Source organism: Vicia villosa, linkage group LG7, assembly GCF_029867415.1.
Source record: "Vicia villosa cultivar HV-30 ecotype Madison, WI linkage group LG7, Vvil1.0, whole genome shotgun sequence".
Taxonomy (NCBI): Eukaryota; Viridiplantae; Streptophyta; class Magnoliopsida; order Fabales; family Fabaceae; genus Vicia; species Vicia villosa.
The window spans coordinates 99,797,477-99,868,649 of record NC_081186.1 but is presented as its reverse complement, the minus strand read 5'-3'; the positions used below and the strand labels follow the sequence as shown (position 1 = coordinate 99,868,649).

Genomic DNA, 71,173 nt, shown 5'->3' with positions numbered 1-71,173 from the left:
ATCATCCAACAAAGGAATTAAGTGATACTTATACCGAGAAAATGAATATGATTATGGATAAAGTAAAAGCAAATTTGTCAAAAATAACGCAGAGAAAGACCTGAACGCATTTACTTCAATCAAATCGTTTCCATTTCCCAACTCAATCCATTCATCACTGCCACCATTAACATTCAATTCATTCATTAACCTTGCACCAGTTTCGCTCTCACGTGCCACTCACATGTCCTCTCTATCTTCGCACCTTCTCAAAATAAAACACAACTATTTTCATATATAACGCAAAAGCTCACACACACTTGACACTCCTCCACTCTTAACGTCGTCGTTTCAAACATTATGGATACAGTTACACCACCGTCAGTTACACCACCGTCAGTTACACCTCCGTCACTTCACCGTTCTTCTCCGTTACAGAATATCAGTCCCAGCATTCTCATTATCGTTACGATTCTCGCCATCACCGTTATCGTTTCCGTTGCTATCTTTTTCCTTCTCCGCCACCTCAACTGCAACCGTCTCCACCGTGTCGCCTCCGATCGATATCCTACTACATACACTGTATCGCATCCGAGCCACTGGATCTCTCCGGAGCTACGTCCTTCAGTCATTGACGCCTTGCCGCTGTTCCCGTACTCCTCTGTATCTCGCCGATCTTCCACTGTCACCGCCGCTGACTGCGCCGTATGCTTATCGAAGTTCCGAAACAGCGACCTCCTCCGTTCTCTACCTCTCTGTTTGCACGCATTCCATGCTGAATGTATAGACACGTGGCTCAGTTCGAATCTATCCTGTCCGCTCTGTCGCTCTTCCATTTTTACTTCCGATTCCGACCTCAACAAGATTCTCCGATCAACTTCTTCCGATAGTTTTCCTATCGAAATAGGAAACATAAGCCGGCGAAGACCGGAATCCGTCTCCGTCTCCGTCATCGAAATAGAAACCAATGCGGAATCCGTCAATGACGGAAGATCGTATTCCATTGGATCATTTGAGTATTATGTAGAGGAGCCATCGGAAGTTCTATTCACTCAAGATCACCGGAGAAGTATCTCCGATCAGAAAGATATTCACATTCCAGTACTCCCTGCGAATCCTCCAATATCACATGAAACGTTAGAGACCGTCACTGGAAATACCGGAAGTGGATACTGGCTGAAGGAGTACATGGACAGGCTTTCGGCTTCTATATCATCGCGAACGGCGTCGTTTCGTAGCTCCGGTAGGTTCTTCGGTGGTGGCGGAAGTAGTCGGAGAATTGAGCCGGTGGATTATGACGTGGAAGGTAACAGAATTGGTGAAGAGATTACCGAAATGTTTAGTTGGCTTTCGTCAGGGGTATGATTGTTAATTCACATTAATATTTAGGTTTTATTTTCATTTTTATAGTTTTTACTTTATATATTTTCCATTTAGATTAATATAGTGGATGGATGATTATATATGGTTATCTCTTTTCAACGAGTAAAGGTTTTTCTGATTTTGATTGGTATTTACTGTGATTGGAAATTTATTAAAATAGACACGTGTCCAAAGCTTATTTGTCTGGATATTTTTGTTAACTTGTTAATTTTTTACACACACAAAAAAGTTGGGAGAAAAACTTGCATGGATACGAACATAAATCATTAGTGTTAGGAACAACCAATAAGAAAAGAGAAATTTTTAAATTTATTTAAAATTTAACTTTTTTTTTAATTGGATTCATGGGGTGGTTGTGATTAAGTAGGAGAGAGAAAAAGAATATTTTTGTTTTTTAATTAATAAAAATTTGTGATTGGTTGTTTGTAAAGCCACTTGTTATGTTTGTGCTCATGCAAGTATTTTTCAAAAGTAGGAACAAAAATCAGATTTCCTTTTTAAACATGTTAGAATACTGTTACAGCAATTGAGTAAAAGGATATTTTTGGAATTTAAAAGAAACGTGTCTTGCGACATAGTAAGAATGAACATATACTTACCTTATTATAGTGGCATGCCTTGTTCGGTGATTGATGCTGCGTTTCGATGAGGATATAAATAAGAGTAAAGTATAGGGGTCTTATGTAGGTGAGTGAATAAGCCATGGAATTGAATTAATGGTAGGTCATTTAATGTATAATACCAACCATTTTAATGGGAAAGGACCTACTTCTGAATCAATTTTAAGTCTTTTGTGACGATTATTAATGTTTATAGTAAATGAAAGGGAACAAGTTATTAATGATCACGTATAACCTGATGTTGAGAGTTTTTTTGCAATGGTACTACTACTTATCTATAGAAATTAAATATAAACTTTTGTTTTGAAAATTGTATATAAAATTTTCTTGAAATTTAAAATATTTTTTCCAGTACAAATTTTCTAGTTTTGATTTTCTTAGCATGGACCCTTGCACCAAATCTATCAACCTAAATATAATAAATGTACTATGTAATTTGTTTTTTTTCCTTACTCTGCATGTTATTTATTCAATACATTACATTTTATTAGAATTTTTTAAAGATGTATACATAAGTTATACCAGAAATGCTATTTGTTACACCACACTTAGACCGTAGTATACCTTGTACAAGTCATTTTTTTTCTTATTTTTATTAGTTTTGTGTGCATTGGAATTTGAGCCTCATTATAAATCATGTTTACGGCTACTATGTAGAATGGATACGGTGTCAAAATCTAAAATCTTGTGTAACAATAGCAAGCCTCGTAAAGAAAATACACATGTTAAAATTGAATACAAGAGATATTTCAGCCTAATTACAAGAGCTAAAACACAACTTGAACTTAACTTGATATCAATTTCAGGATAAGCGCTTAATACACTTTGCAATGCAACTTGAAACCAATCTCAGGATAAGCGCTTATTATTTTATAAGCAAATTGAATTATAATGAATAAGAGATATTTTACCCTAATTACAAAGAAACAAAAAAAGCAAATTCACATATATGAAATATATAAAGAAAGCCATTTCGATCAACCAAGGAGCAGATGACATGCCAACAAAGAGAGCCTTTTTTGGAGGTAACCGGAGGATCAGACGAGAGAATCTTCAACTTCAAATCTTCATTTACTTGAAAAATAAGAAATCAAGGCAAATTGAATTTTCGTCTTTTAGGATGCACCAGTGCCACTTGCTCGGCAATGCCAAATTGAATCTTCCGCTATCCTTCAATTCTAACCCATCATCTTTATTCGAATTGCAAATAGTCAGCCATCTATTCCATTAACTTTACACTTGTTCTTGAAGCCTCTCCATAAAAATATCAATGTATCTTCGTAATCTCCTTCAACACCATTACTGGAGCCTGGTAGAACGAGAAATAGTACATAAGCATACTAATCAAAAACAACATTGATCAAAACGATTCTTCCACCCATAGACAAATTAAAATTAAAATTAAATAGAATTATTACAAGAAAAATTAAAATAAAACATTAAATTCTCTTTTTCATGCTATTAATTGGTCCTCATCATTTCCTCATTTTAAGAAGTCTTACTTCAAGCTTCCAAATATGATCAATGTGATGTTTCGATAAATTCACTAAAAAAAGACATAATTTAAATCTCTTTCTAGATAATCAAAAAACATCATATAATAAAGTTAGTTTGAGTTATTAACCTAAAAACAATATTAACGTTTTTAGTGTAACAATATGTCATACTAAAAAGAAATCCAATGCAAATATTGTTGTAAGCTTTGACCACTTTGAGCTTTATTGTTTTAGCAAAATGAAAGATTTAAAGTGGTCAATCTAATGACTTGAGCAATCTTAAATCTATTAACATTAGACATGGCAATAAAACTCGTACTCGCGGGTGTCCATCTGTACCCGTCCTAAAGTTGATGGGAAAAACTCACTTTAACTGGGTTTGAGTTTTTTCCGATTACAACATATGGAGATGAGTCGGGTAATGGAGACACTAGTACCCATTAAATATGTATTTATTATTTAAAACATTTGAAATGTATGTATGAAATTGAAAATTAAATATTTTGATTAAAAAATTAATTTCACTAAATAGATGGTGGCGGAGCGGGGATACCCGAATCCATTTGGGACGGGTCTGAGTTTTAATACTCCATCTCCGTTTGGATTTAGGGCGGGGAACAAAGATTGTTTTGGGATTTGGGGGAGGTAAAAACCGTCTCCGCTCCGCCCCGTTGCCATGTTTAATTAACACTAAAGGACCTATAAAACATGAGTACTAGAGATCAAAAGTTAAATTGTGATGGAGATATGTTTGGTGGCCCGAACACAAAATATGATACTGATTGTTCAAATCATATGATCGAAGATATAAATATTTTTTCGTAATTTATTCTACGAGAGGAGAAATTTCTTCTCATAGTAACAACAAAGGTATAATTACCAGTTCATGAACTATTAGTAAAAGCGATAAACCTATTGTGAATTTTTATTAGAATAGAAAGTTTATAATATGATTTACTAGTATCAAGTAAATTGTGTGATAAAGGTAATATAGTATCCTGTAATTTTTTTATAAGCACGGTCTTTAAATTAAAATTTACCCCTTGTTATACATTTTTTTCCTCAAAAAGATCATGACTATAGAAGAATTCATACACGTTATCTTTGTTGAACTTACCTCATATGTGTGGTAGAGTAGACGCAGTTGATTGATTTGCATGTATCTTGGAGAAAACATTTTCAGAAGTGAAAGATAAAAATAAATACCAAGAGATATATCAAAATAAAGATCAAGGTAAAGACCAATATCAAGTAAAAAAATAAATATTTTATTTTAATTTGGCTTATAATAATTTATTTTTTTAATTTGGAATATTAATAACTTTAATATAGAATTAGTTAATGTGTGTTATCTTACATCATATTTTTTCCAAAATAAATGTAAAGAGGCAAACATCAACTAATTCTAAATTAAAACTAGTATAATTTCAAATTAAAACATTATTCCCATCAAGAATTGAATTTGGTATTTCCTGAGTGTTATCTTTTGTAAGAACTTCTTTACCACTGGAGCACAAGTGCTTGATTTAGAAAGAAATAACTTAAATCTTCTTTTAGATAATCAAAGAGCATCATATAATAAAACTAATTTAGATTAATAACCTAAAAACAATTCTAAAATTTTTAGTAACATATATCATTCTAAAAGAAATTCAATCACACTGTTTATAAATGTAACTATTATTGTAAACTGGACCATTTTGAGATTTTTTTTTTATCAAAATGAAAGATTTAAAGAGATTAAACAAATTGAAATCTAATGACTTGAGAAACCTCAAGGACTCTAAATTAATTGGGTACTATATAGAGATAAAAAAAAAGTTAAATTGTGCTGGAGATATGCTTGACGGATCAAACGCTTTCTTGAACGTTTACAACCAAAAAGAAATTTATTTATGTTAATCAACCTCTCAATTTTATAAATCCTTCTTTTTTTAATCATGTATTCAAACTAAAAAATGTTCTATGCGATCTAAAACAAGTTCCTATAATCAGGTATGATTGTTTGAACAAGTTTTTATTTGAAAATAATTTTTAAGGAGGGAAGGTTGATATAACTCCGTTTTTATTAAGAAAACCGAGCATGTTATTTTTGTTGTGCAATTGTTTTTGGATTCAATGCTACTAATGAATCCTTGAACATGGACTTTTCTAAAATGATACAGATTAAAATGGAAAGATCTATTATGTGAGAGTTTCTGTTCTCCCGCGTTACAAATTTATCATTCGACTACTATAAATAAATTGACCTAAGAAACAAGAAATTCAAAAAGAAATCTAAACTCTACTTTAACAAAGATGAAGAAGGATGATTTTTTTTTCCTTAGGAAGAAATGATTTCACGTTTCAAGAAATAGATTCTATAATTGTCTCTCTATAATAAGTTCCGGAGAGCAACCTAGTTAAAACAAGTTTATGAAGAAAACTGTGATCACCTTTGTTTTCAATAAGTGAATGTTCATATGCTTTGAATTCATCCATGGCATGAAATAGATCCCACATCATTTTTCTAATTCATGTCACAATCATGTGGAATTCATGACTAACTACACCATCATAATAAACTGACCAAGTTTATTCAATTATTTGTATGAGCTAATCTCTTTTCTTCCATAGTGCCTAATTCAAATTCTGTAATGTGTAAGAGCTGAAGTACCATCTAATCCTTTTGCATTAAAGTAGGCTACATATTCAGCAACTGTGGTTTCTCTGTATTTGGGAGGATTCTCTTCTGACAAAAGCTCCTCCATAGGTCCATACAGCTTTGAGGATGACCTAACACCTGTGGAGAAAAAGCACGCAACCGATATTCTTGGACCGACACGATTGGCAAGTACTCTATGTTCAACACTCTTGAATTTGTCATTTGTAATAAGCTACAATTCAAACAAACATATAATTAGTGCCGAGTATGCATCATTTGGAAATAAACAAAAAAGAATACATAAAACATGCCTGCAAAAGATCTCCAACATTAACTATGAGAGCCCCAGGGACAGGTTTAACATCAATCCATTTTTCTTGATGAAGAACTTGAAGACCACCAATATGATCTTGTAGAAGCACAGTGAGAAAATCATTGTCGGAATGCTTGGTTGTTCCCATAGTCAATTCCGGTTCAGGGCACCGTGGATAATAATGGCAAAGAGCAAGTAGTCCTTCAGCACAATCCATGTCTTTTAAATGGTTTGGATTCAAACCTAAAGCTTGTGACAACAATTCAAACAGTAAAGTCCCTAAATTCACCATCTGTTTCCCATATTCTAGCAATATATCTCTGCAAGCATAAGTAGGTAATTAGAAGAAAACGGAATATGACTACATGTTTTGGTGTCAATGTCAATCCAGACACATGTCAAACACCAGACACGCGTTCAATCTAAAGTGTCAGGGCACAATAAAACTTAACCAAATTTTAAGAAACACATAAAGATTATAGACATGCATACAACATACCTGCAAGCTATAGGAAAATCTTGTGGATTGGGAGTATCAGGAGCCAAGTAACACATAAAAGTATCTCTCCAGTTGAGTGCTGGTGAGCTATAAATATCAAAATTGCTATTATAAATAAATGATCTATCTTGATCTCTTGTATACAAACCTTTTTTGACTTGTGCATCCATCTCATAAAACCTCTTAACACCTTCTTTCAACTCCTCAAGAACACTCAATGGAATTCCATGATTAACAATCTGAAAAAAACCCCAAGTTTCACACGCTTCCTTGATTCTGTCAACAGTCCCTTGGTGAATATCTGCAAGGTCTATGACAGGAATAGCATGGTTTGTGTTGTTGGATTTCTGATATTTGTCAGGTTGATGATGGAAAAAGCTTGGAATCTTGTTAATACCTGCATCAACAAGACCTTTGACACCAGCTTTGGTTTCATCAAATGCTTTGCGCTCATTCAACGTTGGATCAAGGTTAGGCTTGGTTGTATCAATGGTTGCCATTTTCTCTGTCTTTTCTGGAACTAGAAGATGTAACTAGAAGAGTTAGTAGAAGATACAACAAGTCAAAATATGGAGTGGAAGACAGACACGACACGTCTTTATCTTTTGAAGTGATTGTAGATTTTTGAGAAAATTTTCCTTATCATGAATATGCAAGCATCACATGTAGTAGGAGTATACCCCATTCATATAATTTTTTAAAATATTTTTATTTTGTCTTTTTATGTACTAAATAATTTCATTTTACTTTTCTTCTTTCAAAATTGATGATCTACACCTCTACATTAAGGTATCCACTTTCCCTTTAATAGATAACTTTCCATTAAGTCATATTTCTTCTTCAGGCTATATAAGCCTCACATCACCACCTTTCACGGCACATGCTCTTTTGTCATCAGAGTGTTTGCATATACACTTTCGCCACTGAGGTCCACTCCAACCAAGCACCATTGTTGAGTGATCATCCAGTGGCCTTTTGTCACCGTCGTGACCCCGAGTTCTATATCAGAATATGTTGTAAGAGATGTGGTGTGCATAAAGAAACAAACACGAAGTAAGGGACCTCAAATCAATCATTTATGTCGAGTGATCATACAATGGTATGTCGTCATCGCTGTGAACTCGACTTCTATATCAAAATATGTTCTAAAAGATGTGTTTTAAAATATGTCTCTTCAAAAGATGTTTTAAAAGATGCTGAAATGCGACGGTACCGGATCGAGGAAATGTGGATGTATATTCAAGTTACTTGAGTACTATGTATCTTCAAATGTTTGGAGTTTTACCGTTAATGAGTGGACTACTCAATCTTGACTTGGATTGAAAGTTAAAATATCATACTAATGCTGATCAATTAACATTTGAAGAGAAAAAAGTTGTTAATGAGGAGAAATTCCAAATGAAGATTCAAATGCTCAGTATTAATATGATAAAGTATGTTGAAAAGTCCCAAAATTAATGTTAACTCAGGTAGTTCAACTCAAAATATAGTAAATATATGGAATTCACTTAAAGTCCCAAAAGTGATTTTAAATACTGGAATGGAATTATACTAACATGCTAAGAAAAAGCAAACTTCTGTGAGTATTAAAAAAGTTACAGAACATTCCGCAATTCGTTTTTTACAAGCTGCACATTCTGTGATTCAAATCTTGTAATGTGTAAGAGCAGAAACACCATCTAGTCCTTTTGTATCATAGTATGCTGCATATTCAGCAACTGTGGTCTCTCTGTATTTGGGAGGATTGTATTCTGATAAAAGCTCCTTAATAGGTCCATAGACTTTTGAGGATGACCTATAACCTGTTTGGAAAAAACATGCAACAGATACTCTTGGACCAACACGATTCGCAAGTACTCTATGTTCAACACTCTTGAATCTGTCATTTGTTATAAGCTACAATTCAAACAAATGCATAGTTAGTATTGAGTATACCTCATTTGGAGATAAACACAAAAGTATGTAGAAAACTTGCCTGCATAAGATCTCCAATATTAACTATGAGAGCTCCGGGCACAGGTTTTACATCAATCCAATTATCTTGATAAAGAACTTGAAGGCCACCAATATTGTCTTGTAGAAGCACCGTGAAAAAATCATTATCAGAATGTTTTGGTGTTCCAATAGTTAATTCTGGTTGAGGACATGGTGGATAGTAATGGCAAAGAGCAATTATTCCTTTAGCACATTCCATATCATTCAAATGGTTTCGATTTAAACCTAAACCCTCAGATAATAGTTCAAACAGTAGAGTCCCTAATTTCATCATATGCTTCCCATATTCAAGTAGTATATCTCTGCAATGTAACAATAAGTACGCAATTAGAAGAAAAAAATCTGTGCCTTTAAATACGCGGTAAGATATTGTAAGTAGTAGATTAACTTCGCTCTGCAGGAAAGTGTGGCATACAAACATACCTGCAGACTACAGGCAAATCTTGTGGTTTGGGAGTATCAGGAGCCAAGTAACACTTAAAAGTATCTCTCCAATTGAGTGCTGGTGAACTATAGATATCAAAGTTGCTATTATAAATAAATGACTTATTCTGATCTCTTGTATAGAAACCTTTTTTGACTTCAATATCTTGCTCATGAAACCTCTTGACACCATCTTTCATTTCTTCAAGAACAGTCAAAGGAATTCCATGATTAACAACCTGAAAAAAACCACAAGTTTCACATGCTTCTTTGATTCTGTCAACAATACCTTGGTGAATAGTTGGATCTTTAATATTATCAACATCTACAAGGTCTATGACAGGAATAACATGGTTTTTGTTGTTGGATTTCTGATATTTGTCAGGTTTGTGATGGAATAGGCTTGGGATCTTGTTAATACCTGTATCAACAAGTCCTTTGACACCAGCTTTGGTTTCATCAAATTTTTTGCGATCATTCAATGAATCAAGGTTAGGCTTTGTTGTAAAAGTGGTTCCCATTTTTGTGTCTGTTGTGGTTTCTGGAGCTAGAGGAGTTGGTAGAAAAAGCAAGAATTAATGAGCAGCCATTAAAGTAATAGTGATGGAAATGAGTATTGGCACGGATCTCAAGGTGGCAGAAATGTATTTACTAGAGAACCAACCGACCATATTTTATCTATAAAATTGATATTTTGGATGACTCTTATGTGGATAATTGAGGAAATATGTGAACAATTTTTCTTTTTCAATGTCATTTTATATACTACCTCCGTTCCTTTTTATAAGAGAAATTTCACTTTTTAGATTCATTGAATAATCAATGTATCTAGTCTATAAAGAGACCAAATACATTAGTTATTTAATAAACTTAAAAAATGACTTGTCTCTTATAAAAAGGAACGGAGGTAGTATATAATAACTTGGTTACATATTTTTGAATGGTTGGAGTTTGTAGGCATGTTTCTGGATTAACCCATTTCCACTACTTTTGGCAGGTTTTTTAAAGCATAAGAGATTTCACGAATCTAATCTAGATATCAATGGATTATCTTAGAACTTCTAGTTTAGTTGATTCTCTTTAATATATTAGATTTAAGAGAAACGAAAAATAAAAGAGAATGAATACGATTAATTTTTATTAACACAATTCGGTGAATAATGTCTATCTTTGTGATTATAGAGCATTTATAATTCTCTTTTATTTATGTTAGAATTACAGTTACATTGTTAATATATATATATATATATATATATATATATATATATATATATATATATATATATATATATATATATATATATACTATAATTTAATTTACAATAATATCCCTGAATTGTACTACGGAGATTACTGGCCGTACACCCAATAGTCACCTACCCCCAATAGATAGTTGAGTTTAAAACACGTTTGAAATTTTCACGTTAAACTCTTGTAATCTTGTGTTTTTGCTTGAGGATCACATCATGACAATAAGGGAGGTACACCTCCTGCTTAACACTAAGAAACATGTAACAATTACAAACAATGTTTGAACTTGTTACCAATGACAAGTTTAGTTGATATATTAGTTTCATTCTAAGAAATATAAACATTTTCGAGTAATATTTGCCACAATGCAAGTAATTCTCCGATCTTGTGAAAGCTCACATCAATATACTTGGTCATCGTATGATACACCTGATTATTTGTCAAATAAATGACACTCTTGTTATCAAAATGCAATTGAACTCCACATTTCTCAATACCTAATTCTCTCACCAATCATGTAATCCACAAAGCTTCTTCGACAATTTTACTTGCTACCGTGTATTCTGCTTTTATTGTTGACATGACTAATATCGATTGAATAGATGATTTCCAACAAATAGGTCTTGCTGTGAAAGTAAAGACGTACGATATTGTAGACATTTTATCATTCATATTACCAACATAGTCTGAATCAACATATCCTACAATTGAAAGATCACCTTGTTCACGGATAAACTAGTATTCCATGTCAAGTGTCACTGAACCCATGTGGTTGTTCTATGTAAGGTATCCTCCATTTGAGTCAGTGTTGTCTCGCGCATCGCCTTATGTAACTTTGCTGAGCCAAGATATCCTTAACCCTAATTTGGCATAATATGAAATTACTTGTTTCGTCGAACCTAGTCATTTCGAATTTCATACCGGGGTTAATCGACATCTGATACAAATTGTTAGAACAACCAATATAAAAGATTAAAGAGAAATGAAAATAAAAGACAATAAACATGATCAATCTTTGTTCACCAGTTCAGCCAATGGTGCATATCTATATGATTATATAGCAAATATAGTTCCTTTTATTTATGTGATAATAGGGTTTCAGTGTCAAAAGTAATATATTTAATATTACTATCTAGTTTACAATAATACCCTTGATTGTACCAATAAAACTACCTCCCATGTGACCCTTGGTCACCTACCCCTAAACGAATAGTTAAGCCTAAGACACATTTGGAGTTTACATGTGAAACTCTTGTACTCTTATTCTGTTTCTCTTTGTCTTTATATATGCCATACATAATAGTTTGATAAATTTGGATTTGTGAAAATATAAGAATTTTTGAAGATTAAATAGTGGATTTAAAAAATTGTTGATCATATAAAATATCTTTATTGGAGTTTATTCATTTGAATGATATAAATTAAAATGGGGTGTTGGCTTCATGATTGAGTGACTTTTCGAATTAGTTTAAATAGTTTTTGTTCAAGGTCGTTCGCAGGGCCTATGAGCAATCAACAAGTGAAGAAGCGCGTGAAATACGTGCATCCTCTCTCTCTCTCTCTCACCAAAGATAGGTAATGTGCCCTCTAAATGCATCACTCGCCATCTAGATCAATCAAATAGTTGTCGCATTGCATGCACACTATATAAGAGGAAAATCGTGCCATTGTAAATAATAAAATCTATCCCCACTCTCATATCGCTCCCCATTTTCTTAGTTACTTGGTAGTTGGAGTTTGATCCATCTCTGCAAGACTTTACATCACCACCTTACCAGTCATTATTGGTTCTCGAGCGAAACAGTGGTGCTGTCTCTGAGAGTCGACTTTTGATTCCTACAAATTTCTACAAAGAACCATTGTTTCTTTGTAGAAGATCCTAATCTTCGATCATCTTTGTTAAAGTATGGATCTCTTTTCCTAATAAATCGAAGACCAAATTTGTCAATCTATGGCGACGTCTAAGATCACTTGATCTCCCAAATTTGTCGTTGTGGTTACCGAAGCTATGAGAGCTTAAACATTTCCCTCAAAGGTAGATGATCAAGTCTTGGTGACTTCCCCGTCCGTACCAACACCCCGAGATCCAGGTTCTACAAGAGTCAACCAAGGAGTGTTCCAAGCCAATCAAATCTCTCGGACTTTGCAACAATAGTGCATACACAAATCGTCAAATCGATCTACCTCTAAAACTTTGTTACTCAGATAAGAGATGTTCCCCTTCCTTCAACTAGTGCACGCCAATCTACTAGTGCACGCCAATCTAGGCATGCAAGGAGCAATTGACCTATTGAAAAACATCTACCACTTTTTTTTTGAAAAGCAAATAAAATTGTATTAAAAACCAAACTGTGATGGCATAAGTAATGCCAGACAGTGTAGGTATACATACAGAAGATCAACACCAATTCCAGCTTATGACTCATTACACTTTTTGAGAAAAAATAAGTAGCATGCCTAATCAAATTCTGCAGCATCACTTGATACAACAACATAACTCTCTATTCTTTGTGGAAATGAACCTGAGAATTGAAGAAATCCTATAATATGCTCCTCTGATAGACAACACTAAATGAGAAGCAACCTCACCCAGAAATTATGTTACGGTACGAGAACCGATCCGGAATAGAACAACAACACCACGTGAGGAAGCTTCACGATCCCCAAACTATCACTGAAGTGAGAGACATTAGACTTATCTATTCAGTTGTGAGGGAAAAACGAGAATCACGTTCCACCCGAAGCTTATTGTTTTTCTCGCTCAACAAAATGTCACACACATATGAGAAAAAGGCACGTTGTAAAAACACTAGCCCCATAAAGAAAAATAAGTCAATTAGATGTATGCTTGCAACTTTTATGTATAATAGCACCTATTGTATTCCATTAATAAAAAATTTGTTTTATCAAAAAAATAAACATGAAGGCTTGCAACTTTGATTCCATTATTTTACCAACCCAATTGAAATATATACACTGCATTAACAGAATCAAAATAATATACCCAACCCCACCAAGTTCATTCTATTATTTGTATTATGAACTAACACTTTTATCTTACACATTATTTAGTTCAAATCTTGTAATGTGTAAGAGCTGAAGTACCATCTAATCCTTTTGCTGCAAAGTAGGCTATATAATCAGCAATTGTAGTTTCTCTATATTTGGGAGGATTCTCTTCTGATAAAAGTTCCTTCATAGGTCCATACAGTTTTGAGGATGACCTATAATCTGAGCAGAAAAAACATGCAACAGATATTCTTGGACCGACACGATTCGCAAGTACTCTATGTTCGACACTCTTGAACCTGTCATTTGTAATAAGCTACAATTCAAACAAACATATAATTAGCGCCGAGTATGCATCATTTGGAAATAAACACAAAAATGAATACAGAAAACATGCCTGCAAAAGATCTCCAACATTAACTATGAGAGCCCCCGGCACAGGTTTTACATCAATCCATTTATCTTGATGAAGAACTTGAAGACCACCAATATGATCTTGTAGAAGTACTGTGAGAAAGTCATTGTCAGAATGTTTGGTTGTTCCCAAAGTCAACTCTGGTTGAGGACATTGAGGATAGTAATGGCAAAGAGCAATTAGTCCTTCAGCACAATCCATATCTTTTAGATGGTTTGGATTCAGTCCTAAAGCTTGTGACATCAATTCAAAGAGTAAAGTCCCAAGAATCATCATGTGTTTCCCATATTCTAGCAATATATCCCTACAACTCAACAATAAGTAGCCAATTAGAATGGTAAAATGAAGATCAAGTAACACGAAAATCTTATACACATAAATACATATACCTGCATACTATAGGAAAATCCTGTGGTTTGGGAGTTTCAGGAGCCAAGTAACATGAAAAAGTATCGCTCCAATTGAGTGCTGGTGAGCTATAAATATCAAAATTGCTATTATAAATAAAGGATCTATCTTGATCTCTTGTATACAAACCTTTTTTGATTTCTGTATCCATCTCATAAAACCTCTTAACACCATCTTTCAACTCCTCAAGAACAGTCAAAGGAATCCCATGATTAACAACCTGAAAAAACCCCCAAGTTTCACATGCTTCCTTGATTCTGTCAACAGTCCCTTGGTGAAGAGTTGAATCTTCTTTATTATCAATAATATCTACAAGATCTATGACAGGAATAGTATGGTTTGAGTTGTTGGATTTCTGATATTTGTCAGGTTGATGATGGAATAAGCTTGGAATGTTGTTAATACCTGCATCAACAAGTCCTTTGACACCAGCTTTTGTTTCATCAAATTTTTTGCGTGCATTCAATATTGAATCAAGGTTAGGCTTGGATGTATCAGTTGTTCCCATTTTCTCTGTGTTTGTAGTGGTTGGTAACTAGAGTAGTTAGTAGAAGAATAAAGAATTTATATTGTGTGACATATAAGAGTTACGTATATAAAAAGTTAACTGGACCCAAATCCTTGAAGTCAAAATAAGGAGAGCTACAAAGAATATACCGACACCAACACATTATCGTCATGTGAGTGGAGAGGATGTCCTCCTGTTTTTCTAGATATGTTTCATACTCTAACATCTATCTAATATAAAGTGTCCATTTTAATCATAAATTTTATCAAGAATTATGGTCTACATCTGTGAAGACTAATGCCACGTGTGATGAATAACTAACTCTCTAAGAGTTAGTTAGTTGGTTAAAACAGTTTGTTATGCATGTTAGTTAGTTAGTTAGCTGAGATATAGAAAGCTATATAACTACCAATGTAATCAATGTAAACTCTTGAGATTGATCAATACAAACTTGCAATATTCTTCTCCTTCTACATTCAGTTTTTCTCTCTTTTCTTCATGCACACATCAATGGATATTATGCATGCAACTGAGTGTTCACATGGTATCATCGACCTGTGATCCTTTTTCCGCTACGCTTTGCAAGTCCTCAATCTCCATATCTTCTTCATCTTCGTTCTTTGAATCCACTGCTTCGTTCTCACCATGTCTGCAACTTCTGAAGGCAGTGTTCATGGTGAAACCATTCTTCGCACTCAGCAAAAAGGGTATCAAAATGATACTCTCAATCCATACTTCATGCATCCAAACGAAAATCCAGCGTTGGTTCTCGTTACTCCTCTCCTATCAAGCAACAATTATCACTCTTGGTCTCGTTCCATGACAATGGCGTTACGTTCCAAGAACAAACTTCACTTCATCAATGGCGCTTTACCTCGTCCCTCGGATCTCGATTTCAATTCTATTGCTTGGGACAGGTGCAACACCATGATCATGTCATGGATCAAGAACTCTGTAGAACATGAAATTGCTCAAAGCATTCTTTGGATTGAAAATGCAGCTGACATGTGGATCGAACTGAAGGAAAGATTCTATCATGGTGATGTATTTCGTATCTCTGATCTACAAGAAGAAATCTGCACCTTAAAGCAAGGTGACACATCTATTTCTTCCTACTACACTAAGCTGAAAATCTTATGGCAAGAGTTAGATAATTTTCGTCCAATACCTACGTGTGACTGTGATCCTACATGTTGTGCTATCACCAAGATACGCACCTACAGAGATAGTGATCAAGTTATTCGATTTCTGAAAGGTTTGAATGATCAGTATGCAGCCATTCGTTCTCAAATTATGTTGATGGATCCACTGCCCAACATATGCAAGGTTTACTCTTTACTTGTTCAACAAGAAAGACAATCTTGCATTCCCCTTGATGAACCAAAAGTGTTAGCCACTCCTAACACCAATCGTGATCCACAATCCAGAAGTAATTCTCGAGGCAGAGGTAGTTTTCGTGGTGGTAGATCCCTAGGTGGCAGAGGTAGAGGTAATCGTGTTTGTACTCACTGTGGAATGACTAATCATACAGTGGATACATGCTTCAAAAAGCATGGCTATCCTCCCAATTGGAAACCAGATGGTGCAGTCAACAATTACACCACTGCACATGACAAATCTGATACTCATTCAAGTGATGATTCTGAAGCTAATGCACAGGTAAACTCTAGATTGGCCTTTACTCCTGAGCAGCACAAGGCTTTGTTGGCTTTACTCCAAGATGCATCAAACTTACAGTCTCATAGCATTAATCACCTCACCTCCCAAACCAATCCCAGTTCAGGTATCATTTGTGCTATTCCAAACTCTTTTCACCCTGAAACCTTTGTCCTTGACACAGGGGCAACTGATCATGTTTGCTTCACTCAAAATTATTTTCAGTGTCTTAAGCAAATCAAACCCATCACAATCAAACTTCCTAATGGTAGTCTTGTTACCACTAAGTTTTCAGGCACCATTAAATTTACTGATTCTTTTTACATCACTGATGTTTTATATATGCCTGAGTTTTCTTTCAATCTTATCTCTGTTCCCAAGTTGACCAAAACCCTCAATTGCCAACTTATGTTTACTGATGTTAATTGTGTCATACAGGATTTATCATCCAAGATGATGATTGGCACAGCTGAACTGCATGGTGGATTGTATCTTCTCAAGTCTCCATCTGTTTCCTTGTACCCTAATCCACCTAATCATTTTGTTAATTCAAGTGTACATATTCCTGTAAATAGCTCTTCCAATTGTAGCCTATGGCATCTAAGGCTTGGTCATACTTCTTTCTCTAAACTGGTGAAACTCAATAAAACTTTCCCTTTTATCAAACCTATCAATTCTAATTTACCTTGTGATGTGTGTTTTTATGCCAAACAAAAGAGATTGCCCTTCTCTCATAGCACTAATATATCACAGGCTGTTTTTGATTTGATACACATGGACATATGGGGGCCTTTAGCCACTCCCTCCATGATGGGTTTTAGGTATTTTCTTACCATTGTAGATGATAAGAGTAGATTCACTTGGATCTTTCTAATGAGACAGAAATCTGAAACTTCAAAACTTGTCCAATCTTTCATAGCCATGGTTAAGACACAGTTTAATTGCCAAGTTAAATGCATTAGATCTGACAATGGTCATGAATTCAAACTCTCTGATTTTTATCAGTCCCATGGCATCACACATCAAACATCATGTGTTGGTACCCCTCAACAAAATGGCATTGTTGAGAGGAAACATCAACACATACTTGGCATTTCTAGAGCCCTTTTATTTCAAGCCAATCTCCCACACATTTTCTGGGCTCATGCTGTAAGTCACTCCATTCACATCATTAATAGATTGCCAACCCTTTTCTTGAAACACAAGTCACCCTACCAAGTCCTTCATAATACACTTCCAGACATGTCCCATTTGAGAGTATTTGGCTCTTTATGCTATGCAACTACACTTAAAACTAATAGAAAGAAACTTGATACAAGGTCTAGGAAATGCATATACTTAGGATATAAACCAGGTCTCAAGGGTCATCTCTTATTTGACCTTCAATGCAAGGAACTCTTCTTATCTAGGGATGTCACATTCTTTGAGACAGTTTTTCCCTACAAACCTCATTCCCAGTCTAGCATTCCTACACAACAGTCAATTTCATCCTCAGATGACATGTTTGATCATTTTTTCATGACTGAGTCACTCTCCTCTCCTCATATACCCTCCACCAGTTCATCTGCTCCTAATGTTACTCCTAATGTCAGCACATCTTCAGCCCCTAATCCCAGCTCATCCGCTCCTAATGTTACTCCTAATGTCAGCACATCTTCAGCCCCTAACCCTAATCCACCTCCTAATCCTGTCAGAAAATCTGCCAGACATATTCAGCCACCCTCATATCTTAAAGATTACCATTGTGCTTTATTATCTGATACAATCCCCAAGCTTGATTCAGCTCAGTCCACATCATCCTGTAAGTATCCCCTTTCTGATGTACTCAATTATTGTTTTTTGTCTCCTGACCACAAACATTTTGTTCTAAATCTATCCTCCATTCACGAACCACATTCCTATGAGACTGCTATGCTTGATGTCAATTGGAAAAAGGCCATTGAAGCTGAGTTATCTGCTCTGATTAAAACCAATACATGGCTGCTTGTGCCTTTGCCTCCACAGAAGAAATCAATTGGATGCAAATGGGTGTTTAAAGTCAAACTTCATGCAAATGGGACTGTTGAGAGATACAAAACTAGGCTAGTTGCCAAAGGCTTCACACAAACTGAAGGTCTTGACTATACAGATACTTTCAGTCCTGTGGTCAAAATGACTACCATTCGTGTTCTCCTTGCAATTGCTGCAGCATCCAATTGGCCTCTCTATCAACTGGATGTCAACACAGCTTTTCTCCATGGAGATCTTCTTGAAGAAGTCTACATGAAGCCTCCTCCAGGTCTGGAACTTCCTCAACCTGGTCTTGTTTGCAAGCTGCAAAGATCTCTATATGGATTAAAGCAGGCTAGCCGCCAATGGAACACCAAATTGTCTGACACCCTATTAGCCTCTGGTTACTTACAGTCCAAGGCAGATTACTCATTGTTCACCAAACAATCCACCTCTGGTTTCACTGTCATCCTAGTTTATGTTGATGATTTAGTACTTGGAGGCACTGACCCCAAAGAAATTACTAATATCAAGGCATTATTAGATGCTAAATTTAGCATCAAAGACCTAGGAATTCTTAAATATTTCCTTGGATTTGAAGTTGCTCGTAGTGCTCAAGGAATTTTCATATGTCAAAGAAAATATGCCCTTGATCTCATCAATGATGCTGGCCTCCTTGGTGCAAAACCTTGCACCACACCTATGCAGCCTCACATCCAGCTCCATCAGACTTTTGGCACTCCCATTTCTGAACCTTCAACATACAGACGTCTCATTGGCAGATTATTGTATCTCACACATACTAGACCTGAGATAGCTTATGCTGTAAGTAAGCTCTCTCAGTTTCTTGCTAATCCTACAGATAAGCATATGCTTGCTGGCATCCATGTGCTTAAGTATCTCAAGCTCAACCCTGGCCAAGGTCTCTTATTCAAGTCTTCTTCTGCCCTTCGCCTCACTGGCTTCTCTGATTCAGACTGGGGGGCATGCCCCGATACTCGCAGATCCACCTCGGGCATTTGATTCTTTCTTGGGGATTCCCTCATTAGCTGGAAAAGCAAGAAGCAGGTTGTGATATCTAGATCTTCATCTGAAGCTGAGTATCGCGCTCTAGCTCACGCGACTTGTGAAGGCATATGGCTACTCTCTCTTCTCACTGATTTTAATCTTCCTTCTGCCTTGCCCATTATCCTCTATTGTGATAACAAATCTGCTATGCATATTGCTGCCAATCCTGTGTTTCACGAGAGAACGAAACACATTGAGATAGATTGCCATGTTGTGCGAGAACGTGTCCTCGATGGTACGATTCATTTAATGCCGGTTACCTCTCACGAACAGGTTGCAGACATCTTCACCAAATCTCTTCATCCAGGTCCTTTTAATCACCTTAAGTCCAAGCTTGGAATGCTTGACATTCATTCCAGCTTGCGGGGGACTGTGAAGACTAATGCCACGTGTGATGAATAACTAACTCTCTAAGAGTTAGTTAGTTGGTTAAAACAGTTTGTTATGCATGTTAGTTAGTTAGTTAGCTGAGATATAGAAAGCTATATAACTACCAATGTAATCAATGTAAACTCTTGAGATTGATCAATACAAACTTGCAATATTCTTCTCCTTCTACATTCAATTTTTCTCTCTTTTCTTCATGCACACATCAATGGATATTATGCATGCAACTGAGTGTTCACAACATCTGCAATACTGTTGTGCCGTAATCTCTGCAACTAGTGTGATATTCAATCATGTGTATGATTGTATTTGTTCTGGTATGTGTGTCAAGGTCCAACCAAACCATATGATTTCAACTGTACATGACTTGGAATTATATTAGTTAAATCGAAATTGCTTAAGACATCTTATTCTAAGTATTGCTTCCCCAACCTAGTGAAAAATCAAAATATACTTTAGAATTCGAAAATGGATCTCCGAACGCACCTTAATTACATTCGTTTTTGAGCCAGATTCTAAGGCTAAGTAAAAAAAAACTACGGAAATACCTCTCCGTGTAACTTACGGACATGCATTTCTAGACGCTGTTTTAATCAAATACGCACAAGAGTCTCTTCTCATTCCTCACTTTTCAAAATACTCTCAAACTATCCAAACTCTCAAAATCTGTCAACTCTCAAACTCTCTCATCACACAAACCCTCAAACTCATTCAACACACTTTCAAGTTTCCTCCAAGTTAGCTAAGGATTAATTCTTTTAGATTCAGCATAGGGTGTCACACTATCCTCATAAAAACATCCTTTTCAATTATGATTAAGCAGCAGAAACCAAAACTTCATCAACGCAACATAAAAATATCATACTTTTATATAATAACATAGTCCGAACATAAAGAAATAAATTCAACATTCTTTAAGAAATCATCAACCAAACGAAAACCTCATCCCAATGTTACACTGTCATAGAGAAATACGGAAATACTAAGTAAAACCCAAAAACGTTAAAATGAATTCGGCATCTACGCCAATCCTTCCCCACAGCAGCTACTAATGGTCCTCTACGTGGGTATCTGTACCATCAACACAACGAGCCACACAAGCAAACAAAAAGGGGTGAAAAATATTTTCATAATGTTAATGGTGTATGTAAACATATATTACACCCTAAGAATAGTGCTTAGCCAGATCGTAACTCACACTGATCACACCCCTCGGAAGCTTATACCTAAGCATATCATTCAGCCATAGAGCCTCTCACCTCACGTGAGCATGACTCCCAAAACCAACGTAGTACACCATCATACCGGGCTTCTCGCCGCCGTGGGCAAGCCCTAACCACCATACAGCGAAATATACCTACTAAGGCGTCTGAGTCCCTCTATCCTTACTGAAGGAACACGCACACATGTACTTTTTGACCAATACAATTTTCAAGAAAGTTTGTACATGAACGTGACTTCCTAAAAAGGAAAACTTTCATTATTAGTATAAATTTTTCCCTAAACTAGAGGTTTGCCATCTTATTAACTATATACAAGTCTTTCAATTATGTAAAGATGATAAACAAGCTTTGTTGTGTGTGTTTGTGTTAATCAGAAATTTCAAATCCTGAAATATGGCAATGGAGAAGTTCCATCAAGGCCTCTTGCCATGGAGAAGACAACATAATCATGAACTGTAGTTTCCTTGTACTTTGGAGGATTAACTTCTGATACTAATTCCTTTATAGGACCATAAAGCTTTGTTGATGGTTGAAAACTTGTGCTAAAAAAGCTTGCAACTGATACTCTTGGACCAACATGGTTTGCCAATACTCTATGCTCAACACTCTTGAATTTGTCATTTGTTATAAGCTGTTATAACAATGTAAACAAGATCATTAACAATGTAAATTAGTTTAACTCTAGCAGTGCATCAAAATTATGAGAACTACCTGTAGAAGATCGCCGATGTTGATGACAAGACCACCTGGTATAGGTGATACGTCGACCCAACTATTTTCATGAAGAACTTGTAAGCCACCAATATGATCTTGTAGAAGCACTGTGATAAAGTCATTATCAGTATGTTTTGTTGTTCCCAGAGTTAATTCTGGTTGTGGACAGGAAGGGTAGTAATGGCAAACATTTGCAAGTCCCTCATTGCATCTCATGTCATTTAAATAATTTGGATTCAGTCCAAGTGCTTCTGATAATAACTCAAACAATACATTTCCTAGTTTCATAACTTGCTTTGAATATTCCAACAGTATATCTCTGCAATCACATATGCACAAAAATGATTTAATCTCAACTATTATCAAATTCAGATACTAAGATTTTCACTACGGAGATCGATAGCTATGATAAACGGACATCTAGGTGTGTCACTGTGTCTGACACGCGTCGTGTTTCTGTGTCTGTGAGAGAGTCCGTGCTTGTTAGAACCATAGTGCGAGAGCATCATAATTTAAAGGCTAATGGTTGAGTTAAGATTATATCTAACATATACCTGCAAACTGATGGCAAATCTTCTGGTTTAGGTGAATGAGGAGCCATTAAACAGTAAAAGGTATCCCTCCAATTCGCAGCAGGTGAGCTATAAAGATCAAAGTTACTATTATAAACCACAGGTTTCACAGTATCATCGCGTGAGTATAGTTCTCTTTTCACCTCAGGATCTTGCTCAAAGAATCTAATAACTCCGTTCTTCATCTCATCCAAAACACTAACTTCTATTCCATGATTAACAACTTGAAAGAAACCCCATGTCTCAGATGCTTCCCTTATTTTCTCAACAACTGTTTTTCTTCTTGTTGGATCTTTATGAATATCAACAAGATCAACAGAAGGAACAACAAGTTTGGTGATTCTACTTGAAGATGCAGCTGAATCTTTATCAAGTTCATGATGGAACATGCGAGGTATGCACGTGATAGAAGCATCAGCAAGTCCTTTAACACCATCTTTTGTTTCATCAAAAGCTTTCAGCTCACTTGCTCTATCATAGTCAAGTTTTGTTTCAACCGAAACTTCACTCGTTTTAGAGATTTCCATTTTTGTCTGTCAAATTTTTTGGATGTAGTTTTTCTAGACTTCTCTTTATCTATATACAACAAGTAGGAGTCTTGAAGAGATAAAATTGTATTAATTGGGCTGTGGCTAAAATGGTCCACACATAGTAGACAACAAGTTTGACAAAAAAATATCTTTTTTTATACACATAAATGATAATTATTACAAAATAAAAGTCTTTTTCTTTTTTTCAATACCAACAATAAATAACCAGAATGTTATCTTTATTTACAGATTCCATGAGCTGGATACAAAGATCCTTATGGTTTGTGTTTTGTCTAGCTGAACTATTGGCATAAATATCTGTATTTATATTTTACCTTTCTTTTATCTCTTTCACTCTTTGTTTCAATCTTGAATATACTATTTTCTCCATCACACAAAAAATCTCCATGGAGAAATCTATTCATATTGCAGTTGTTCCTGGTGTTGGATATAGCCATTTATTCCCACTTCTTCAATTCTCCAAACTACTTGTTCATCTTCATCCATATTTTCATGTCACATGTTTAGTTCCCTCGCTTGGATCACCTCCATCTGAATCTAAAACAATCCTTCAAGCTCTTCCGTCGAACATCAACTGTACTTTTCTTCCATCAGTGGACTCCAAAGATCTTCCACAAGGAATTCCCTTAGAAATTCAACTTCAACTCACACTGGCTCATTCATTGCCATCAATCCACGAGGCCTTGAAGTCCTTATCTTCAAGGACACCCCTTGTGGCCTTACTGGTTGATTCGTTTGCAGTTAAAGCATTGGATTTGGCTAAGGAATTCAACATGTTGTCTTATGTTTATTTTCCTTCTGCAGCTACTACTTTGTCTTCATACTATCATTTGCTCAAATTGGATAAGGTAACATCATGCGAGTATAGAGATCTTCCAGAGGCTATTCAATTACCAGGGTTTGTACCGATTCACGGCCGTGATCTTGTTGATCAAGTTCAAGATAGATCAAGTCAAACTTATAAACTCTTGCTCGAGCGAGTTGAGAGAATCCGTCTTGTTGATGGCATTCTTATTAATAGCTTCCTAGAAATTGAAAGAGGATCTATAGAAGCACTGGCAGAAGAAGGAAGTGGTAACCCTCCTGTGTATGCTGTTGGACCTATTATCCAAAAGGGAGCAAAAGATGGTCATGATGTTCAAGGGCTGGAGTGTCTGTCATGGTTGGATAAACATGAACCTTGTTCGGTTTTGTATGTTTCGTTTGGGAGTGGTGGCACACTTTCACAAGAGCAGATTGATGAGTTGGCTTTTGGTTTGGAATTGAGTAATCATAAGTTTTTATGGGTGTTAAGAGCGCCGAGTAGCTCGGCGAATTCAGCATATCTTTCACAAAATGATGTTGATCCTTTGGAGTTTTTACCATCGGGGTTTTTGGAGAGAACTAAGGAAAAAGGTTTGGTTATTCCATCATGGGCACCACAGATTCAAATCTTGAGTCACAGTTCAGTTGGAGGGTTCTTGACTCATTGTGGTTGGAATTCAACTCTTGAGAGTATGGTCCATGGTGTGCCACTGATCACATGGCCTTTGTTTGCGGAGCAGAGAACGAATGCGGTTATGCTGAGTGAGGGCTTAAAAGTTGGAGTCAGGCCAAGACTTAATGAGAATGGAATTGTGGAAAGAGTACAAATTGCTGAGTTGATCAAGCGTCTCTTGGAAGGAGAAGAAGGTGAGAAACTGCGCAATAGTATGAAGGAGTTGAAAGAAGCTGCTAATAGTGCAGTTAAAGAAGATGGTTCTTCTACAAAGACTCTTTCTCAATTGGCACTCAAATGGAGAAATTTGGTATAGAAAACCAAGCTTATTGAAAAAATATGCACTCTTAAGATCTCATTTGACATTATTTTTCATTGTTTACTTTAGTTAATCTTATCTTCAATAAGTGTTGTACACCCAATATTGGATGTTGAAGCTATTATCTTGATGGTTAGAAGCTATTATCTTTATGCACATTGGATGGTTAGAAGCTATTAACTAGTTTCTAAGACTAGTGGTCCCTCCTGCATGTTGGAGTTTAAACTTACATTATCTTGATGAGACCCCTCTGTGGTCCCTATTTTGTAATAACACAAACATGGTATGGTGAATATTATATACATACATAGCTTAAATCCTTTATTAAGTTGATGAGATGCTGCTTTATCTCTATTTTTTCCTTAGTCCTTCATATACACATTGGCATGAGTACTGCTATGTGTAAGGAAATCCTAAAGATTTAAGTTGTTTGAAGGTGTTTCGTTGTCATTTTTATGCATCCAATCTTCTCACTGATAGGCACAAGTTTGATCCTAAAGTGGAGAAATTTGGTATAGAAAAATAAATTTTATGACAATATGCACTATTAAGTTCACTTTAATTGGTATTATATTTCACAGTTATCTTCAATATGTGTTGTTGGACATTGCATTACTACTTAGTACTTTCTATTGGTGAGTGGTGACTATATCTCTAAGTACTGTCATGATTTAGCATATCAAAATTTCTATCTACATTATTCACCTTGTATAGTTATTTTACTACTTTTCTTACAAATGTTAAAAATTGGGAAAGAATGACTCAAATGCCTTACCCTTCACTTTAATCAAGCTGTTCCAAGCCCTCTCTGAATAAAACATTTAGTTTTTAGTACTTCAGCAACAAAGGTATAATTTTTATATAACAGAGTTAAAAGTTATGTTTCTATTTTCTAGTTAAAGACACGTTCTTATTTTCTAGATAACAGAACACGTTAACTCTGTTTTTCTTTTCTTCTTATTTTACTATATATATTCTTCTTCTCTCACTCTACTCTTCTCTTACATCTCTATTTTAAACTTTTTTTACTGTACACTGTTTTCTTTTTTCTTCCACTTAATTTCCGTTTTATTTATCGATAGATAATGGGAATGACATCAAAACATTATAGAAAAACTCTTAAACAAATTCAAATAACTTTGAATTTTAAGATGTGATATTTTGGATTTGTGTAAGAGTTTTTCTATGATGTTTTGAATCTTGATTAAGCATTGTTATTTGACATTTGATTTTATAAATCTTTTAGGAGTGTTAGTGATATTTGTTTAGTTTTATAGAACCAAATTCCGTGTATAAATTGTAAAAACGAAATGAATGAAGTAGAGGTCCATCTTGTCTCAACAAGAGGAAGGACCGACTTACTTTCCTTGGAGTTATTGATTCAGATTTTTTTTTTTATCACTTCAAGTTACTGGAAACTACACCTTTTGAAATTTGATATACAACAACCCTGCTCTATTTGTCCAAACTAAATTGATTTAGTCAATCAAACTTTTAGACCGTGGGCAAATGAAATTTTGTAAAAGGAAGTTTTTAATTAGTGATTGTTTGATGGGTGTTTTATGAGTGGTTGAAATGTGTCAAGTGGTGAGAACTTGGTAAGTTCCACCACGAGGTCAAATTTACTGTGAGATTTTGACTCATGTTAGATCTTACTCAAGTTCTCAGCACTTGACACATTTCACCACTTGGAAGATTTCACCATCTGTAAGTAAAAGTCTCATTTTACAAAAAAAAAATTTCACCCCAGTCTAAAAATATTTGAACGGCTAAATCAACCATGGTAAGGAACAAGTCGGTTCTAGCTTGGACTATTACATCATGTTCAATTGGTGGAAATTGAGCATTGTTGTCGTAATATATTATTCCAGGAACCATATGGTCTTCATTCAAATCAAATTTCAAAAAAATCTGAATCAATAAATAGTCTTCAAGGAAACTCAGTCGTTCCTTTCTCCTGTTGACCCCATGATGTACCTTTACTTCATTCATCTGACTTGTTTACCGTTTTCACAACTTAGTACACTAAGTTCATAGTGTTTGTAAAGAAGCAACGTTGGACGTGTCAGCAGCGGCGAAGTCACACGTGCATCAGTGAATTAGGCACTCTCCTATTTCCTATTCTTTAATCTTTAGTGCTTGATCTTGTCTTAGTTCTTCTTCTTTTTTCTTCTGTTAGGTTTAGGAAATTTAGGGTTTTATGTTCGTTGTGAGGTGTTGAGAGATGAAGCTCAGTGAAATTGGTGATGTGGTTTGAAGATTGAGTGTTAGGGTTTAGAGGTCGATTAAGGCTACTAAGGGAGGCAGGTTCAAAATCACGGGGGGAAGCTTTGATTGTAGGTGAAAATGGATGAGTGGTTGGAAGAGTTTTGTGCAGAAGGTGGATACTGGAAGTCTTAAGGGAAATTGATGAAGGGGAGAGTTGAAGTTTATATAGATTAAGGAGGGAAAAGTTAGTTAAAAATAAAGGATGGAGATCCGTTGCTTTGGTGATCAGTGTGCATTGGTTAAGAAGGGTGGGATTGAATTGTTAATTAGTTAGGATTTGTGTTCCTCTAATGTGAGTTTGAAAAGTTTTTGTATTAGTTTGAAGTTGTTAGTGGTTGTTATAGCAGTTAGAGTGTGATTGGAGGGATTTGGGAGTGATTTAGAGCCCTTGGGTTATTAAGTTGCTATCAGTAAGTTAGTTAACTGTACTAGGTTCGTTAGACGTGAATGAATCGGGGCCATTAGATAGTGATCCGTGTGAGGAGTTTTAAAAGTAACTGAGATGAATCGAAATTGCATTTTACTTGAACTTCATTTGTGTTTTCTCTAATTGGGAATTTGTTGTGTATTTGTGTTTGTTTGACATCCTCATTTGGGTTGAATTTAACTTTTAGGATGCAGTTAGGAGATTCAGTTAGTTGTAAGTTGGCTTGGTAGTTAAGTTAGGTAGGATAACTTAGCTTGAATATTGCAGCGATTTTTTTTGAATGAATGGTATTGAATTTTGATGGAATGTTTGTAGTATTGGCTTATTGTATTTTCATTGTTTCAGCATGAATGTTTGGATTTAGCTTTATACATCGGGATTGTTCTAAATTTTGCCCTTGTGCATTTTGATGGCATTGAATGTATGCATTAGATTGAAGTGGTTGCATAGTTTAGCACTGCATTTTGTATGAACTCAAGCTTGTGGATTGTACATTTGGATTTGCTTATGCCGAGTGTTAGAATGCTTTGTACTTGATCTGAATGAGTTAGCACTTGGATAATTGGTTTTGAATCACACTTGGAATGTCTGTTTTGATTTTGGCATGGAAACTTGAATTATCCATATTCAATTTTATGGTATTTTTATCCTGATTGAGTCTCTTATATACTAAAAGACATATAAATACGTGCAAGAGTTTGAAATTATTGATAAAATTAATATACTAAATGATATATAAATACATGCAAGGGTTTGAAATAGCAATAAGCGCGTAGTAGTAACAAGTTGGAAAAATCAATTCAAATTACGCCTTTTGAAATTTGATTTAAATGATCATGACATGTAGCCAATCAAATCTTTTTATATCGTGGTGAAAAAAAGTTTTTTTTTTTAAATTTAGGCTTTTTACTTACGGTTTGTTTGGTGGATGGTGAAATGTGCCGTGAGAACTTGGTAACCTCCGCCGTGGAGTCAAATTTACTACGAGAATTGGCCCCATTGCAGAGATTACCCAATTTCTTACCACTTGGCACATTTCCCATCAATCAGCAAGTAAAGCTTCATTATACAAAATTTCTTTTCTCCATAATCTAGAAGAGATTTGATTGATTAAATAAACTATGGTACTTACTAGGTCGGTTCTAGCTTAGACTATTACATCATGTTCAATGGGTAAAAATTGAGCATTGTTGTTGTGGTATATTATGTGGTCTTGATCGTTCAAATCAAAATTTAAAAGGCCTAATTTCCACTGATATTCCAACTTGTTGCTTGTTGCGAGTACACTTGTTGCTATCATATTTTTTGAAAAAATATTTGGATCAATAAATATCATTCATCTTACCTGTTTACCCTTTTCGCAATTTAATACAAGGAATTGATAGTGTTCGTAAAGAAGCGACGACGGTCGTGTCAACAGCGGCGAACTTACACGTGCATCACTGAATCAGATACTCTCCTATTTCCTTTTCCTTAATCTTTAGTTCTTGCTCTTGTCTTAGTTCTTCTTCTTTCTTCTGTTAGGTTAAGGAAATTTGGGGTTTTGGGTTCTTTGTGAGGTGAATAAAGAGCGTGAGGTTTTGAGAGATGAAGCTCAGTGGATTTGGTGATGTGGTTTAAAGATTGAGTGTTAGGGTTTAGAGGTAGATCAAGGCTATTAAGGGAGGCAGGTTCAGAATAATGGGGGGAAGCTTTGATTGTAGGTGTAAATGGATGAGTGGCTGGAAGAGTTTTGTGCAGAAGGTGGATAATGGATGACTTAAGGGAACTTGATGAAGGGGAGAGTTGAAGTTTATATAGATTAAGGAGGGAAAAGTTAGTTAAAAAGAAAGGATGGAGATCCGTTGCTTTGGTGATCCGTGTGCATTGGTTAAGAAGGGTGAGGATTGAATTGCAAATTAGTTAGGATTTGTGTTCCTCTAATATGAGTTTGAAGTGTTTTTGTATTAGTTTGAAGCTGTTAGAGGTTGTTATAGCAGTTAGAGTGTGATTGGAGGGATTTGGGAGTGATTTAGAACCCTTGGGTTGTTAAGTTGCTATCAGTTAGTTAGTTAACTGTACTAGGTTCGTTAGACGTGAATGAATCGGGGCCATTAGATAGTGATCCGCGTGAGGAGTTCTAAGAGTAACTGAGATGAATCGAAACTGCATTTGTGTTTTCTCTAACTGGGAATTTGTTGTGTATTTATGTTTGTTTGACATCCTCATTTGGGTTGAATTTAACTGGTAGGGTGTAGTTAGGAGATTAAATTAGTTGTAAGTTGGTTTGGTAGTTAAGTTAGTTAGGATATCTTAACTTGAATGTTGCACTAATTTTTTTTGAATGAATGATATTGATTTTGATGGAATATTTGTAATATTGGCTTATTGTATTTTCATTGTTTCAGCATGAATGAACATGTGGCTGTAGGATTTGTTTGGATTTAGCTTTATACATTGGGATTGTTCTAAATTCTGCCCTTGTGCATTTTGATGGCATTGAATGTATGCATTTTGATTGAAGTGGTTGCCTAGTTTAGCACTTAATAACTTTGATTGGGCATAATGCATAGTGCAAGATTTGATTCATGGTGTATAGTTTGAAGCAAAGCAGAGTTATTTTATTTGGTTTTTGAAGTATAATGCCAGGAAGCAAGGAATTGGATATGGCCAACTACAATGGTTGAAGCTTGGAGTGCTAAGTAGATCAAGAGATTCAAAGAATAAGGAAGCACAAGACTTTTGATCAACAACGTTGACCAAAAAGTCAACTTGTCTGTTTTTGTATTTTTTCATGTAATTGAATTGTATCATAATGTGTAATCTTATTATTAAATGCAACAAATATTCAAGAGTAATGCTATTCTTACACCCAATACTTACACCAAATACTGTTCACCGTATTTATACAGTGAACAGTGTTTTTAAAATAAAATAATAATATTTATTTTGTATTTTTAAAATTACGAACGACACTGTTCATGTACGAACGTGCATTAACCAACTTCATTATTGCATTAACCAAGTTTTTACACTGCATAACCAAATTTGGTGACTGCTAAAAATTATTTTTAATACCTGGATGTTGCATAACCAAGTTTTTATAATGATATTCTTACACCCATGAACAGTACTTTACAGTAGTCATCAAATTTGGTTAATGCAATGTAAAAACTTGGTTAATGCAGTAAAAAAGTTGGTCAGTGCATTATCCAGGTATTAAAAATAATTTTTAGCAGTTATCAAACTTGGTTAATGCAGTAATGAAGTTGGTTAATGCATGTCCGTACATGAACATTGTCGTCTTTAATTTTAAAAATAAAAATAAATATTATTATTTTATTTTAGGGTTAATAGTAGTTTACCCCCTGTAATATGAGCGTATTTCGGTTTACCCCCTACTGTTGCCAAAGGAAGGTTTTGGCAACGGTTTTTTTGAAAAAACCGTTGCCTAAAGGTAGGGAGGGGGGGGAAAAGCAAAATTCGCTAACATTACAAGGGGAAGAATTACTATTAACCCTTTATTTTAAAAAACATTGTTCACCGTATAAATACGGTAAACAATGTTTAATGTAAGTATTAGTGTAAGTGTTGGGTGTACGAATAGCATTACTCAATATTCAATACCATTAATTCAAAAAAAATCAGTGCAACGTTAAAGCAATTTCAAGTCTATGGTAGTTGTAACATTCTGACTGCCAATATTCAAGATACATAATTTTGAATGTACAGAGTTGAAAAAAATTTCTTATCCTAAATGAATAATTCAAAAATTTAGATCCTGATTCTCCTTTATTTTATTAAAAAATATAATATTTTTTCTACTACATCCAATAATATATAGTAAACATATCCCCTCTCTAATTTTACTGTATAATGGTTGCATTCATTTTAGTATATTTGTCTAATAGTCCATCAATTTTTTATGTAAATTGTTGGAGATTATTTATTAAATTCAAAGAGGAATTTTAATTTTACTTGAGCTGTGCAGTGTAGTACTAACACTTTCAAGTGGTGCAATGGTCATTTATGTGAGATATTTTAGACCTCTTTTCACATGTTTTTAAATCACTAGTCACCGTCACTGTATTCATGGGTCAGGAATGTCTGCCATTGTGGATATGTTTACCATCTTGTTAGTCTGCATCACCAAAAAAAAAGCCATAATACTAACAACCCAACAAGCACTGCTACTAATCAATCACAATAATCGTGTTTTTGTTACTATTAATTGTCACAAGTCACAACACTAAATTAAGTGTGAAATGATGGACACTGTCGCAATACAATTACGGATAATTGATTATTATTATTGAAGTGCTTAAAGAAAATTATTGATTTCATCCACCAGCCAAATTGCTTATTTAGTTGTGTTATTTGAACACACAATTTTTGACATTGTAACTTTTAACCTTGTATATTTTGGAATGATATTGGTTGTTAGGAGTAGGAGGTTGAAAATAGGCGGGGCTGAACTAAGCTTTCTCAAATTTGAGTCTAATCTGCTAAAATATTAAAGCCTAAGTATAGTCTGTGGTCTATTATAGACTTATTTTTTTTGGCTTAAGTCTGATCTTTTTGAAGGTATGATAATCTACTTAAAAGTCTATTTTATTTCAACAAATATAAATAAGCAATTCAATTAATATTTTTATAGACCAAGAAACTAAAATATCAATGGTATTAAAGTTTGTTTGCATTGACTTATATAAGCTTACCTATTAATGTAAGTATTGTGAGACTATTTGTTTAAGAAAACTTATAAAAATAACTTATGACAAAGTTTATAAGTTGTTTTCAGTCTATTCTAATAAGTTCTTCAAGATAACCGAATTTTATTTTTGTATTTTAATTCAAAGGACAAAATAAAATATAATTATAATAATGAAATTAGTCATATTAAAGTAGTTAAAGAAAATTATTGATTCCATCCACCAGCCAAATTGCTTATTTAGTTGTGTTATTTGAACACACAATTTTTGACATTGTAACTTTTAACCTTGGATATTATTGAGTGATATTGGTTGTTAGGAGTAGGAGTGAAAATAGACCAGGCTCAACTAAGTTTTCTCAAGTTTGAATTTAACATGCTAAAGTATCAAAGTTTAAGTATGGTTTGTGGCTTATCATAGACTTATATTTTTTGTCTAAGTCTGATCTTTTTGAAGGTATGATTGGCTTGCTAGCCTATTTAAAAACTTATTTTATTTCAACATATATAAATAAGCAATTCAATTAATATTTTTATAGACCAAGAAACTAAAATATCAATGGTATTAAAGTTTGTTTGCAACTGCTTATATGAGCTTACCTATTAATGTAAGTATTGTGAGACTATTTGTTTAATGTTATGAAACTAACTAAAACTATATTGAGATCAAAGAGAGGTAGAGAAGAAAGAGAGCAATATTATCTTATCCTATTCCAAGTGTGCTTTACATTGTAATATGGGTCTCTATTTATAGGACTCAAGGGAGATAGAAAATCATACATATTAAACACATATTAAGTATGGAATAGGAAGATGAAGAACTAGGAGATGGATGGACATCCACTAACATAAATATTCATAACACTCCCCCTTGGATGTCCATTGAGGATATGCCTCGTTAAAACCTTACTAGAAAAAACCCAGTGGGAAAAATTCTAGTGAAGGAAAAAGAGTACAATATCCTTTGAATGTGAATTGCCTCGTTAAAAACCATACCAGGAAAACCCAATGGGACAAAACCATGGTGAAGGAAAAAAGAGTGCAAAACATATGTATTTCTCCCCCTCATGCAGACATTTACATGTGAGACGATATTCTTTGTAGTAGTTGCTTAAAATTTCTTCTTGGAAGTAACTTCACGTAGTGCTAATAGTTATGCAGGATTTGATGAAGTTGTTGCCATGAGTTGTCTCATAGATCTCCATGAAATGGTTGTACCATCACATGTAAACAAATAAATTTTTTCTGATATACTATTGTGAGAATCTGACAAGTAACCAGCATCTCTAAGATAACGAAGTGTATGTTTGACTCCGTTCAAATGTCTTCGTGTAGGCGAATAATTGTATCTTGGTAATAGATTGACCACAAACGATATATCGAGACGTGTATAATTAGCAAGGTACACTAGTGCTCCAATTGCACTAAGATATGGTACTTCAGGATCAAACAATTTTTCTAATCATTTTCTTGAGGACTGAAAGGATCTTTCTCTACATTTAATGATATAACAATCATTGGAGTAGACAACGAATGAGACTTGTCCATATATAAGTGTTTCAACACTTTTCTATATAATCTTCTTGATGTACAAATATTCCATTGTCCAAATTCTCAATTTGTAAGCCTAGACATAATTTTTAATTTTCCTAGGTCCTTCATCTAAAACTCTTTCTTTAAGGAATTTATAGCTTTTGGAAGCTCTTCTGGAGTTCTAATACTATGTATGTCATTCACATATATAACTAGTATTGCAAATTCTTTTCCACATCATTTTATGAAAATACAAGTACTAAATTGAATTATTTGTATATTCATCAGTTAGTAAATATTCACTGAGGCGATTATACCACATGCATCCAGATTCTTTCAGCTCATACAGAGACTTGTTCAATTTGATGTAGTAGTTTTCTTGAGATCCATAATCAAGTGCCTCTGGTATATTGAACCCTTCAGGGAGTTTCATGTAAATGTCACTATTAAGTGAACCATATGAATAAGATGTCATTACAACCATCATGCTCAAATTAAGCCCTTCATGTGTTACAAGGCTAATGAATTATCAAAAATCGATTGAATCCACTACAGGTGAATATTTTTTTATCAAAATCAATCTTAGGTCTTTGTGAAAATCATTGAGCAATAAATCAAACTTTATATCATTCTTTTATTTTTCACAAAAACACCTTGAGGTGTTCGGACTACAGGTCCAAAAGTGAGTTACTTGTAAAGTGAGTTTAATTCTTCTTCAATTGAATAGATTTATTTTGGCCAATTCTCACTTAGTCTAAAATCTTTAATAGGCTTTTACTCATGATCCTCATTATCATTGATCACTTTTAGCGCTATATTGTATACAAAGACATTGTCAATATTGACTTTATTTGGTTATCTCAATTTCGGTTCCATTCCATTTCATTCATGACATAATTTATCGATATCTCTTTATTTCATATTTCAAGTACTTGATTTGTTCTTCTAGAACTGAAAATTAAATTAGGTCAAAGTGCTCTTAGCATTTTCATATCCTCACTTGGGTCATCTTTATTTTCTTTTCTTAGTAGAGGACTTTTAACATTAGAACCGACTTTCATACCACGCTTCAGGCGCAACAACAACTCATTTGCAATATTATATTATCCAATAGGAGAATCCACTTTGAGTGGAGTATTATCAGCTGATAATTTATTTCATAAACCTTGCAAATGAATAATATTTTGAACTTTTGGTTCTTATTGATTTGTACGAGGATCAATACAACAATTTATTTTAACTTGTTCATTTGAACTTCTTGTTCATGATTTCAGCTGTTCATTTCCCTCCCCCTAATATTGGGAAAATTAATTTATCAAGTGATAATCAACCTACTGGGCTGCAATCAAGTATTTGATTATTTTCTCAAATTATATCCTCAAAATTGAGAGTCATTATATTTTTCCAATATTCTTTCACGACTCATCTTAATGTATTATATTGGAGCAATTGGAATATACACAACACATCCAAATGTTCACAAATATGAGAAGTACTAGAATAAATTAGGGAGGACTAAGATATAGTATCTTGTTGGCTTAATGCGAATAAATATCTTAATATCATACTTTGGGTGTTTCAAATATATAATTTAGAATTGATGATCTCATAAGTATCAACCATATAATTAACTTTAGACGTCTAAAGAATGGATCTTCGGGTCCATTTTCTTTTTATGAACATATATTACATGATATTCAATATCAATTTTAATAATATATATGTGATACTTATACAGGAATTTCTATAAAAAAAAAGTTCAGAAAACAAGATCTTAGTCTAATTAGGTGAGAAAATAATTTCACAAACTTCTGGTTGTGAATAGAGACATATGCATGATATTTTAGTCGATGCAACAGTTAATGTCATAAAAACGCAATTTCTCAAATTTTTATTTTCTTTTAGAAACACACAAAAATTTAATGGATTGAAGAAACTTCTGGTTCTTCAATACAAATTATTCGCATCATATTATATCCGAGATGACCCAACCGGCTTTACCAACGACACATTTAAGTGTAATTTGTAAACTACTGGTTTACAATGACATGTGCTTAAATTGTACTGATATAAGTAGTACAAGCCCAAGGAAAAAAAAGACGGTAGCTTTTCTATTATACATTTTATGTCCAAATTCATTTGTGTAATACAAAGATATTCAATACCTCCAGTATAATTCAAAACCAATATAATAATAGTATCTCATTATTAAACACTTTAATCAAACACATTCATATGAACATATTATCATATAATTATCAAACAATTACCCCTTATAAAATTAAACATATTTAATCAAACAATATTATATCACTAAAATTATATCGTCATATAATTAATTTGATTTACTATCCTTCAGGGATGGATAAGTTCTTCAAGAACTATAAAAATAATTTATTTTTCTATCATTCAGGGATGCTTGATAAGTTCTTCAGGAACTATAAAAATATTTTGTTATAAACAATAATCTAAAATATATATATATATAACCATCCTTCTGGGATGCGTTAAAATCATTTGTGTCATTTTTCTGGAATGACAATCTTTTAATGAACATATTACAAATTATGAGTTTTTAGATCGACACAACAACAAAAATTTATGAAATCCTTCTGGGATTCAATAATATTATAGATGCGACCTTTTAAAGGTGATTGAACGTTGAATTCTTCTGGAATTCATCAATTATTGATAAACACAATACTCTATTAAACTCAATCTTTGAACAATAATTTGGAGTTAGTTTAATAATCTTTAGTTCTACAAATATCACATCACAAACTATTTCCATAAACAACGGTCAAGAAAAATTATTCTTTGTGCAATCCTTCAGGGATGCTTGAATATTAAATTAACACTTTCATGTGTTAAGATTCAATTCCGAGCAAACATATATAAATGCTTTAATGTTAAATTCTTCCGGAATTTAACAAGAATGATCAAAGAAATCTAATATTATTGTACAAGGTAAATCAATTTCTCTACAAAATATATTAAAAAAAATAAACATATTTATATGAAGGAAAAAAATAGTAAGAAAATCATGAATTATATTATATTGGTTCAAATATATTAAGATTAGAAAATAACGTAGAACCTGGCTATATCATGACTCGCGTTGTAGAGTATCGTGCTGATAACGTGTTATGAAACTAACTAAAACTATATTGAAATCAAAGAGAGGTAGAGAAGAAAGAGAGCAATATTATCTTATCTTATTCCAAGTGTGCTTTACATTGTAATATGGGTCTCTATTTATAGGACTCAAGGGAGATAGAAAATCATACATATTAAACACATATTAAGTATGGAATAGGAAGATGAAGAACTAGGAGATGGATGGACATCCACTAACATAAATATTCATAACATTTAAGAAAATTTATGAAAATAACTTATGATAAAGTTTATAAGATGTTTTCAGTCTATTCTAATAAGTTCTTCAAGATAACCGAATTTTTATTTTTGTATTTTAATTCAAAGTTCAAAATAAAATATAATTATAAGAATGAAATTATTCATATTTATTTATATAAGCCGAACTACTAGGCTTAAAAGACTTTCTTGGCGGCCTAAGGCCGAACCTTTTTAACTAAATAGATTTATAAAAAAATCTAATCTTTTTCTATTTAATGAAAAGCCTGACCTGATCTGGACCTGTATAAATTAGGTCGGAGGTTCGTGTTATTTGATCTGGTCTATTCCTACCCCCTAAATAAATTTGTGTAAAATAAATTAATAATTAACTTTCGATTAGATATCCCTATGATAGAACTATCAATACGATATATTTAATTTTAAACAAATTTACAAAATGGCTTTGACTAACCTCGAGTTTTACAGTTGACTAAATTTTTTAATTATAATTTGAATTAAAAACTTGTTATCAAAGTCATATGTTATATAGAGAATTCGGACTACCCGATCCTTGAAAATTTATTTATTTTATTATTTTTTTATACAAAGTTTCAAATAAGCCCCATAATATTTCTTATAAATTTAATATAAAGTATATTTTTTAAATATAAAATGATTTTAAATATTATATTATTTTTGTAAATATTTTAATATAATTTTAAATATAATACATGTTTAAAATATATAAAATAATACTCAAACATTTATCCTAATAAAAACTAATAGAATATAATTTTTTTTAAATAAAATATAAAATAGTTAAATATTAATGCAATGAGCAAGGAAGAGGGATTGACCCTTGGTCGGACAGGATTCACATAGATTTCTTATAAGACTCTGAGCGCAATCTTTAAAAATAGGCTATCTCCAAAAGAAACAAACTCGGGCCTTAATGCAATGTCTTATAAACAAGTAAAAATAACGGTAAATACTCAAAATTAAATTACGCACTACATAGCAGGAATCATGAAATTCACTTATTCATTGAAGATATAAATACACTAGGTACAAGAATACTGGAAAAAAGTGTGGGAGAAGAAGAAATACGCATTCGACTAATCCATCCACGGGATTGGCTTTCCTTCCTCCATCATATCACCTGGACTAATTTGCTCTCGTGCGATAAGCCTAGTGGGATGAAAATATTTCATATGTTGCAAAACATTTTCAAAAGAGTCACGTGAAATAGATTAACTCTCCATCAATGAATTCATGTACTTCTTAGCCAAGGCATGATTCTCAAGACGCGTCTCACGGAGGCCATCTTTAGACTTTTTCCGACCTTTCTAAAACTCCTTTAAAAAGCCTCAAGCTCTTCTACCGTTTTTTTGGAAAAGATCCAAAACCTAGTTTGCTTCACCAAGAGCGACCTCTAATGCAAATATATATTCCTAAGAAAATAAGGCTTTGTTCTTCTTTATTACCACATCCACAAGCAACTTCACCTTCTCTACCACCGTGTCGGGGTACTTGAAAGGTTCCATAGTAGCCTCTATACCTGAAAGCATGGTAGACTCCCCTTAAAGCTCTTCCAAATATTTATCTCGCTCGATGTTAAAGGAATTGACACATTATTTGAGCACTTCCTTCTCCTTTTGAAAACGGTCGATTGTGAAGAAACCATAGCATTATCGAATGTAACCCGATTGAATGAATTTGGGACCTCCAAAAGCGTCGAATTATGGGTATCCTAGGTAACCTAAATAGTAGAGACCCTTTTATTGGAACCCTTCCAATGGTTGTAATATTGGTAGAGCCTACCGGGAAAGGGTAACCCGAGGAGTCCTCTTTATTTGTTGCATTATTTTCTCACATTTCATCTTATATGTAGGATAATAACATACTCCCTCAATTGCTACTTATAAGCAAAGGTTAATTTTTTAGATTCATTGAATAATTGATGTAATATATATATATATATATATATATATTCCAAATACATTATTTATTCAATGAACCTAAAAGTCAAAATTTGCTTATAAAAGAGAATGGAGTGAGTATAATTTATAGAAGGAATCACAAACAATGGGTTGTTTTTTTGAACTCCAGGCAATGGCTCCTCCACACATTAAATAAACAAAACCTGATGTACTTTTGCGATCATCTATATCACCGGCATAGTCGCTATCTGTTTATGATAGAACTTTCTCATCTCCTCCTCGCCTTTATAATATTCCAAACTCCATTGTACCTTTAATCTATTGGCTTTGGTGCCATAACTTAGTGAATATGGCCGAGCATTGGTAGCACAACTTGCAGTTTATGGATCACCTATGTGTCTCAAATACTACCAAACGAGATATCACAGATGATCCTAATCATAAAATTAGTGTGAAATAGCTCACAAGAAAGAACGAAGTTGTCAATACCAAAAAGAAGAGGTTTTGTAGTTCGCAAATGGCAAAAAAAGAAAGAAGGGAAAACGATGATTTAGGAACCCTTTATGTGTACCTTAGTCATGGGGACCATATGATCCACCATGTTGAGAAATATTAGACACACTACCAACTATCAAGATTTCATCTAAGATTGCTCAAAGTACTCAAGTACCTTGAGGTAGAGGAAGCATCATTACTGATTAGCATAAGGACATGTGTCAAAAGCTCCATGTAAAACGTCACCTATAACAAGAAAGTGGCCTCTTCTCAATAATAATGACGTCCCATTAAGACTCTTCTTCTACTCCAACCAAACATCCAGACTAGGGGCGACACGACGAACCTTTGTTATGTAAATTAGAGACAAGAGCATCGAGGGCAATTGCACTGAGACGTTCGCAAGGTCCAAAGCAAAGGACCTAAAAACACCACTGAGCAGTAAAGCGCGTGGAACATGTGATCCTTCATTATCCAAAAACGGGCAATTTCTCCCTCCAAACACGCACCACTGTCTAATTAGATCTAACGACTATTGGCACAATGCGTCTCGCCTCACGCGAACAACTTTAACCGCTCTCACTATATAAAAGAAAAAAATATGTCATTTCAAATATTCAAATCTAATCTAATCCTCGCATTACTTTTCATTCTCTTATTGACTTAACATTGATGGTGTTAATCTTTTAGGTGAACTCTCTCTATATGATAACAAAACTTACTTTGTTGAATAAAAATCTCATTTCAGCATTCTATTATTCTGGTTCTAAAACATTACAATCTTCGATTGTCTCTACCCTATGACATTCACACATCATTCAAACATCCACAATTATTTTGCATATTTAAATCATTTTATAGTGTGAAAATCTCTATCATAGATTTCATAACATGGGCCCGCCCCAAGTATAGTGTGCCCCATATATTTAAATTTTAAATCTTTGAAATCATTCTTGAAACAAGACAAGCTATGTAGATCCTATCCAAAAAAAGGTGATTGGTCTAGTTAAAGCTGGAAGGCATCTTTGTGTTGGGTACAGTACAGTATCCATATTTAGTATTAAATATATAACTCATTTGTTTTCATCTTAAGGCATAGTTCTCACAAGTTTTCTTTGGATGGAACATGTATGGGAAACGTGGCTTTCTTCTTTGGTAATGAGACACACACGAGTTTCATTATTCTATTCTCTACTATATTCATATATCATTAATTTCTACATATAATATGATTTTTTTCTTCTTTCTTTTACATGTTATAGGAAATGGATGATCACTCATTGGATTTTAATAATGCCAATTCTTCAATTCATGACAACTTGATCAAGAATAGCAATAGCTCAAATTCTCTCATTTCTTCACAACAAACACCATCTCAATACCTTCTCTCTTTTGAAAACTCATCTTTGGAACCTTCTCCTAATAATAGTGCCATTGTTTCATGTTCTTCCATCATGGACCCTAAAACAATAACATTGAATAACAATGAGAGTGGTGAGTTACCAAAAGTAATTAAGAAAACAAACAAGAATCGTAGAAGTTCATCTGGGAGACAAGATCATATCATGGCTGAGAGAAAAAGAAGACAAGTTATTGGTGAGAGGTTCATAGCACTTTCTGCCACCATTCCTGGATTGAAGAAGGTTAGTTCATTTCTTATACCACCTACAATATATCATTGGTAAATCAAGTGTTCAAAAATTTATTTATTATATAAATAATTATGTTATTCTAAAATTTTAATTCCTTTGAATTAATATTACAAATTTTATTTTTGACTTGTATTTGTGAAATACAATGAGAATGATAACAATGTTCATGTGATCACAAGAGAGTACATATGATATGATTAAGTGGAATTAGTGAATGATTCTTCTCAACCCTAAATGTTAGAATATATATATACACATGTTATACATTGTTTTATATGCAAAGCTTAAGAATTAGATAAAGGAATTGAAAAATAGTTTTAAAAGTAATGTTATAGTGTCAAAAAAAGATATAAAAAGTGAAACTCGATTTTAATAAAGATACATTTTCATGCACAAAGACACAAAAAATAAAAGAGGAATGATATTCCTACACCTAGAAGTTACACCTACACCGTATAATTATACGGTTTGGTTTTTTTTATTATTTTTATAATCAATCTTCACTTTTTCCAACACAAAACAACATATGCTTTGGTGTATTTTTTATGGTGTATGTACATGGTGTAGAAATTTTAGTGTAAGCATAGCAATGCTCAAAATAAAAACACCTCATGTTCTGAAAAGGTCGACAGTATCTACTTTCCCTTGCACATTGTTATCATTCTGCTAAATTGCGAAATTGCCATGTGCACATTTCCTTTTTGAATTTTATATATTATGCTTTAAAAATTGAATGATTGATGTAATGATAGCAATCTTCTATATACAAATTATTTTTTTAGAATGTAGTATTTATTAATAAATATAATATATATTTAAATTTTAAGTTTATATTAATTTTTTATAGAATAAATAATTTTTTATGCAACTTTAGCTATATTAATTTGTTTAATATATTTTTCTTAATGTTGTAAATTTACAAGTATCAACAATTAATTTATATTAATACATTATTAGTATATATAAAATAACATTGTTAATAATCAAACCATGAATAAACAACTCTTATCCATTAAGTTCAACTAACAAATATCAATTGAGTATCATCCACTATTTATTAACATTGTTGTATCTTCAAAGTAAAATTGTATAAATTTATACAATTTAAAAAGTATTTGAATCACTTTTTTATTAGTTTTATTATTTCAATTTAAATACATGAACTTCAATAAACAAATGCATCACAAAAAATTAAATTCAAGTCAAATTAATTATGGAGGAAAAATTAATTTTATTTTTAAAAAAATCAAACACAAAATTAATTACACATGTCAAGAATCATTTTTGTTCTCCAAACTGAAATTAAAAATACACTACATTTTTAATTCCTACCACTTAAAATTATTAAAAATATTATCAACTTTTAAAAATTTAAATTATATAATATTAAACCACATAAAAAAAATATGAAATCCATTAATATTTAATGATTTTTTAGTAAATAAATTAATCAATATAATTTATAATAAAAAATCTAATATATGTAATTTTTTTATAAAATTATTATCATGAATTAAAATATGAGGCAGAGTAAATATTAAGATATTCTTACTTATATTTGTTTATTTAAGTGGATATTTATTTGTGTCTATTTGACATTTTTTACCATATTTTTAGGATTAGTATGAGTTTGATTGTTGTGTGGTCTCTTTACTATATTGTTTCTTTATATATAATTTAAATAATATATGTTTTTTCTTCTTATAGACAGATAAAATGTACATACTTGAACAAGCTATCAATTATGTGAAGCAACTTCAAGAGAAAATAAAAGAGCTGGACAATGAAAACAAAATGAAAAATAAATATTCAGAAACTCAAACTTGCCCAAAAAAGGATGATATTGATGAGGATAAATATTACTCCAATATGAACTACCTAAAGTTAAAGCAAGAGTGATAGATAAGGAAATTATGATTGGAATCCATTGTGAGAAACAAGAGAATATTGTGGTGAAAATAATGGGTTTGCTTCAAAATCTCCATCTATCACTTGCTAGTAGTAGCATATTACCATTTGGAAATTCCACTCTTAAAGTTACAATCATTGCTAAGGTAATTATTATTTTACTTTTTCAATTCAATCAAATTATATTTTGAGAGTGAGTAACAAAATGTTAAAGAAAAACATTGTGTTTCAAACTATTTTGCAGATGAATGATAAGTACTGCATGAACGTGACTGATCTAGTTGAAAACCTAAGGCATCATCTCTCAGAATTACTAGACAATCAGAATAATATTTCTGAGAGGACCACATAGAACCTCCAATATGTTATTGTTTGTGTTGGCTTTGAAGTTTGTTGAAAATTGTGTTTGGTTTTATTTTCCGCAGTGTATTTTGTTGTTACATGTTGTATTATGAACATACTTGATGTACGAGTATGAGAAACTTTTTACTCATGTAATCTCGTATACTATTTTATTATGTTTCAGTACCAGTATTAACAGTTTAAACGTGATAATTCTAGACATATCCAGTTTAGATTGTTACAATTACTGTCATCAAATAAGAGACATCGATAATACTCCAGAGAGGACATAAGCCTTCACCACTATCGTCAATTTTCTCACAAAACAAGATATTTGCATGAATATCAACTACATGCAAGTTCTATCAATTATTTAAACATATCAAACAAGCTTTGTTGTGTGTGATTGTGTTAATCACAAATTTCAAATCTTGAAATATGGCAAATGAGATGTTCCATAAGAGTTTCTTGTCATGCAGAATTCAACATAATCACGAACCGTAGTTTCCCTATACTTTGGAGGATTGTCTTCTGATACTAATTCTTTTATAGGACCATAAAGTTTTGTTGCTGGTTGAAGACTTGTGCTAAAAAGGCTTGCAACAGATATTCTTGGACCAACATAGTTTGACACTACTCTATGCTCAACACTCTTGAATTTGTCATTTGTTATAAGCTGTTTCAACAAATTTGTGAATTAACAAAAGCAAAACCAATATGGTCTAAATTAGTTTCACACTAGCATGCATCAAAATTAATCTCAATGAAAAACTACCTGTAGAAGATCGCCAATGCTGATGATTAAAGCACCGGGTATAGGTGATACATCAATCCAACTATTTTCACGAAGAAGTTGTAGGCCGCCAATATGATCTTGTAGAAGCACGGTGAGAAAATCATTGTCAGTATGTTTGATTGCTCCCAAAGTTAATTCCGGTTGTGGACAGGAAGGATAGTAATGGTAAACAACTGCAAGTCCCTCGTTGCATCCAATATCATTTAAATAGTTTGGATTCAGTCCAAGTGCTTCTGATAATAACTCAAACAATACACTTCCTAGTTTCATAACTTGCTTCGAATATTCCAACATTATATCTCTGCAACCATATGCACAAAAATGCTTTAATCTCAACTATCATCAAATTCAAATGCTAAGATTATCACTAAGGAGATCAATAGCTACGATGCACGGACGCCTCTAGGAGATCAATAGTTTGTCACAGTGTCTCATACGCATCATATTTCAGTGTCTGTGTCGAAGTATGTGCTTCATAGATAGATCTATAGTGCAAGAGCATCAAAATTTAAGATTATATGCAACATATACCTGCAAACTGATGGCAAATCTTCTGGTTTAGGAGAATGAGGAGCCATGAAACAGTGAAAGGTATCCCTCCAACTAGCAGCTGGTGAACTATAAAGATCAATGTTACTATTATAAACCAAAGGTTTCGTAACATCACGCGAGTATAATTCTCTTTTCACCTCAGAATCTTGCTCAAAGAATCTCACAACTCCGTTCTTCATCTCATCCAAAACACTAACTTCTATTCCATGATTAACAATTTGAAAGAAACCCCATGTCTCAGATGCTTCCCTAATTTTCTCAACAACTGCTTTTCTTTTTGTTGGATCTAAATGAATATCAACAAGATCAATAGAAGGAACAGCAAGTTTGGTGGTACTTGAAGATGAATAAGTTGAATCTTTATCAAAGTCATGATGGAATATGCGAGGGATCGTTGTGATACAAGCATCAACAAGTCCTTTAACACCGTCTTTTGTTTCATCAAAAGCTTTCAGCTCACTCGCTCTATCATACTCAAGTTTTGTTGCCATTGAAATTTCACTGGTTTTAGAGATTTTTATTTTTGTCTGTAATTTTTCAAGACATGTCTTTATATATATGCAACAAGTGGGAGTCTTGAAGAGACAAAATTGCATTAATTAAGAAGTTGGAATCAAGCATTTGGGAATCTACAGCTTGGAATTTTGTCATTTTGGATGTAGTTTTTCACATTAATTATTTTCCTAATTCAGAATATACTTAATTGCTGCTGTTTTGGTTCTGTTTAATATTGCAGTGATTATGTCATAGTGTTATTTGTTTTTCTGTGCAGATTCCATGAACTGGATATAAAGATCCATGTGGTTTGTGTTTTGTCCTAATGCAGCTGTTGCTTCATTATTGGCATAACTATATTTATATTTTACCCTAATATTCTATACTTAAGAAGATAAGAACTAACTAATAAAATTAAACATCATTTCATTCATGATAATTCTAATGTCTCAATGAGACTACATTACATAAAGTCCTTAATGGATAATAAATTTAAAAGTCCAAATACTTATAAGTTATAAGAGCCTAACTAAATAACCATACAAATAAAACTTTTAAATAAACTTAAATATATAAATCGACTAAATAACCATACAAATAAAAAATTTAAATAAACTTAAATATATACATCTATAGGAAAATGTAATTCTTGAATGTGCTCCGAAATACTGGATCTCCACGTTGATTTCAGACTCAACCACAGGTAAGTTTTTGACATAGCCAAATAATAGTATTGATTATGATAATACATACATATAAGTTCAATTGTTGAAATTATAACTCAGTTCCTTGATCATCTATGCAAGCAGAAGTTCACAATGCATGAATATAAAATACTCTATCTATAGCTACCTCTCTAGAGTGATTTTTTGAGAGAAAGAAGCTACTATCTCGGCTGCATTATTCTCCTCCTTCCCAAGAGCAATCACGGCTTTCTTCAAGATGGATTCTGTTGGTTGGTGAGAGTTCTCTAGTGCCTTTGAGATGGCTTGCCATTTCTCGCCGTGTTTTGGTCCAGCAGCAACACATCTCTTCAATACATCCTTCTGGTTCTCCTCACTTCCATGCTGCAATTCAAATTTGTAGCGAAGAGCCCAAAAATCACCAATGTCAGGAGCAAGTGTGACAGCCCTATTCAGCAAATTCCTGGCTGTGTCCAGCTTGTTATCAATCCAGAATAATTTTCCCACCACGGCTATAACATGGGGATCACGGTTACAAAACTTTAGGGCATCCATACCCTTGCTTTTTTTTTTGCTTGCGACGAGGAGCCATCTCAATTGATGATGCCCATAGAATGCCAGAATAGGGACACTCCTGCAATGCTTTTGCCATCAAAATATCAGCTTCTTTCTTATACCCATGCTTTAGTTCTGCTCTAACAGCGGCTAGCCAGAGTTGATGGTTTTGAGGATTCTCATCTCGAGCCATTGTAAGAACTGCTCGAGCTTTACCAATCCCGCTCATCTCCTCTTCAAGATTCGAAAGAGAAAGCCAGAGCGGTACCGAATTAGGACAAGCTTTCAGTCCACAATCATACACCTTGTAAGCTTCCATTTTATGAGCATGCTGCTTCTCAGGCTGTTGCTGCTGCCTTGCAGTCTCGGCAAGGCATTCCTCGAGCTGGCCAAGCATTAACCACAATTTATAAAATGAAGGGAATTGGTTCAGTCCTTCATGTAACAGTTTCCTTTCCTCTTCAACGTTCCCGAGTTGTCTCTCTAGGATAGCTGATTTCATCCAGACTCTCGCTGTACCCACTATTTCTCGCGCTTTAGCCAACAACATTCTAGCTCTTTCGTGTTGGTGATTTTCAAATTCTAGCTAGGTTAAATGCTGCGAGCCATATTTCCTCCGAATCGGTTAATATTTCTCTTGCCTTAATGAGAATCTTGTTAGCATTGTCATAAGTTTCCCTCCTAGCAAGCTGAAGCCAGTACTCGACATGCAATGGACAATATTCCACAGCTCTATATAGCAAAGTTACAGCATCTTGTTGATCATTTGCAAGGTTCACAAGAGCTGACCAGAGCGTAACTGAATCGGGATTATGTTCGAGACCCCGAGTAATCACAGCCTTTGCATTAAGGGGATCTGCCAGCCTACAAGCCTCGAGCCAAATACGTTCATTGTTGGGACATTCTTGACACCCCTTCTGTATCAACTGCCTAGCAGCCAGAAGGTTGCCTGCCGACTCCTCCCACCTCGCAGCAGCAGCCCAAGAAGGAGCATCTTTCGGATTTGTCTGAAGAGTTATCATCAGCTCCTGCACCAACCTATCCTTGACAAGAAGGAGGCGAGCCGGCGGTTCAGTGCCACCATAAAAGGGAACATGTAGGGTTAGGGTTGAGTAATTTCCAACGCCTAGGTTAGAGATCAAGACAGAATCATTATCACCAATAGTTAAAACTTCTTCACACTCTTTCTTATGGAACCATCCAATTCTACATGCAATTTTCACCGATATCATTAAAAGCATTATACCTCCTAGTGATACTTCATCACTATTTTTATGATGGATAAGTTTCATCAACATGGACAGTTTATTTCCTATTTGCGGAGTTTCACCAATGACGAGTGCATGATCAATCTCTCGAGAGAGGAAGAAGCATAAGTTAAAAAATTCAATAGGGTCGCTTTGGTTGCCTGGTTCAAAATGTGAGGCCAAACGATTAATGGAAATCTATTCAAATGAACTCAAGATAGTTTCCAGAAAAAATATTCTTCCTCAAAATGCTAACACGTGACATAACCACATAAAGGAAGTCTTTTTAGGATCATTCTTCAAAATAGACAGAGCAACTAGACATTTACTACGAGAAAACCTTGCTCCAACTATATATATATATATATATATATATATATATATATATATATATATATATATATATATATATATATATATATATATATATATATATATATATATATCGCTTACATGAGATTTAAAGTATACATATTTTCTTCATATTTTACTGAACCTTCTTTTCTTGAACTCGATTAGTGACTTGTGTGTTGGAGTGTTAATTTTATACGACCACTCATATGTTGCCTCTCCAGAGATTTGCACAATTGTATCAGAAGTCCACCACCTTAATCCATCTGCAATTCTTAATCTAGAATGGGACAGTGGTGTCGTTTATGGAAATCAACATCTAACTCTTGTGAAATTCAACAATAAAATCTCGTTTAGTTCTAAATCGAAATCTTCAAAGAATTCTTTCAAATCATCGAACTAGTATCTTCTCCAATCTATGTTGTTGGTTAGGTTAGAACCTCAGACACAGAACTCCCCCTTATCGACGATGCAGAACGAGAAACGAAAAAAGCAACAAACTGATGTTAAGGTTTCGAGAACATAAGAAGATATGTGAAATCTTTAATGCAACATTCTTAATGGTCGTAACCACTGCCATAATGAAGCATATGGTATCAAACCTTATGGTTGGCAACAAAAGCTCTTGGGGTTCGATACACTTCAGAGCATTCATGTAGTTAGAGTTATGAAGTTGATGACAATTTATCAAGTGTACTTAACGCATTGAAGTATTAAATTTATAATTTTGTATCCATAAGAATTATTTTATTTTAGTAAAGTGATTCAAGTGCTATAATAAGTAAAATGGGGGATTTTCAGTTTTTTTAGATAAATTAAAAGCGTAAATAAAATTGATGCAAAAATTGATCAGATTAACGATGATGAGGTTTTATTTGAATCCTCTAATTAGCATGGTTGATGATTGTGTTTATTCGTCTAAAATTGATTTCATTGAGTTACGACGAATTAACAAGGCCGTTATACCCAAATCCTTGGTGTATAACTTCCTAATTTAAGTTACAACTCCCTAATCCCTTAGATCAGTTGGATAGCCAATGACAAACACCTATTGTTGTTGAGTTATCACTTCAATATGGTAAACACTTATTCACATACAATTGACATCAAACAAATGAATTTGCAAGACTTATAAAATTTATCACATTTTATTGGAAAACACGCTTTTGAGGTCTTTCACAGGTTGTAACTTAGCATATGTCAAGGAGGACTATATTTTGCCAGTAGGTTTAACTTCTCATAGTTAAGTACTTGCAACCTTATTATTTTTAAACCATCCTTACATGTCATTAGTTAGAGCCTTTAAAAAGCGCTCTAGAATAGAACGTCTGCTAAACTTTCAAAGTCGATTAGGACTCTCTTCACATCTCAATTATCATATTTTACTCTGATGACCATGGGGTCATTGTTGTGGGGGAGGACATCAACATAATCCTTAATGGATAAGGAGATTTTGGACTCCCCTCCTGTCCCTGTGGATTTAGAGATGCTATTAGATGTGATGTTTGTGGTCAACACTTGTCGGGCGTACATCCTCCAATAGGAGGTGGACTCTCCTTCACCAACAAAGCCGCTGGCGATGGTGTTGATGATGGTATCAAGGTTTTTCTTAATCATCTTTGTGGGAAGATGGTGAAAGTAACGATGGTAGTTGTGGCCCAACTTAGTTTTACCGAGGTCCATGGTAGGCACCAATTATACATGTTAAAAAGTACAAATGTGTGATAACTCTAGTGAGTAAGGGCTATTAGAGGCTTTTATGGTCTTGTGGTGTTAGAGCTAACTCACAAGAGAAAGTGAGAAGCCTTATTTATAATTTGTTTGTGTATTAAGGATTGGATCCCTTCTCAACCCTAAAACTTATGTATTAATAGAGGTTATTGGGTTTGGATTGTAGGTCTCCTAGTAAATAGCAACCATTCCACCTTGGTCGTGAAAACAGATGATTGATTGTCGATTTCCTTAGAGAACATAGTTACCTTCCCCACGACTCTTTCTTCGTACTACTTGGGAGGTTTTTAGACACGTTCCTCTTCACGGACGTACTTGTCATCCAAGAGACGGGCGTCCTCTCAGATGAATTGGCGTCTCAAAGGGGGCACTCAAATCTCCAAATGGGCGACCTATTGGGCATCGCTTGCACTCCACGCCTCCCCTTTCAGAGCCTCATGAGAATATACTAATACAAAAATTAGTTTAATAACTCAATTTCTTACTCAAAATCATCCAATCGTTTTAGTCTTGTTGAGACCCCACAAATAAATACCACACACATGCTATGTTAATTCTGGACATCATTGACATGTTACATGAAAATAAACAATTTAAAGTTACTCACACTTTACGAAAAGATAATCAATGTATTGATATCATGGTAAATTTCGACGTCTTTTCTAGCACCGATTACTTATTGATATGATTTTTTTTATCGTGCTCAACCACGTCTCGCAAGCAATGTTGCAAACACTAGAAGTTTTCTTTTTCTTTTATTTCCTTTTTTACTTTAGCACTTAACTTAAGAAAAAAAAACTATACCTATAAGTTAATAACTAGTTATAATTTCTTGAAATCTATAATACATTCTTTCAACAATTTGTTTAAAGTTTGTTATACAAGTACAAAACGCATTTAAAATCCCACCTACAAATTTACATTTTCCCCGCAACATAAGCATGTGATGGTAAATCACAATTTGACCACGAGAAAAATCCTTTACCAGAAAAACACTAGAAAACAAAAATGAAAAAGAAAGTTTGAAAATAGAAAAAAAGAAAACAAAAATGAAAAAGAAAGTTTAAAAAAAGAAAAAAGAAAACAAAAATGAAAATAGAAATGAACGTGTAATGCAAGCTTCTTCTTAAACCACTCTCAAATCTCAATTTCTCAAATTCATTCAAACACAAAGGTAAGAAAATCACAATCATCTTCTTCCCATTTTGCATTCCACGCTTTACATTTTTCTCATTTATTGAATCAGTTATTTCTCGTTCTACTATGTTACTGTTTTTGTATATTTTGATTGTAACTTTGGGGTTTCGTGTGAACTTGAAAATCACTCTGAAGTGTGTGATTTAGCTTGTTTGTATTGTTTGTGTTTCAATTTTTCTACTTTCTTAGCATGATTGTGTTTTTTTCTTCAAAAATTCTCTGGCTTTTTGTCACGGAAGCAAAATATGTGTATGATTTAGGTTACTTGAATGCCGAGAAAATGAAGAAAAAATTTTGGGAATGAAGTTGAGTGGGAGAAAGTGTTGGTTTTGATGAGTATGTTGAGCTGAGAATAGGGTCTGGAGAGTAATAGGTGACACACTTCAACGGTTGTTTTCTGCTTTTTTTATTTTATTTTCTTTTTAGAGTTCCAGTTAAGGATGAATCGTTCGGAAATACAAGAGTTTGAATTTAGGTTGAAATATCCTTGACCAGACTTTACTTACCACCCGAATTTAAGTTCAAACGGTTCTGTAGATTTTGTATTTTTTTTGGGTTTTGACACTATCACGAACACACATTTTTTTCAGAGGTGTCAGTGCTACATAGGAGACTAGCGGTTTTTCAATTACTTTAATAAATGGAAATATATTGGTATTGTTCATTTCTTATGACAGAGGTATTGTTAGTTTATAGTAAGTTGAATAACATGAAATATTTGCCTTTTCAAAAAAGTATATAACATGGAATGTTAATCTTATTAATAAGCTTTTCCGTATACTAGTACTTTACCCCGTGCGATGCACGTGTTTAGGCGGGATTTTGGTCTAAAGTTGGCGCCTAAACATGTATTCTGTTTTAATATATTAAAGATAACATGGAATGCTCATCTTATCATGAGCACTTCACCTATGTTAGTTCAGTTCAGCTTTTGTACATGATTAGAAACAGAAATGTGATGCATCTTCATACTTCTCTTACAATGCATGAAGTCCATGCGACGTTTGTTTCTCGGTAAATTTATAAGGAATGCATGATTGAAAGTGGTTGAATATTAAACTTATATATTTCAAATTACACAGATTTTCTGAACATAGTTTTGAGCATCTAATGGCATCATCAGATGAAGAGGGTGAAATTCTGCCAGATTCTGTTGACGATTATTGGTTTGAAAATGATAAGGCAGAATTCGTTTCACTTTTTAGTTTGACATTATTGTGGAGCGTTGACGAGGTCAATTGTGACTCGGAAACAAAAGTGTTTTTACACGGTACTTCAGATAATGGCATCCAGAAAATTCACAAGCAGATTACAGGATGGAGATTTGAACTGTCATGCGAGCAGCCTGAGATTTCAGTTCTTTTGAGGGAGAAATACTGGATAGCTCTTCTAAAACCAAAAAAATGCTTTGAAAATACTATTAGGTCAGTCTTGGTCACAGTTTCTTGGTTGCATTTTGTGAAATGGAATCCAGAGGAATCAAGAATGTTTATTTGGGACAAAGTTTTGAAGGAATTTAGGTGAACATTTTCTTTTATCCTTTGTAGATTTCTTTTATTGGTGTATTCCAATCAAATTCATCAATGAAATGTCTGTTTTGCAGCTCATTTGATATTGCACCTTCTGAGGATGATGTTCTAAGTCATATGACATTGATTACAGAGGCTGCTAATAGAGACACAGAATTAACGAAATCCAAGGTTCATAGTTCTATTTTAATTTTGTACATGTATGTATGTTTGGATTTGCAGTTATATTCATACTCAGAAACATATCATTCAACTTCCTCCTTCACAGTGAGTAGATTTCATTTCCTTTTTTTTCCGTAATTAACATCTATTAGGATTTAGGATTCATGTACAATAGTCTACGCTTTAGAGCCAGTAACTTGTAACTCATCAAAATGGTCTTTCAAGTTGGAATTGGGCCCTCTAATCCGGGAGACTTTGCTTCCACTTCAAAACCCCAGCCATCTTCATTGTCGCCACTTTAGACTTCCTCCATTCAATGCTGCCTCCAGCACGTTCACTACGCCCTTGAGCTACTTTTTGACCAATAATTAGGCTAGCTTAAAAATTGATGAATTAAGTACAAGTTCATTTGAGCTGTCATGTCCCTCTGTTTTTAGTAAAATCAATGGAGTCCCTGAGCCAAGTATAATAGAATTCATGGTAACTGTGGCATTTTTCCTAATTGTTTGTTTATTTTATTGGACAGTATTTGCTTAATTTTATAGGAAAGACATGTTCAAATGAAGACGTCGATGAGGTTAGCATTATTCTCTTTTCCTTTTTACTATGTAATATTTCATGTTCTTCTTATTCATTATCTAGTTGGTTATATAGCAGGATGATCACACGACAAAGAAATTAAAGTTTATAGTTGAATCAGAAGAGGAGGAGGAGGAGGAGGATGACAAATCTGAAGGTGAAGGCGAACTCAATGTAAATGGAGAGCAAAGTATCGGATACGATACTGTTTGTGCAATTTGTGATAATGGTGGTGAAATACTTCCGTATGTAATCACCATACTAGTCTCTTACTATAAAGACTTACTATTTTCCTTTACTTGCCGTCTTTTATTGAGAAGTAAATCATCTTTCTCTTCTCTTTTTTACTTAACTGCTTGCTTTTTGTTTTAATGATTCAGTTGTGAAGGAAGGTGTCTGAGATCCTTCCATGCAACTATAGAGGATGGTAGAGATACATTATGCGAATCTCTTGGCTACACTAGTACTCAAGTTAACGTAAGTTGTGTCTCCCGTCTTTACTATAATTTTTAATAAATTTCCAAACTCACAGTTAGCATTATTTTCCTTTGATTCCAAGTGCGTTTAATAAAACCAAATCTCAACTTTGCAGGCCTTTCCAAACTTCTATTGTGAAAATTGTAGATATAAGAAGCATCAATGCTTTGCATGTGGCAGACTGGGTTCATCTGATGAATCATCTAATCCAGAGGTACATTTCAGATAAAGCTTAGCTTTCTCATACAATGCATCTGGCTTTTCTCATCCTTCGTAAAATTTCATATGAAATATTTCGAAGGATAATATTGTTGGTGTCCAGAAGAGGTTCTTTATTATTCTATACATTAATCCGGGTGTTAAATATGTATAGAAACTTTTGTTTTATTTGATTTCTGGCCTTTTGGTTTTGGACTTTAATCCAAAACTCCTCATTTTATTTAGCATGCCATTATTCTAACCATAACTAACTGCTGCGTAATTAAATTCTTGACCTTTTCATTTAATGATGTAAGTAAATTTAAATATAGCCAATTATTGATGGTATAATCAAACCTTTTTTTATGTTTCTTAGGTATTTCCTTGTGTTACTGCAAATTGTGGTCACTATTACCATCCTGATTGTGTTGCAAGACTACTCAACCCTGGAATTGACGCTAAACAAGAGGGAATGAGACAGAAAATTGCCATCGAAAAAACATTTGTCTGTCCTCTTCATATATGTTCTCTATGTAGAAAAGGTGAAAATAGGAATGTTCATGATTTGCAATTTGCGATGTGCAGACGCTGCCCCAAGGCTTACCACAGGAAATGCCTACCCAAGTAGGTTTTTCTTGTTTTTATGTCTTGAAATTTTTTCTTTTGTTTGCAGATATTCACTTCAAAAACCTTCAGCAATTTTATGTTCCTGTGTTGAATACCTTTCTATTTCTATATCTCTTGTTTGTCCATCGTGCATACTATGTCTCATTATCTCTAATTCTATACTTGCTTCAGGGAAATTTCCTTCGTATTTGATTATTATATGGGCTTTGAGCAAAGGGCTTGGGACAATCTCCTTGACAAACGAATTTTGATGTATTGCTTGTAAGTTGTTAGTATTTAGTAATTGGATATTAAAATGTGATTTGATGCATTGTCCTCAAAGTAGTCACATGGCTTATGAGGCCTTACATTGTTATTTACATCTGATTGTTGTTTAGGAATCATGAGATAGTTCCGGAACTAGGAACTCCGGCTAGAAACCATCTGATATTTCCAGATAAGGATATCGAAAGGAAGAAAATCAGTTTCAAATTATTAAACAAAGAGAAGGTTGCTATAACATCAAAGAAAAGTTTTGAAGAACTTCTTCTCAATAAGTCATTGGCGCAAAAACTAACTTTAACGGAAAGGTCTGTCCTTCAAGGTGGAAATTCTTCCAACGCTATGGAGAAAATATACTCTAAGCCAGATACACATTTGTCATTTGAACAGCCGAAAAAATATTTGAAGGTTGAAACAATGTCTGCGTCAAATAGGTGCTTACCGAATTTTGATGGCAAAGTGCCTTTGAAAAGTGATAACTTCACTTGTAGTCCAAGGCTGCATGAACCTACATCACAACAGCAAAGATCTGTTGGTAGAATTGAAGAAACAAGCTTGAAGAAGCCTCTGGTTAAAAAAGTCAAAACTTCACTTGAAGCTAGAAAAGCAGATATGGAAAACCGGTATTTTATGTACTATCATATGATTGTTTTTTTAATTGAGTTAATTGAAGGAAACTATTGATTTGTAAACTCACCTGTTTACATTTGGAAATTATGCAAAGCAGAATTTTGGCTTTAATGGAAGAAGCCACCTCTAAATTGAACATGGAAAAATTTAAAAAGGAACAGCAAGTCTCCGATTCAAGTTCAAGTTCATCAGAAACTGTATTTCATAAGAACGTTACTCAAGGAAAAGTTGAAGGTTCTATTAAGGTCTGTATTCTTTATACCACTTCAATAAAGCTGTCAGCATTGATGCCAAGTAGAATCTGAGCAAGTTAAGTCCTAATGGTTAATCATTCATTTTACTCATATAGTAGAATCTCCGACTCTTTTGCAGGCTATTCAAATAGCTTTACAGAAGTTAGATGAAGGATGTAGTATTGAGGAAGCAAAAGCTATTTGTGAGCCAGAAATTGTTCGTCAGCTTTTTATTTGGCAGGTTTAAACAAGTTGTCATAAGTTATTTTTCATAGTTCGTTAGATATAGAGGTGTAATATACATACATTAATGTCATAATCTATATAACTCACTTGCAGAAGCAGCTCAAGGTCTACCTTGCACCTTTTCTTCATGGAATGCGATATACTTCATATGGTCGCCATTTCACTAAAATAGACAAGTTGAAGCAGGTAAATATGTCCTTTTAAAATATAATATTTTCAAGCATTGGTTGTCAATAAGCCGAACTTATATTATATTTATCAGGATTTATGCTTGTATGAGTTGTCTTGATGAAAATGAGAGCTACATAATAGTCAAAACTATTCTATATAGTTACTTTCTTACTATATAAGCTTGATATTGTTCATATTTATCTACACAAGTTTGGTTTGTACATCCCTAAATTAGATGCCTGTATTTTCTTGAATTCTTGCTCATTACTATGGCTAATGTAGAGCTTTCTAATGCAGATTGTTGATAGGCTTCATTGGTATGTGCAAAATGGTGACACGGTATGTTGTGGTACTTCGAAGCCTTGTAAATTCTTGTAACATATTGGAATCAAAACTTTCTAACACTTAATTCTTATGGAACTTCCCACATTGAGAATATTGACCTGAAGGATGACAAATTCTTATATGAATGATTCCTTTCGAAAGTTTCAACTAACTTGCATCCTCAATATTTATGTGGTACCTTTGCCAGGTTTTGGACTTCTGTTGTGGTGCGAATGATTTCAGCTGTCTAATGAAATCAAAGCTTGATCAGACTGGGAAGTCATGTTCATTTAAGAACTATGATTTATTTCAAGCTAAGGTATATTACTTGGATATATCAAATCCATTAACGATGCATACCTATGATCTTGTTTTCTTTTCACACTCCTAATGAATCGTTCTACCTGTAGAATGATTTCAACTTCGAAAAAAGAGATTGGATGACTGTCCAGCCTGAGGAATTGCCAGATGGTTCTCAGCTTGTAAGGCCATAAAGCTTTTGCTTCATTTGGTTTACTTTCATTTCAATACTGTATAGTTAATATGTTTTTCTTTCACTTGACTAGATCATAGGGCTAAATCCTCCTTTTGGGGTCAAGGGTTTTCTTGCTAACAAATTTATTAACAAGGCATTAACGTTTAAGCCGAAACTCCTTATACTTATTGTGCCGAAAATAACAAAAAGGTTAGTATTGTTTCTTTTTCAGTACCAAAAAGAACTACTACCAATTTTTGAATAATTCCACGTTTAAACTAATTTATATTCTGCTTGACAGACTTGACAGAAAGAAAGGTGGATACGATTTAATTTGGGAGGATGAGGAAATATGTTCAGGAAAGGTGAGTTGGTAATGGTAAAATTAGCATGATTTTTATCTAATATTGTGACTAATTCAAGGGCTTATATATGTTCTGCATTTGTGTATTCCTCCAGTCATTTTATCTACCGGGTTCTGTCGATACTCAAAACAAGCAATTGGAAGACTGGAATCTGAAGCCGCCTCCTCTTTACCTTTGGAGTCGCCCTGACTGGACTCGTAGACACATTGAAATTGCTCAAATTCATTGCCACATCAAACATGATGCGTATAATAATAAAGTACAAGAAATGACAAATTATCTCATGGAGGAGAATCTTGATTGTTATATGAATTACCCTGGGTTGCATGCACCTGGTAATTTCTTAAGCATATTTGACGGTGTTCCAGATGATAATGGCATTCCACTAGAGGATGCTCCAACTTGCTTTCCTTGAAGGAGACTATTTTAAGTTTGAGGAAGAAAATTAGAATGGAATGATGAATTATCATCTCATGCATGGTTCTATAGTATAGAAAAGTTAGTAGCATGTAATCCTTCTAAGATCTGAACCAGTAACTAAATTACTTAATATATTTATAGTTCTAACATTGCATGCTATTCAGATTGATCCTTTCGGAGACATGCATAGTTGCATTTCGGAAGTTTGTTTTGTGTTCTTTCGTTTTATTAAAAACAACTCTTCCGATTCTTAATCAATTTTGCATTGTTTGAAATTATAGAGAAATGACAGGTGAACAAGAATCATTAAGGCAAGATAGAGTATCCATGCATGTATATATACATGCACAGAGAAAAAAAAGGCAGTTGTCGTGGGTCCAACATACACAGTTTGAGGTATGGTAGCCATTTGGCGCCAAGGGTTTTGAGCATGAGTCGGGAATGTAATTTCAGATTCATAGTTCTTGGTCTCAGGGCAGGTCTAGTGCCCATGGTCATCCACAAGCATTTGCTCATGCTCCGGCTCCTGAAATATATCATGAGGGTCCATCAAACATATCACTACTACCACTCTATTTCGGAGCATGTAGATCCTCACATGTGTTAAACAATTTGATGAATTCTTGATGAGCTCAAAATATATCTTGAACAAGTTTTCCATCACCATACATTCTATACCTATAAAAATAATTATATTAATCCCATAGTTTTAACAATTGCTGCATTTTCTTAATGATTTATACACTATTGAATCTTTTTCTTTTTGTAGTGTTAAACATTATAAACTTGCGTAATGATTTTTACACTATTGAATCTTTTTCTTTTTAAACTCATGAGTATGTTTTTGGGCAGAACCTTTTGACAATCAAATGACCTCCTAATTCATTATTGTCACTACAAAAAAATACTCATTAGTGACTTGAAAATCACGCCACAAAGTGAAAAAAACACATCACAAACCAACATTTGCGACGTGAAATATTATGCCGCAGGAGACAAGGTAGTAACTCGGTAGTGACGTGATTCTCACTTCACTATTTAGTGAAGTGAAAATCACGTCGCTAAATTTGGACCAGATATTCACACATCTTCAGTCAGCGCAGGCGTGGTAGGTTTGGTGCAGGAAAAGCATCTTCAGTTTAAAGATGCGACGTGATTTTCATGTCACCAATTAGTGACATGTAAAGCACGTCACTAAAAACAACTATTATTCAATATATATTCTGATTGATATTTAGGGTCTGTTTGGTAAAAATAGTGGTTGACTGATAAGTTAACTGATAGCTTATAGCTTATGACTGATGGCTGATGACTGATGACTTATAGCTTATAGCGAATGGTTGAGACTGATAGCTTATAAGGTCATTGAAGTGTTTGGTAAAATTAGCGGTTCAATTAACTTATAAATGTAAAATGACATAAAAGATATTTAATATATAATTATTTTATTTTAAATTAAAATAAATTATAAGGGTTAAAAATGGATTTTAATTGAAATAATAAGGATAAAAAAGGAAGAAAAGTAATAAGCTATAAGACATAAGCTAAAACGCTATTTGAAATAGCGTCTGGAAAATAAGCTATAAGCTCATGATGAAAAGACCGTTATCAAACGAGTCTAAATTATTATATGAGCTTATAAGACATAAGACATAAGCTATAAGCTCGAAAACATGTCTTACCAAACAGAGCCTTACAAGTTGTGACGTGATTTCTATTTTTTTTAAATTTAAAACCAAATTTTATATATATATATATATATATATATATATATATATATATATATATATATATATATATATATAAAATTAAAATAATAAACTAAATATATTAAAATTATAAATTAAATTAGTTAACTAAATATGTTAAAATATATAAATTAAATTAATAAACTAAATATACTAAAATATATAATAACTATAAAATGTAATATATATATATATATATATATATATATATATTTATATTATTTTATAGATATATTTATAAATATATAATAACTATATTATTTTATAGTTATTATATTTTATATATATATATATATATATATATATATATATATATATTTATATATATATATATAATATAAATTAAATTAATAAACTAAATATACTAAAATATATAATAACTATAAAATATAAAATATAACTACTTCACACTATTTTGTTCATAACTATAAAATATAATTCTTGTTCACAAAAATGGACATGTCAACCAAATACAACAGGTATGCTCTCAGAGCATATATTCTATGCAGCGCAACCTGGTCGTCATCACCAGTAGCTTGTTCTACATCATGCAGCTATTGTGTATACACCATCATCAAGAATCGAAACCTAGCATGAGCCCCTCGGGTGGCTTCTAACTCCTTTAGGGTATCCCCTGAGTCAACTTCCAAATAGTCTACCATCATCTCCAGTGCATTATCTCTGTTAATCTTCTTGTCACTACTAAAAAAATTAAATTTAGAGAGGGTAATATTCCATCACTAATGCATGAAAATTCCGTCACAAACACTTTTAATGACGGATTTAGCGACGAGCGAATATCCGTACCGAATTTCAATGTCGCAAATTGTTTATGAGGGAATTCAAATAGATACGGACCACTCCGTCACTAAATTAAACTTTCATCACTGAAAATTAAAAGAAAATCCGTCCATAATTAGTGAGGGATTATTAAATACCTCAGTAATTATGGTAGTGATGTTTCTAATCCGTCACTAAATACTGAAGATTAATGAATAGATATTCGTTTTATGACAAATATTTTTCGTCACTAAATTAAATAAATAAATTTAGTGACATTTATATTTCATCACTAAATTAGATAAACATTATTTAGTGACCTACATGATGATGCTGAAAATCTAAATTTCCTGACAAATTTAATTAATATTGTAAAAGAAAATTTACTTTATCATCATAATTAAAATAAATCAGTCATAATATAAAACACTACAAGCTGTTTTTGTGAATATATCATAAATATTCTCCAAATAAAAACTAATAGTGCTAAAAACTTGTTCTCAAAACTAAATATTAAAACCATAGTTTTTTTCTTGTTGGCAGTAGATATTACAACTAAAATAGTCCAAGCAAAGCTCTTAAAATTATGAAATTACAACAAAAATACTACTATCATCGTCCTTGAAAATTAGGAGATGACAAACAAAAATGTATTCAGTACAATTTAGTAAATGTTTTTCAAGAAGTGGGCGAAGATGGAGTTTGATTCGGACGTGGAGGTAGATGACCTGCAGAAAAAGTTTCCATAAATCAGAATAATTGTTCTCTAAGCAAACGTGAGTCTTCCTGTGATGCACGAATCAAATCCTCGTGAGTCTTAAGTTTATCTTTAAGAGTTTTGTTTTCAACAGACAAATCAGAAATAACAGTCCTCATTTGTTCATACTCAGATGAAGAGATACCGTCAGATGTGAAAGATTTAGACGGCTTGTACTTTGCTGCTTCTGGTCCCAAACCATATATACGACCCTTCTTATCCACACCTCCAACAACATCTAAGAAGATGAGGTTGTCAGATTGATGACTAGAAACATCATCTCCGGGTGCCTCTTGTGAATCCCTCTCAATAATCCTTTTTTCATACTCATTCTAAAATAATAATTTAGTAAAGAAGCAGAATATAATCAGCCAAAACACAAAATAACATAATATTAATAATTCATAAGAACTTGCACATTCCTGAATTTGCACTAATTCATAAGACCCATGCATAGCACATGCATTAACGCATCCATATATAGTACACGCATTTTAGTAGATAAAAGCATTAAAACAACATCCATATGAACATAGTACAACCACATAACGCACCATTATAACATCATTATTACAAACATTACTTCATGCATTGATACAACATATTATAACCACATCTAGTACAAACATTTTAGCATATAAGATATTAATATATCATTAGAACATCATCGATATGAACATTTAGTTGGGATGGGTTTCGTATGCTGTTTTCTGTGTTTTGGGGGTTTCTGAAATCGCCAGTTCGCGCCGCGAACCCCTGTGCGCGCCGCGAACCTCTTGGCAGAAACTTGGGGAAAATTGGATCTGCTCAGTTCGCGCCGCGACCCCTTGTTGGCGCCGCGAACTGCTTGGCAGAAAGTTGGGGATTTTTGGATTCGCTCAGTCGCGCCGCGAACCCTGTTGGTGCCGCGAACCCTGTTTTGCAGAATTTTTCCAAACTTTGAAATGACGTAACTTTTGAACCGTAACTCCTTTTTAAGTGCCGTTTGAACCTGTGTGAAGCTATAATCGAAACCTTTCTGATGAGTATGATCTAAGAATGCTTGTAAACCTTTTTGAATCCTTATTTGAATGTATTTGTTTGATGTTATGATTTGTGTGGTGAAGTGATGTGTTGTTGTATGATGATGCAACGTAGCGACGTGATTGGAAGTGGTGAACTACTACAAAAGTAATGATGTTTAGTCAGTATTTGTGATGTATTTGTGAATGTCGTGTTTGTATGGATGTTGCATCTAGTGAGTCACATCCATTGCATAAAGAGACGGTGGCCTTAATGGTAAAAAGTGACGGTGGCCTTAATGGAAATTAGCGACGTTGTGCCCAATGGAAAATCTTGAGACGTGGGAGTTTTACCCCAAATGGTACCACATGCATTTGCATAAGTCGAGTCACATGTGAGTTGCATTCGAGTCTTACTTGATTTTGATGAGGTGACTTGATGATGAGATATTTGTTGTGATTGTATGGAATTTCACTTGCGAATTGTATTTATTGTCATAGTTGAATTGATGATATTGTTTGTCGTTTCTTATTTGATTATGTGATGTGAAATCGTTGTATTGAGTATTGTGGTGAGAGGTGGTGACCAATGTATGATCTTTTCCCTTGCTTGGAATGTTATCATACGTTTCTTTATAATGAATGATATCTCACCCCTTATGTTTGAATGTTACCCTCTGTTGGTAACGTGCAGGTAACGACGTGGAGTAGCCGTGTACCTTATATCTCGAGTCGGTGTGTCAATGCTCTGATACGTAGCACTCGGGGGGGTGTTGCGATACTTGCTTGTGTCTTGTTTTATGTTGTTTATCTTTTCTTGAACTTTGATGTTATGTTGTGTGGACATGTTTTGGGCCTATTGTGCCATGTTCACAAGAATATAAGATTTGGATATTGTGTTGTTATTTGGATTCCGCTGTAATATTATGAAGTTGTTTGGATTTAAATGATTGATGAATTATGAGTTTCCTCCGATATAAGTGTTATGTATCTATGTACTTTGAGCATGAATTGTAGTTAGTTTAAGTCGAATATGTGATGCCTCAAATTTGTTGCTTGTTCCGATGTTTTATACTCTGATTTCTCTTATTAATTGTGGGGTAGATTTGGGGTGTTACATTCCTCATGTTCAGGTAACCACTTGTACTTTCTCTACAATATAGACAATATAAGTTAGTAGAAAAAAATTATTTGAATACCATAATCCAGATGATTCTATATTCAATAACTAATTAAGTTCTTACAAATAATCCCTTGGAGTAATTCTACAAATTAAAACTCAAATAAGTTAAAGTAACTATGATGCAATTTAGAGTTAATACATATTTATTAGTAACTATAGTAATTGAATACCATAGAACAAATTACAGTAACTATGATACAAAAACACGTACGAGCTGTAAATATCTTATGCTTTCCAAACACACAAGGTGTAAATATCTTATGCAATTTAAGATAATACTTACGGTAAATATCTTATGCTAACTAAACTAAAACAATTTATGATTTCCAAACACACAAGCTGTAAGTTAAGATATGATAAATAATATTTACACAGAATGTGTGACATATTTTCTTGAAAGTATCCAACACCAAATAAAGAATGAAAAAAATACTAGAGTAGAACAACACCAATACCTATCAAATAAAGAAAAACAAAAACTAAACCAAAACCAAAACTAATAAACCTCATTTCAACCAAATTCAACACACACAACATTAATTTCTTCTACTTTCACGGTCTATAAAAATGAGAAAAAATGAGATTGGATTGCATACCTTGAAAAGGTGAATCTTTAGAGTTTCTGGGTTTTTTTCTTTTGACTTCTTTCCCTAACAAACCTTCTTTATTGATAGCTTGAGAGAGAAACCATGAAAGAGAGATATCTACTTGTTGTTGCTCTGCCGTTTTTCGATTAGGGCTTCTGCGTTTCTCGATTGGGGATTAGTTATCTAGTTGTTGCTCTGCCGTTTTGCTTACTCTGCTTCTAAGTGAAATAGGGTTTAACATTTCTGAGTTTTGGTATTTTAAAATATTAATAAATTAAAATTAGAATTAGTTTATAAATGAAAGAGAGATATGAGAGGGAAATGAAACTTAGTTTAGAGGGAAATGAAACTTAGTTTTAGTTTAGAGGGAAATTGAAAAACAAATGAAATTAACTTTTTTTCCTCAAATGAAATATATTTCTAACTGAGTGAATATGTAAACAAAATAATCGTTTTAGATTTATATTTCATATCATTGAAGTTTGTTGTCATTTTTGGTTAATTCTTATTTTAATTATATAAAATTTTGATCTATCAATTTTTTATCTTTCTTTTTTAACTATTTATATGCATATATATAAAATAATAAAACTATATGTATTATTATCAATATTTTTATTATTGAATAAATTCATATTTATATCTATTAAATATTTTATTTAAGTTAATATCTATATGTTTATTAAATAAGAAATATTTTATAAATATAACTATAACTTAGTCAATATTTATTTTATTTATTTAATATTTAAATTTGAAATATAGATACCAAATTATTTTTAATAAAAAATAATTATTTACTTATTTTAAAAAACACCTTAAGAGTTACATAATGAATTTAATATTTAATATAACAATAAACAAATTTAAAATAATTCCCTCACAAAATTTGTCACTAATAACATGTTACATGTTTATGAGGGAATTTGTGATGGAATAATTAGAGAAGAATAAAATTCATCTCAAAATCCCTCCCTAAATTTACTCTTACCAATTTTGTGAGGGAATTTATGAGGAATTTTTTATGACGGAATAAATTTATCACAAATATTTTCGCTTATTTTTGTTCACAGGGTTTCACCTATGTGTACCACTTTCCCTCACAAAATCCCTCGGAATTAGTGATGGATTTACTTCCCTCACTAATTTCCTTCACTAAATTGCATTTTTTTAGTAGTGGTGGTCTAAAAGTTTATCCCCGATCGGAAGATGTAACAGGTACGAGACATCGTTTAGTGTCGAAAATAAAGACCCTTTAAACATCTAAAATAATGCATTAATCATCCAATACCTATCAAATACGTTTCTCATTTAAATAACATGTATAAACCACCTATTACGCAACCTAATCCTCAATTTCTACAAATATATATAGAAAATCAAAAAAGAAAAAAATAATAACAAGTTGTGAGTTTAGTTTGGTGTTAAGCGAGCTCTTTGATCGACTTGATGTTGATGGAAGACGCTTTGAAGTTGGTTAAATGATTTTGATATAATGTAAGTTAAGAGACTTTGAGCAACTTAAAAGGTTTGGAGAGAGTGTATTTTTAAAAGTGAGAAAGGAGAATGGTCTGACGCCATTTTTTATTAAACATTGTTCATAGATACATCTATGAATTTTACACAAAGATGCATTTTTGTTATTTTGTTTACAAAGCCTTAGGCCTCATTCAAGAAGGTATGTGTTTGGAGTGGCGACCAAAAAATACACCTCTAAATTCTAGAGATATATTAGATTTTCACGTTAGTAATCTTTAAAGTGCGTTAAGAGATTCTCTACGATTAAACTCCACAAATTATTGGTTGTGCCATTTTGTAAGACTATATGTTGATTTATTATTTTATATAAGTAAAAAAATGATAGATCCTCTTTTTCTATCATGAGTATGTCTATTTCTTTTTGTATTTCACTCTTTCTTTTTAATCTATTTATGGACTTAGTGACTTCTTAGTTGCTAGACCTTTTAATAAAAAGGAATTTTAAAAAGATGGTCAAAGATAGATACTTATTATTTTTAATAAAAATAAAATTTATAATAATAACTAATGAAAAAATAAATAAAATATTTCATTATAATTTATTTAAAATAATAATAAGATTTACATAAAATTTATAGATGATTGAAGAATGCTAATGAGTGCTCTAGAAACATTTGTTAAGAGTTTAAAAAGGTAAACAATACTTATATTTAATGTTTAAGAAATAAAAATATCTGATTTTTTAAAAAATAATAAATTTTGTTTTATTTAAATTATTTATATTTAATATATTAAAAAATAAAATAAATAATTTATTCAAGAAATTTCTTTTATATGAAATATTTAAAGCGTATCTTAGACTCAGGGAGAGTCGTTAGCATAACCATATATGATTTACTATTAAGGGGGACCCATCATCATTTATTATATTTATTTAAGAAAACATAAATTTCTTAATATTTATCTCTTTCTAAATAGATTCATCGATATTTTGGAAAAAAAACACAAATGATTCTAGCCCACATTAATTAGATCGGATTTATATATTAGTCAAAATTATTCTATTTTGGTTCAAATTCATTTAAAATTAGTTTAATATTGATTTAGAAAGTTAGGGCAAACAGCTGCGACAGAAATAACAGGATGTCGATTCATCTTTTATGTCACCTTTTCACGTTGTCATCTGACAAATAAACCACTTCTGTTGCTGAGAAAAGATTTATTAATCACGTTTTATTTATAGAGATGATTATTTATAGCTATATAAAGGATTAAGAAGTTAAGTGTAATCCCGTCAACAAAAAAGAAGAAGTTAAGTTTGATAATAGTATATATATATTAAGCGTGTCGATATATTATTAGCTGAACACATGTTGTGACATGATGAAGTGAACTAATATAGACCCGCACTTATTAATAATAATTAATAATAATAATAATAATAATAATAATAATAATAATAATAATAATAACAATAATAATAATAATAATAATAATATTATTATTATTATTATTATTATTATTATTATTATTATTATTTTTATTATTTTTGAAGATGGATAAGAAGAAAAATTGAATTCAACACAACTTGTGCAATCAAATCATATACATATCTTTTTTTAATAAGCAATTGATTGATGAAATCGCACTAGGGCTGCAACCCTTACAACAAAGAAATTACAAAGGGTTGAAAAAAGATAGGGATAACTTGTACCAATCATAAAAACAAGACAGGGACGAATAATTGCTACACGCTAACCATCTCCACGAGAAAAACATTACGTTAGTGTACACCATATTTCAACAATATTCACTATTTTAAAAATATAAAATGCAAGCATCTACATGCAAATCAAATTTGTGCCAAGGTTTTGTTATGGTTGAGAATATAATTTCTTATATAAAAGGGGTTGTTCGACATAAATTAAAATAGTGTCGAAATAACTTAATGTGTCGAATTTGTTTAGTTGTCAAAATGTTGAATCAGATGATCGATAGAAATTTTGACATAGGCTTAGTTTTGTAGTGTTATTTTGGGTTTGACTTAGGGAGCAAGCAAACCCAAAATATATAAATAAGGAGTAATTCCTATTATTGTAGACTTACTCACTTGCAGTTGCAAAGAATAAAATCACAGTTTGTGAGCAGAGAGAAACTCTGCAGAAATTCTTCTTTCATTTATTTTGTTCAAACACAAATTTCATTTCCTCTAAATTCATATTTCCTTTCTTCTTCCATTAGCAATTGTGCAGCGAAATCATCTTGCAATCAAGGTTGGTTGATTCACTCGAGTAAAGAATCAAGAGGGAATTTAATCGGTGTGATTGAATCTTGTTCATCGAGATTGATTTGGAATTCTCTATAGGCTTAGGGCAATTCCAACGTCTGGTATCTAGAGCATTAGCTGAGAAATTCGTGGGAAGCCAAAACACGATGGCAATGAATCATTTGAAAGGACATTTTCTGGAAAGTCTCCCAATTATGAAGGGTTGTAATTATGAGAATTGGTGCAAGCAGATGAATGTTGTTTTCTATTATCAATATCTTTGGGATCTTGTGAAAGAAGGAGTAATACCGTTTAAAGAAAACGCGACATATGAAGAAAAGGCTGCACATAAAGAATTGAAGAAGAAGAGTTATAAAGCTCTCTTTATAATTCATCAATGTGTTAATCCAAATAATTTTGAAAATCTAAGTGATGTTGAATCAACGAAAGAAGCATGCAAAATTCTAGAAAAATCATTTGGAGGCGCAGAAAAGGTTAAAGAGGTGAAGTTACAAACCCACAAAAGTACGTATGAATTGCTTCAGATGGAAGAAAGTGAAAGCATAACTGATTTCTTTTATAGGGTTACAAAACTGGTGAATCAAATCAAGGTATATGGAGAAATGTTGACAACAAGATCAATTGTTGCAAAGATCTTAAGGTCATTAGCTCCAAAGTTTGACCACATTGTAGTTGTTATACAAGGGTCAAAAGATTGTGAACATTGACAAAGGAAGAGCTTCAAGGGACGCTTAAATCTCATGAACAAAGAATGACTGAAAGAGCTACACGTAAGTTAAAGAGTGATATGGCTTTGCAGGCTCAGTCAGAAAAAGAAACGAAAGACCAAGGAAGTTGGAATGGAAACAAAGGTAAATGAGGCTATAATAATTCGACTAGTCGAAATCAGCAAGAAGGAAGTTGGTCGAATTAGAGAAAATCCTTATACCTAAGCAACCAAAGAAGCGGTGTTGCAGGTAGAGGAAGAGATGATGGTTGAAAACCTAACAAAAATCACATTCAGTGTTTCAATTATCAGAATTATGGTCATTATTCTAGTGATTGTCTAGAAAAACAGAAGAATCAAGAAAGTGATACAGGGTTTGCAAAACATGAAGAAGAAGAAGAAGAAGAAGAAAAAATGATGTTGATAGTCACAAAAAGAGATGAAGAGAGATTCAAGGACCAATTGTATTTGGAATCCGGATGCTCATTACACATGTCTGGAAGGAAAGATTGGTTTGTGAGCATAAAGCCCTCAATGAAGAACATGATGAAATTTGCAAATGACAATACTCTGGCCTCTGATGGTATTGGTGATGTTTTGATTGTGAGGAAAGATGGAAAAAGGTCGGTAATTTCCAATGTGTAGTAGATATCAGGCATAAAAAGAAATTTGCTCAACATAGAGCAGTTGGTCAAAAATAACTACAAGGTGTCGAGTGAAGACAAGATGAAGAGAGTTGTCGACTCAAAGGAAAGGTTAATCTTAAAGGCTTCTATGTCTCATAATAGAACCTTCAAGATTGAACTTAATGTGATGAAGCACAAGTGCCTTGCGACTGTAGCTGACAGGGATGAATGTATATAACACTATTAACTTGGTCATCTCAACTTGAAAGACATCAGATACTTGAAAAGAAGATATATGGTTTCAGAATTACCAGAAATCGACATTCCAAATGAAATGTGTGAGGAATGTGTGTAGGCGAAGCAACATAAGAACAATTTCAACAAGGATGCGGGAAGCAAGTCGAAGGCAGTTCTTAAAACCATATACTGTGATGTATGTGGTCCTATCCAGGTGAATTCGATTAGAGGTAATAGATACTTTGTCATATTCATAGATGATTTTAGTCGAAAATTATGGACTTAACTAATCAAGAAGAAAAGCGAAATGATCGAGGTATTTTCAAAGTTTATATTTGTGGTCGAAAGACAAAGTATCTATTACCGCTAATAGAATCCACCTAGATAGGACCACATACATCACAGTATCGAAGGCTCAAGATTCTGAGCACTGATGATGGTGCAGAATATGTGTCGAATGATTTTGATGCATTATGTGAGAAAGAAGGGATTGTATATGAGGTGGTTCCACCCTACACTCCACAGCAGAATGGAAATGCAGAAAGGAATAATAGAACCATCATGAACATGGTGAGAAATATGTTGAAAGGAAACCATTTACCTAAAGAATTTTGGGGTGAAGATGTGTTGACTACAACTTACATCCTAAACAAATGTTTGACAAAGAAGCTTGAAAGAATCACACCTGAAGAATGTTGGCCTGGTATCAAACCTAGATTGAGTCACCTGGAGATATTTAGATCTATAGAACATAGACATGTGCTAGATTAGTTCAGAAGAAAGCTTAATGACAAGTCAAGTCAAATGATCCTAATAGAATATCATTCAATTTGAGGGTACAAGTTGTTCGACTCAGTGAACAAGCAAGTTATGTTGAGTAGGGACGTGGTCATATATGAGCTTCAGGAATGAGATTGGATTGAAAGTGTAAAGAAGGACTCGGTGAGAATCTTATGTGAAGAACCATCTAGTGAGGTCGAAAGAGAAGTTCTACAAGAAGAATTCAGAGGCCAATCATGCCCAAGATGACCTCAAAGAACAAGACACATGCTAACAAGGTTGCAAGAATGCCTGATTACATCAGATGACGTGGTCGATGATGAAGGTGAGTGGATACACTATGCTTTCTATACATATGTCGAACTAGTCATTGCAATTGAGGCATTGTAAGATTTGAAGTGGATGAAAGCAGTGAATGAGGAAGTGAAGTTCATCGAAGTCAACAACATTTGACCACTTCTCGAATTGTCTCAAGGCAAAATGTAAATCTATGTGAAGTGGGTATACAAGGTGAAGTGTAATCCCAAAGGAGAATTAACCCAACAAGAGGAAAAACTTTTGGTGAAAGGATTTCTTCAGAAAGAAAGAATCGACTTCGATGAAGTTTTTGAACCTGTTACTAGAATCAAAATTATCAGCTTGGTTGTTGGTCTAGCAAACATGAACAACTGGCATATATGTCAGATGAGTGTGAAATGTGCATTCCTTAACGACCCCTTAGATGAATAAGTTTATGTTATACAATCAGTTGGGTTTTGAAACGAGGCTAAGAAAGAAAGGTGTACAGGCTGCATAAAGCCCTATATGGACTCAAACAAGCTCTAAGAGCTTAGAGTAAGAAGGAAAAAATTTCCTAAGAGAGAAGTAATTTGTGAAGTGTACAACTGAGCATGAAGTATATGTAAGAAGAAGCAAGAGTGAATTGCTTATACCGTGTCTCTATGTCAATGACTTGTTGATATCAGGTTCCTGTAAGAACGAAATCAAAGACTTCAAAGGTGATCTTAGTAAGGAATTCAAAATGTATGATTTGGGAGAAACTTCATTTTTCCTTGGCATCGAATTATACAAGAGTAGTAGAGGCTTGATGATGCATCAAAGAAGATATGCAAGTGAAATATTCAAGAGATTTGAGGTGGAAGAATGCAACTCGAATTCGAGACCTGCTAAGCCAAGACTGCAACGGT

General features: G+C 33.3%; 8 protein-coding genes and 2 pseudogenes across 11 annotated transcripts; 4 read left to right on the top strand and 6 right to left on the bottom strand.

Moving 5' to 3' along the window:
* The first annotated feature begins 78 nt into the window (after positions 1-78).
* Positions 79-1,500, top strand: LOC131618014 (E3 ubiquitin-protein ligase ATL4-like). The gene has a single exon (XM_058889284.1). The coding sequence runs from the start codon at positions 340-342 to the stop codon at positions 1,342-1,344; it is 1,005 nt and encodes a 334-aa protein (XP_058745267.1). The 5' UTR covers positions 79-339; the 3' UTR covers positions 1,345-1,500.
* Positions 1,501-5,777: 4,277 nt separating this feature from the next.
* LOC131616137 (1-aminocyclopropane-1-carboxylate oxidase homolog 12-like) lies at positions 5,778-8,310 on the bottom strand. The gene is made up of 3 exons (XM_058887390.1): positions 6,935-8,310; positions 6,434-6,755; positions 5,778-6,354 (listed from the first exon to the last, which is right to left on the bottom strand). Exons 1-3 carry the CDS (start codon positions 7,432-7,434, stop codon positions 6,103-6,105), a joined length of 1,074 nt encoding a protein of 357 aa, XP_058743373.1. The 5' UTR covers positions 7,435-8,310; the 3' UTR covers positions 5,778-6,102.
* Positions 8,311-8,442: 132 nt separating this feature from the next.
* Positions 8,443-10,060, bottom strand: LOC131616136 (1-aminocyclopropane-1-carboxylate oxidase homolog 12-like). The gene is made up of 3 exons (XM_058887389.1): positions 9,353-10,060; positions 8,910-9,231; positions 8,443-8,830 (listed from the first exon to the last, which is right to left on the bottom strand). The coding sequence occupies exons 1-3, from the start codon at positions 9,871-9,873 to the stop codon at positions 8,579-8,581; spliced, it is 1,095 nt and encodes a 364-aa protein (XP_058743372.1). The 5' UTR covers positions 9,874-10,060; the 3' UTR covers positions 8,443-8,578.
* Positions 10,061-13,518: 3,458 nt separating this feature from the next.
* On the bottom strand, positions 13,519-15,169 carry LOC131618013 (1-aminocyclopropane-1-carboxylate oxidase homolog 1-like). Of its 2 annotated transcripts, XM_058889283.1 has the most exons (4): positions 14,841-15,169; positions 14,417-14,753; positions 14,010-14,331; positions 13,519-13,928 (listed from the first exon to the last, which is right to left on the bottom strand). In XM_058889283.1, exons 1-4 carry the CDS (start codon positions 14,941-14,943, stop codon positions 13,677-13,679), a joined length of 1,014 nt encoding a protein of 337 aa, XP_058745266.1. In that variant the 5' UTR covers positions 14,944-15,169; the 3' UTR covers positions 13,519-13,676. The 2 variants fall into 2 exon arrangements, with proteins under 2 accessions (XP_058745266.1, XP_058745265.1); XM_058889282.1 differs by having other exon boundaries at positions 14,417-15,164.
* Positions 15,170-20,879: 5,710 nt separating this feature from the next.
* On the bottom strand, positions 20,880-23,238 carry LOC131616135 (1-aminocyclopropane-1-carboxylate oxidase homolog 12-like). The gene is made up of 3 exons (XM_058887388.1): positions 22,535-23,238; positions 21,978-22,299; positions 20,880-21,897 (listed from the first exon to the last, which is right to left on the bottom strand). Exons 1-3 carry the CDS (start codon positions 23,077-23,079, stop codon positions 21,646-21,648), a joined length of 1,119 nt encoding a protein of 372 aa, XP_058743371.1. The 5' UTR covers positions 23,080-23,238; the 3' UTR covers positions 20,880-21,645.
* Positions 23,239-23,340: 102 nt separating this feature from the next.
* LOC131616133 (hydroquinone glucosyltransferase-like) lies at positions 23,341-25,247 on the top strand. Its single transcript, XM_058887387.1, has one exon. The coding sequence runs from the start codon at positions 23,490-23,492 to the stop codon at positions 24,894-24,896; it is 1,407 nt and encodes a 468-aa protein (XP_058743370.1). The 5' UTR covers positions 23,341-23,489; the 3' UTR covers positions 24,897-25,247.
* Positions 25,248-40,874: 15,627 nt separating this feature from the next.
* Positions 40,875-43,600, top strand: LOC131619822 (transcription factor bHLH18-like; annotated as a pseudogene).
* Positions 43,601-43,669: 69 nt separating this feature from the next.
* Positions 43,670-45,374, bottom strand: LOC131618012 (1-aminocyclopropane-1-carboxylate oxidase homolog 12-like). Its single transcript, XM_058889281.1, has 3 exons — positions 44,839-45,374; positions 44,287-44,608; positions 43,670-44,187 (listed from the first exon to the last, which is right to left on the bottom strand). The coding sequence occupies exons 1-3, from the start codon at positions 45,348-45,350 to the stop codon at positions 43,936-43,938; spliced, it is 1,086 nt and encodes a 361-aa protein (XP_058745264.1). The 5' UTR covers positions 45,351-45,374; the 3' UTR covers positions 43,670-43,935.
* Positions 45,375-45,999: 625 nt separating this feature from the next.
* On the bottom strand, positions 46,000-47,982 carry LOC131618010 (protein STABILIZED1-like; annotated as a pseudogene).
* Positions 47,983-50,973: 2,991 nt separating this feature from the next.
* Positions 50,974-58,090, top strand: LOC131616132 (protein ENHANCED DOWNY MILDEW 2-like). 3 transcript variants are annotated; one of them, XM_058887385.1, is made up of 19 exons: positions 50,974-51,095; positions 52,201-52,638; positions 52,722-52,818; positions 53,336-53,386; positions 53,464-53,633; positions 53,769-53,865; positions 53,981-54,079; positions 54,440-54,687; positions 54,862-54,951; positions 55,068-55,574; positions 55,679-55,826; positions 55,954-56,055; positions 56,154-56,246; positions 56,529-56,570; positions 56,764-56,874; positions 56,966-57,037; positions 57,122-57,240; positions 57,332-57,395; positions 57,490-58,090. In XM_058887385.1, the coding sequence occupies exons 2-19, from the start codon at positions 52,229-52,231 to the stop codon at positions 57,808-57,810; spliced, it is 2,841 nt and encodes a 946-aa protein (XP_058743368.1). In that variant the 5' UTR covers positions 50,974-51,095; positions 52,201-52,228; the 3' UTR covers positions 57,811-58,090. The 3 variants fall into 3 exon arrangements, with proteins under 3 accessions (XP_058743368.1, XP_058743367.1, XP_058743369.1); XM_058887384.1 differs by lacking the exon at positions 50,974-51,095 and adding an exon at positions 51,170-51,491; XM_058887386.1 differs by lacking the exon at positions 50,974-51,095 and adding an exon at positions 51,171-51,491 and having other exon boundaries at positions 53,467-53,633.
* Positions 58,091-71,173: the final 13,083 nt, after the last annotated feature.

Bases quoted from the DNA above. Each gene is read 5' to 3' on its own strand.
- LOC131616136 (XM_058887389.1), bottom strand. From the start codon at position 9,873: ATGGGAACCACTTTTACAACAAAGCCTAACCTTGATTCATTGAATGAT. The intron at 9,232-9,352 runs GTATGTTTGTAT...GTTACATTGCAG, and splicing joins GATTTGCCTGTAGTCTGCAG to AGATATACTACTTGAATATG. The intron at 8,831-8,909 runs GCAAGTTTTCTA...TTTGAATTGTAG, and splicing joins ATATTGGAGATCTTATGCAG to CTTATAACAAATGACAGATT.
- LOC131618013 (XM_058889282.1), bottom strand. From the start codon at position 14,943: ATGGGAACAACTGATACATCCAAGCCTAACCTTGATTCAATATTGAAT. The intron at 14,332-14,416 runs GTATATGTATTT...GTTGAGTTGTAG, and splicing joins GATTTTCCTATAGTATGCAG to GGATATATTGCTAGAATATG. The intron at 13,929-14,009 runs GCATGTTTTCTG...TTTGAATTGTAG, and splicing joins ATGTTGGAGATCTTTTGCAG to CTTATTACAAATGACAGGTT.
- LOC131616135 (XM_058887388.1), bottom strand. From the start codon at position 23,079: ATGGAAATCTCTAAAACGAGTGAAGTTTCGGTTGAAACAAAACTTGAC. The intron at 22,300-22,534 runs GTATATGTTAGA...ATGTGATTGCAG, and splicing joins GATTTGCCATCAGTTTGCAG to AGATATACTGTTGGAATATT. The intron at 21,898-21,977 runs GTAGTTCTCATA...TTGTTATAACAG, and splicing joins ACATCGGCGATCTTCTACAG to CTTATAACAAATGACAAATT.
- LOC131618014 (XM_058889284.1), top strand. From the start codon at position 340: ATGGATACAGTTACACCACCGTCAGTTACACCACCGTCAGTTACACCT.
- LOC131618012 (XM_058889281.1), bottom strand. From the start codon at position 45,350: ATGGCAACAAAACTTGAGTATGATAGAGCGAGTGAGCTGAAAGCTTTT. The intron at 44,609-44,838 runs GTATATGTTGCA...ATATGGTTGCAG, and splicing joins GATTTGCCATCAGTTTGCAG to AGATATAATGTTGGAATATT. The intron at 44,188-44,286 runs GTAGTTTTTCAT...TTGTTGAAACAG, and splicing joins GCATTGGCGATCTTCTACAG to CTTATAACAAATGACAAATT.
- LOC131616137 (XM_058887390.1), bottom strand. From the start codon at position 7,434: ATGGCAACCATTGATACAACCAAGCCTAACCTTGATCCAACGTTGAAT. The intron at 6,756-6,934 runs GTATGTTGTATG...TTATGCTTGCAG, and splicing joins GATTTTCCTATAGCTTGCAG to AGATATATTGCTAGAATATG. The intron at 6,355-6,433 runs GCATGTTTTATG...TTTGAATTGTAG, and splicing joins ATGTTGGAGATCTTTTGCAG to CTTATTACAAATGACAAATT.
- LOC131616132 (XM_058887385.1), top strand. From the start codon at position 52,229: ATGGCATCATCAGATGAAGAGGGTGAAATTCTGCCAGATTCTGTTGAC. The intron at 55,827-55,953 runs GTCTGTATTCTT...ACTCTTTTGCAG, and splicing joins AAGTTGAAGGTTCTATTAAG to GCTATTCAAATAGCTTTACA. The intron at 57,038-57,121 runs GTAAGGCCATAA...TCACTTGACTAG, and splicing joins TGCCAGATGGTTCTCAGCTT to ATCATAGGGCTAAATCCTCC.
- LOC131616133 (XM_058887387.1), top strand. From the start codon at position 23,490: ATGGAGAAATCTATTCATATTGCAGTTGTTCCTGGTGTTGGATATAGC.